The 72,089-nt window shown below is 35.1% G+C and overlaps 1 protein-coding gene, 3 long non-coding RNA genes and 2 pseudogenes across 4 annotated transcripts; 5 read left to right on the forward strand and 1 right to left on the reverse strand.

Moving 5' to 3' along the window:
- Window positions 1–11,148: 11,148 nt before the first annotated feature.
- LOC143582618 (anaphase-promoting complex subunit 4-like) lies at window positions 11,149–23,926 on the forward strand (annotated as a pseudogene).
- On the forward strand, window positions 12,103–12,491 carry LOC143582619 (uncharacterized). Its single transcript, XR_013144004.1, has 3 exons — window positions 12,103–12,168; window positions 12,237–12,328; window positions 12,404–12,491. It is a non-coding gene; the product is annotated as an uncharacterized LOC143582619 (long non-coding RNA).
- LOC143582620 (uncharacterized) lies at window positions 12,869–13,257 on the forward strand. The gene is made up of 3 exons (XR_013144005.1): window positions 12,869–12,934; window positions 13,003–13,094; window positions 13,170–13,257. It is a non-coding gene; the product is annotated as an uncharacterized LOC143582620 (long non-coding RNA).
- LOC143582621 (uncharacterized) lies at window positions 13,635–14,023 on the forward strand. The gene is made up of 3 exons (XR_013144006.1): window positions 13,635–13,700; window positions 13,769–13,860; window positions 13,936–14,023. It is a non-coding gene; the product is annotated as an uncharacterized LOC143582621 (long non-coding RNA).
- Window positions 23,927–33,848: 9,922 nt separating the features above from the next.
- LOC143582616 (anaphase-promoting complex subunit 4-like) lies at window positions 33,849–39,850 on the forward strand (annotated as a pseudogene).
- Window positions 39,851–42,514: 2,664 nt separating this feature from the next.
- On the reverse strand, window positions 42,515–43,334 carry LOC143582617 (uncharacterized). Its single transcript, XM_077065134.1, has 2 exons — window positions 43,196–43,334; window positions 42,515–42,879 (listed from the first exon to the last, which is right to left on the reverse strand). The coding sequence occupies exons 1-2, from the start codon at window positions 43,332–43,334 to the stop codon at window positions 42,515–42,517; spliced, it is 504 nt and encodes a 167-aa protein (XP_076921249.1).
- Between the last annotated feature and the right edge of the window lie 28,755 nt (window positions 43,335–72,089).

Below are 72,089 nucleotides of genomic sequence, written 5' to 3' on the forward strand. Positions count from 1 at the left end.
CCGCTTATTCTATCATACTTTACATTTAAATAAATATATACTTCTGAAATAATATAAATTTGTAATTATAGTTGTCACACTAACTATTTATTTAAAATTATATAAGTACAACTATGAGAAAAGAATATTATTCCTATTATTTACTTTTAACATTACAATTATAATACTAACAGTAATTATGTAAATATATATGTATATAATTAATAATAGGTTAGTTTAATCTCGCTAGTCTGGTCAATTTTGTTATATGAAGTTCAGTCTTAAGCGCGTTTAACATATACTTTAATATAAGCTCGTATCATTTACACTCAACAAATAGAATCACTATCTAAGAATAAAAACACACAAAGTGGTTCTCTATATCAGATGTTATTTTGTTGTGAAACACGAGATATTTAATAAACGTGTTAAAAATACATTTATGCACGCTCATCGTTATGTGTAATTGTTTATAGGATTTTAGTAGCTTTTACACACAACACTAAATTGTGTCACTATTTGTTTAAACGGTATTATATCTCCTCTTGACTTTAATATTTGTAAAAAAATCTAAACTAAATTAAACATAACAATCCCGATAACCCCTAGTAGCAAGGCCTATTACTATGGATGTCTTATGTAACATCTCATTTTCAAAAATGATTTATAAAAATATTTAAGTTGTGTGAAGGGCTCAATCAACATTTGTGTTAATCATATTATATTTTATACATTTTGCAGGTTATGATTTGCTCAGAAGATCGCGTAATGATACCTTAAGGATAATAAAACAATATGTTGAACTGTTAGGTAGCGTTTGTTATGCAGTAATGACAGGCGGAATGGAATGATTCATTACGTGAGAATGAAATAAGAGGTGTTTGGTTGCACAATGGAATGGAATCATCCATTAAACATGGAATCCCATTCCATCAAAACCATTCCTTCCCACCCCCCTTCTTTTTTTTCATTTCATTCCTCCTTCAATCTACTTTTTCAACAACACCATCATCTAACAACCACCGCCACCACCATCATCTGACCACCACCGCCACCGTCACCACCACCACCTCCGTCGCCACCACCGTCGCCGCCACCGTCGCCGCCACCACCACCACCTTACCACCAAAGCTACCACCGCCACTATCGTCGCCATAACCACGACAACCATTGTCACCATCGCCACCCGACCATAACCACCACTACCACTATCACTGCCTGGCCACCACCACTGTCATCACCACCCTACCACCGCCATCACTACTAATGCTACCATCGCTTGGCCACCACCACCACAACCACCACCCCCGTGGCCTGACCGCCACCACCACCACCGTCGCCACCGCCACTACCATTTTCATCTCCATAGCTACCACCACCGTCACCATTTCAGTTTTTTTTTTTTTGTAAATATATATATATATATATATATATATATATATATATTGGGATAGGAATATTTTTATTATTTCAATTTCATTCTTAAAAAAATTTTCGGATACCAAGCAACATAAATTAATTATTCATTTCATTTCCATATGTTAACCAAATAAGACAAAGGAATGGTAATGATCCATTTCATTGCTTTGTCCATTCCATTCCCCTTTCATTCCATTCCTTTCAACCACACATGTTTTATATGGTTCTTTTAGTGTGATGATTTATTTTTAATAATAAAAACAAACTAGGAGTTTACCTGGCGCGTTGCGCCAAACAGGTTGGTAAAATATGGGTGGTGGTAAAACTTAAGCGTTTTCGGTCTCAAGTGTTGAGATGATAAGTCGACGTGAATTCGGCCAATTTCTTACGATACCAGAACTAAAACAAAAATGACAGTTGGTCGGTTTTCGTTACAGTGGTACTGGAACTAAAACAAAAGGCAGTGACTTAATGCGAATTTGGGCGGTTTCTTCTTTCTCGTTCGTTACGGTATTGAAACAAAAACAAAAAAGAAAAAAAGAAAATTGGCATAGACTGGCTTTCGTTACGTTGGTCATGGTACCGGAACTAAAACAAAAAAACGAAATGACTTCAAAACCCTAGCATTGTCAGTCCCGGACGTTGATGCAGTGAGTTTACACGAATTCAGTTTGTTTCTATTACGTAATAAAAAATTAACGTTAGGTCGGTTCTCGTTACGTTCGCTATGCTACCAATACTTAAAAAAATCAAAATGATGTGGACAAGTTTGGTGCCGCCACTTGGTTAGCGGCACCAAACTTCTCTTATATATATATATATATATATATATATATATATATATATATTGTCACTTTAGTTTGTACTACGATTCTTTGAGCAATTAACGTAACGCTAGGGGTGTTCTTCGGGTTCGTTTTTCGGGTTTCGGGTTTTTCGCGTCGGGTTCTTCGGGTTTCAAAGTTTTAAATCTTGACCCGAAACCAACCCAAATCTCTCACGGGTTTTTCGGGTTCGGGTAATTCGGGTCCGGGTTTTTCCGGGTTGGGTTAATCGGGTTTCGAATATTCTAGAAATTAAAACACAAAACCAAAATTTTTTTAAAGGCTACAATGCTAAAATTAAAACAACATATTCTTATATTCTTTTTTGCTTATAACACAAATAATCAAATAATAAGCTAAACTAACATGATAAAACAATTCAAAGAAGAGTAAAAGTAAATCGAACCATAATTGTATTCAATCGAGCGTGATTTTGGTTGTTCGATTATGGTTGCTATTAGTAATAAACGAAATACATAATTTAATAATAAGCAATTGATCCATAATAGTTAGAATGACAACAGTCGATTAAAATTAGATTTTGTTAACTTTAGTGGCTAAGACGTAGCCTATTATACATAAAAATATATATTAAATTTCAAAACTAAAAGTTTATTCGGGTTTTTCGGGTTGACCCAAATCTTATAAATCAAACCCGAGAACCAACCTAAATTACTTCGGTTCGGGTTAGTCTTTTCTCGGGTTCGGGTTCTTCGAGTCGGGTTAGTTCGGGTTCGGGTACAAGTTTTTTCGGGTTGCGGGAAAAAGTGACAGCCCTACGTAACGCCCTGACATATTTCACCGTAGGTTGGGGTGTTACATTTAGTGCATTCTACATCTCCTGGGTTGTTTCAAATTCAGAAACTTGCAATAGAATATCCTCAGGCATAAATAATAGCACAATAGCCATGTCGTTCTTTTTTTGTATCAGTTGCACGATCCCCTCTCTTATAAAATTTCATCTACCTTGAAAACTGCACCAGCCGTCATTTTCGTTTTTTATTAAACTGAATGATATGCTATAAAAGATATAAATAACCTAGAAATTCCGGTCTCTGTATAGACACAATTTACTTGACCCCAATGTCACAGAGTGATTCCCAAACTCTCTTGCGACTCTTAGACACCTTCTAAGATCATTTTTGTTAGTTTCTTATGATGGTCGGTGTTAATTATGGAAAAACCTTGTTTGATTTTGTAACAGAATGGGTAATAAGCACTAGAGGCTTGAGCACATCATCTTTAATGTTTAGTGTATTCATGTTTAATGTTTAGTTTTTAAATTCCATATATATTAATAATCATCTCATATTCGTAATGTAGATGAACGAAGTTATATCAACATTGTAGCAGGACTGTTGTTTGAATTGCATAATTACAAACATTTTCCTTCTATGAAAAAGCGTTTGTGTTCAATTGTGTGTAGTTTGTTGACTTAGGGTATGTTTGGCAAAACTAGCTGGTGGCTGTTAGCTGTAAGCTGAAGGCTGGAAGCTGGTAGCTGCTAGCTGTAGCTTTTTAAATTTGTTTAGGTGTTTGGCAGATTAGTAGAAGCTTTTAATAAAACTAGTTGGGTGTCCGCGTGGTGCGGCGGAATGAGCATACAACCTAACATCAACCGCATAATTAGTGTCGGTACATGATTCACTTGATGACGATGCATGCATAACCTGAATGTAGACGTGTAATTCATGGAAAGACTGTAAGCGTGTAACTGATGACGAAAATCAAGAAACAAAGCTGAAATATATAGTAATTTCAAATAAATAATTTTTTAAACCAACCTATTTTTCTATGAACCCCTCTCTGAACATGCACTGTTCTAATCTGAAACATGTTCTGACATGACCCTTTTCGACTCAAAAACGTACCGACACGAACCGAACTAATTTAACCCTTTTTGTATCGACTCGTTCTGACCCTAATTTGGTCTTACACATGACTCAAGTTCATATGACTCGACTCCTAATTCGGTCTTACACATGACTCGTGCTCACCTGACTCAACTTGTTACCGATCATAACCGATAATCACGTAGTATGTTAATTTTTTAAAGTTAAAGAAGTATAACAATATCATGCTCAAATTAAAGAGAATAAAATGCTCGTTTTTATGATGTAATTTGTTTAAAAAATTATTAACGTGTGAAAAAGTTACGCCCCTTAAAAAAGTCATGAGGGTAGTTAGTTTTGAATAAGGGTTGAATGTGTAACTATTATATAAATTAACAAAAGTTGATAGAAGTTCAAGTACTAAACTTGTAAATTCAAATGTAAAAGCTTGTAGCTAGCTTTTTCTCAAACGCTACCAATACTAGCGTTCAAATATGGAGTTTTTTCTACCAATCTAAAAGCTTGAAGCTACTTCTACCAAACAAAGCTTTTTACTAAACATAAGTTTTTTCTTAAAAACTTAAAGCTTGAAGCTCCTAAAAGCTTTTAAAAGATCATCGCCAAACATACCCTTAATAAAGTAAAAAATTGATTTATGCTTGATTAACAATCTTTGCACGTATTTTGTTTCAAAATTTGAGAAACGGACGGATAGAATTGTGCAATGAATTTAAAGTATAACTCCATATTCACATATGAGCATTAGATATGACCACCTATATCAACAACAGTTGATTATTGTTCTTAGTTTGCAGTCTTACACTCTTATGTATTAACAATTTACACATTGAGGAATGTGATTTGTAATTTCAGTTTTCAGCTTAAACTATAGGTACGTGTTGTGTATGGGTCGTTTCATGTTCAAAGTTCATAACGAACCGTAATTGATGTTTTAGTTCTAAAAAGCGTTTGATCTAGAAATTGTGTTTATCATGATTTAATTATTACTTTTTAAGTCATATACTTTTTACTTTCTAAAAAGGTCAACTTGTGTCTCTAATTTTACAAGAGTGGATAATTTGTTATTTATGTATTACTATTATTAACGCTCTTATCTTGAAGTGTGATAAGATTGAAAATTGACGTTTGTACATGCAAGCGAAACATTATAAAGTTGTTGAGTCATACATGATCCATCAAGACCAGTGGCGGACCCAGGATTTTTTGTCAATGGGGTCCCAATTTTTCCGGTTTACAAAATTTTTCGGGTCGGTCGTTATTCGGGTCGGGTCGAGGCGAGGAACATAATAAAACACGGAACTATGGTGTCACTGGAAACGAGTAAGTAGAAAGAATCTAAATTACAAACTAGATGAAACATACACTTTTAATTCATACCCGAAAAACATGAACGTAATCTATATATATGGTCTTACATAATTGACCAAAACATGAAAAAATAACTCTAACACAAATAAATGATTAATTATAATATACATACACAAGGTAAATAATAAAAGAATATGCAAAATCCATGTTAACATTATATATGTTGCATGGTGATAATGACTATATGAGAGAAACTAACAAAAAGCACAAATACCCTAACTGAATAACTAAGACTAGGATATTAAAAAAACAACAAAAGAGGAGTATGATGGGGCTTGAACCTACAACCTCTCACAAGTAAAACAAGGGACTTTCCACTGTACCAGTTCAATGTTAATAGTATGGGTTCCAAGTATTAATTTTTATGGGGTCCTTACAAAATTTAATATACCGTCTCTAAGTAATTTTTAAAAAACATCGGTGTCCCGGGACCCCGATCGGACCTATGTGGGTCCGCCCCTGATCAAGACCTAATTGCTACAGGCTTATCCTAACCAAATGAACAAGGTTGGTTGCTTCTATTATATTTGATTATACTAAATTACCAAATTATGATTGCATGATTACATAGCCATCTATTGTGATCATTTCATGAAATGCTTATTAAGTCCTCTGTAAGATATTACACCACAAAAAATAAAAGTAAACACGTTCTAAAACAAACTTCTATTCTAACGCATGAGCACATGAGCATAACAATAAATGCAAGCCCAGATTCATTTAACACTTCGAGTGTTTAATGAAATGTCAAAATAAAGTTATCTTTGTATTCAATATATGTTTAATGAAGTTTTTTTTGATGATTTATTTATTATTGGTAACTATTAACCTTTAAATAGGCAAGAAGCACTTAACTAATTGTTCTGATGTAAACGTAAACAATAATGATAAGTTTTTGAAAAAGTTAATCTGTTTTTTTATAAATTAGTGTTGGCTTTTTTTTATATGGTCCGGGTTGAGGTGTTTGTTTACTTTGTCTAATAGATGATTAATTGTGTTTTACAAAACAAGTAATTTAGCAACGAACGGTAACTGTAAGTTTGACAAAAAAAAAGTCAGCTATGACATATTTGCTTTACCCAACCACTTTTTGATAACAAGGTAGACTGCCTCGACTTTGCATTCATTATTTCGAATGAAGAGTGTTATGACGCACCTACTCCTATAAAAAAGAAAGACTTTACTAAACAAGAAAAGCCCCTTCTATCTTTTTAGTAAAGTGCTTGCGTGTTGCGCTCTGGTCGCTCATCACCTCTTATAAAACAACCAGATTGCTTAATTTGTAAACGGTGAGATCTCATTGATTTAGCCCGGTTTTGAGCCGGATAACCCCGTCATAATACCCCTTGAATTGTTAAAACTAATTATCGTTTGTTCATCGTCTCCACAATCCCCAACTCTAGGGGTGCAAATGAGCCGAGCTACTAGCGAGCTACTCGAGATCGGCTCGTTAAAAAGCTCGATCGAGCCGAGCTTAATCGAGCTCGAGCCCGAGCTCAAGCTTAAAAATAAGCTTGTTTAATAAACGAGCCCGAGCCCGAGCTTCACTTATCGAGCTCGAGTCGGCTCGCGAGCCTAATCGAGCATGTTATTTATATAATTTTTTTAAAATATAAATTTAATAATTATTAATTAATATATATATATATATATATATATATAATGTTATGAAAAAATAAATAAAAATAACTAAATAATATATATTATTTTATACATAAAACTATAATAGAAAAAAATATCTAAAAATAATTATAATTATATAAAAAATAATTGATAAATAGTAAACGAGCCGAGCTTGAGCTTCAAAATTCACTCACGAGCCGAGCTCGAGCTTTGAAAATAGAGCTCGAGCTCTGTGTAAGTTAAACGACCGGCTCGGCTCGTTTACACCCCTACCCAACTCAATCGCAAGCCCTAGCACCTCCTCTACCCTTGATTCTATCAAAATCTGTAAGACAAAATGAAATTGATATGTAGCATGTTCATTGTGGTAGTAGGATCAGAGATTGAGGCATATATAAATTAATGGTCATTTTCGTTCCTATGGTTTGCTACTTTCTCCACTTCAGTCCAAAGTTTGAAATTTTGTCAATTTGGTCCTCATAGTTTTAAATATTAGCCAATTACGTCCCATCCGTCTAACGGCATCCTGCTATGCCGTTAGTTTAAGAGTATTTTTGTCTTTCTTCTTTTTATTTTGAGTTTGGTCATTTTAGTCCCTGTGGTTTGATACTTTTGTCACTTCAGTCCAAAGTTTGAAAATTTGTCAATTTAATTTTTGGTTTATTTCAGCTTATTTATTATTATTTTTTAATTTTTTTCTGTCTATAAACTTGAAGAGCATAATCGAAGCCCAAAACTATCGAGCAACCTCCAATATAGGTATGCATTTACTCTGTTGACAACAGTAATCGTACCCCCTTGTATTTAGTTTCTAGACATTTCCTAAACTCTCCCATATGGTGGAATTCAATGGTAAAGTAGTCAAGACAATTCCCTGAAACCGAGTTGTACAGAAAAAAATTAAAAAATCGTTTATTTGATTATTGTATAGGGATGAGATCGAGACCGTACCGGTACCGACCGGTCCCGGTCCCGAAAATCGCGGATTCTTGGTACCAGTACCGAAATATTCGGTTCGGTACCGGTACCAGTACGGGACCGGTATTTAAGGTAAAATTTCGGAAAATTTCGGGAAATACCGGTCCCGTACCGTACCGGTACCGAAACTCAAAACGTTGGTACCGATTAGGTACCGACGGTACCAAATTGGTACCGATTTCGGTACCGGTACCAACCGGTACCTGTACCAACCGGTACCAGTCCCGAATTTGCCCATCCCTATTATTGTATAATAGTTGATTTCTACCCAGATTTTCGTTACGATGTGTTAATCTCTAAACCCTAACTAGTATGCATTCATCAAAGAAAAATAAAAAAGAAGAAAGACAAAAATAAAACTACAGGGACTAAAATGGCAAAAGTATCAAACTACAGGGACTAAAATGACCATTAACTCAAAATAAAAAGAAGAAAGAAAAAAATACCCTTAAACTAACGGCATAGCAGGATGCCGTTTGATGGATGGGACGTAACTGGATAAGATTTAAAACCAAAAGGACTAAATTAACAAAATTTAAAACTTTGGACTGAAGTGGCGAAAGTAGTAAACCACATGGACGAAAATGGTCGTTAACTCTTAAATAAGTAAATGATTCAATGTTAACAGTTAAGGTACCAATTTCAATCATGTCGTTCCTCTAGAACTTGAGATAAGAAACTTGAATTGGAGTGTATTTAGGCTGATTTCGGATTAGTAATATGCTGTTTAGATTACGGTGGTTGGGAAATATTTTAATTTATATGGCTTTTATTATTTCGTTTATATGTTATCATTGATGAATTTATTGCATTGACAGTGCTGAAATATCCATTGGAGGTGACAAGTGACCACCAGACAAGGTTAGTTAATTCTTATTGTATATGATTATGAAGAAATTGTAGCATATAGATTTGAGGTATGTTTTTTTGTGCCTAACAGATTAAGAACTTGTATGTGGGTGATAACGTTATTGGAGATGTTCCTTTCACTACTATAATACTTGCTAGCATGGTTGTAAAAATCACCTTGCGAGTACTCTTTGACTAAGGCTGAGTACTTTTACAACCTTTCTTGCTGGCCTCACAACGGGTGAGATAAAATAAAAAAAAAATTCTATTTTGAATTGAGTTTTCAATCATAATTAGTACATATTGATAGTTATTTGTCATTTGGCTGTATTTGTGCAAGTGTTCTTGCAATTGCAGTAGCAAACCCTACTGATCTTGTAAAAGTCCACCTACATGTACAATGCTGAAGCAAAACTGCTAGCTGACGCGCTGAGACGTTACACTGGAGCATTAAACGCGTATTCAACAATAATGAGGCAGGTTAATGTTTACGATCCATATCACATTTGGATCAATTTATAAGTTGTTAAAGAGACAAACGGATTTAATATATATAGATGAAATCATTAAAACGAAGTTATTATTAATGGTTTCTCCAAGAAATGTTATGCAGAAAATGCAAGAACTGAGACAGCAGAAAGATGTGAACAGAAATCTTAGGAAGCTAATTAGGTACCACTAAGGCATTAACTTTCACTTTACTCCCTCAAGTTTAATTCTGCTATGTATTCATACAATATATTTATGATCAAATATACAGTCATGGGTCTCTTTTGTCTTTTTTATTGATGGAATTTGTCCAGGCAAAGATTGGGTGATCGCTTGGAAGATATGAGTTTTAAAGAATTGCTTGCACTTGAAAAAGATTCACAAGAGGCTGTTTATGTTATTCGTGAATATATGAGTTCGTAGAATTGCTTGCACTTGAAAAAGATTCACAAGAGGATGTTTATGTTATTCGTGAACGCAAGGTTAGTTTTGTGATTTTTGTAAAAACAGCAAACCAATTCGCTTAGGTTAGCTCTAACAAAAAGTTTGAACTAAACTGATGACTGCTGTTTTAAAAACAGCAAACCAAATCGATTAGGTTTGACGATTTAAATATATTAAATTTGCAATTTTTCTTTAACAATATTACCTCCAAATTATTTTAAAAATGATAAAATTAATTTGCATGTTATAAAAATGAAAAAAAGTTAACCAATGAAGGTAAAAGGTTTGGTGCATACAATTATTTTGCATGTCATAATCAGATTGTTCTAAGCCTATAGTTGTTTTGTAGTTTATAAATAAATCATAACTGAATTAATATGAATTGTTTTGTAAGTTGGGTATGTAATCTGGAAATAGATCCAGAATCTAAGTTAAGAATAATTAAATTTATGTAATGATCAAATAGTTTATTTAATTTGTCAAGAATATGAACCTGATTTAATAAAAGCATACACATAAGTGATAAGTTGTTTAACACCTTGAATTTAAATCACATATAAGAATATTTTTGATGTTATCTTTCAGGGAATCAGTCAATTTGATTGTTTGAATTATTCATATAGATCGCTTCCTTTTTGGTAAACTAGGTTATAAGTATGTCTTTCAGTTGGTTTTCTGAGCTTGAATCTTTATATATAGGAATTGCAAGTAATGCTCATAATTAAATGTTAAACTGGTTCTACTTTTAACCTAACGGTTTGGTTCATAATATTGGAAGTTCAGTCCCGGTTACTGCACTGAATCGTGCATATGCTAATGCTAATGATAATACAAGCCCAAGTTCATATGGGGCAAAGATGGTTGAAAGGGTGGTAAATACGAGGAAATTGATCCCACTGAAACAAGATAACAAGCATTCACCTCATAGTAACTTGTCCGCCAAGTCATCTGCGGATAGCAGCGCTCTAAGAAATCATTGGATGTGTCTATTAGACATGTTATGTTTCTTTTTTCACAATTATAAATCATTCAAATCATGTGGACAGTTGAACAGTGCTAGGGTTACCGGTTTTTAGTACCAATCTGCAATTACTTTTGGTTTGAATCGATCGGTATGACTCTCATTCGTTTTATGCTTTCCTTCCTAGGGTTCTTAGTTTTTATTTGTTCATCTTCAATCAATCAATCAATCAAGTTAGGCTAGCAGCTCCCTGTTTTGGTCATGGCTATGACTCTATTCACGATTCAGCATTGTGCATATCATGTACACACAAAATAATAATAATAACTTCATTATTTCCAGTTGAGTTGGCTCTGTGGATATGGAAACAGATGATGGTTCAAGAATTGTTCCATTTCAACTTCAGTTTGACAAGCAAGTAGCTTCACAGGTCAGAATTTAATTTATTTTCAAATGAATCCATTCTAAAGAAACATCATACTAATATAATCTATTCTGTGAAGATTAAATTAGCTGAATGGAACCCAGAGAAAGATTTGCTGGCTATGGTTACAGAGGATTCGAAGATATTGTTGCATCGCTTTAATTGGCAGAGGCTATGGACTATTTCTCCAGGTCACTTTTATGTTCCTATATTTCACTTGTTTTACATATCTCATTGCTAAATGTTAACCATTTTACAGGAAAATGCATAACGTCTCTATGTTGGCGTCCAGATGGTAAAGCAATAGCTATTGGCCTTCAAGATGGAACTATTTCATTGCATGATGTCGAAGTGAGCGACCTATTTTGTGTATTTAAAATAAACGTTTATGATAAAAAAAAGTTGATTAAAACTTTATGTAAGCAGAATGGGAAGCTGTTAAGAAGCATGAAATCTCACAATGTTGATGTTGTTTGTCTCAACTGGGAGGATGATGGAGGCCAAGTAATTTCAGTATGATTATCACAAGTTGAATAGCATTCATTATTAACTTATTAACGTTCTACTTGTGTTGTTCAAGATGACAACTTTCTTTCAAAATATGGAGACCGAACCTCTCGTTTCTTTCCTCCCGCCCCAAGAGCTCCTCGGATGCCTGGGCTCGTGCCTGGAGAAACTGGTTTTATGGATGAAAGCGAAAATTTCTCACTAGAATTATCAAATTCTTCACATCAGCGGTTTAATATTTTGTGTAGTGCGGATAAAGATGGAATCATAAGCTTTAATATATTTGGCATATTTCCGATTGGGAAAATTGTAAGCTTTAATATTCCTGTATTTAGGCTTGTAAATGAATCAAACGTTCAGTGAACAGTTCGTGAACTGCTATGGTTACAGAGGATTCGAAGATATTGTTGCATCGCTTTAATTGGCAGAGGCTATGGACTATTTCTCCAGGTCACTTTTATGTTCCTATATTTCACTTGTTTTACATATCTCATTGCTAAATGTTAACCATTTTACAGGAAAATGCATAACGTCTCTATGTTGGCGTCCAGATGGTAAAGCAATAGCTATTGGCCTTCAAGATGGAACTATTTCATTGCATGATGTCGAAGTGAGCGACCTATTTTGTGTATTTAAAATAAACGTTTATGATAAAAAAAAGTTGATTAAAACTTTATGTAAGCAGAATGGGAAGCTGTTAAGAAGCATGAAATCTCACAATGTTGATGTTGTTTGTCTCAACTGGGAGGATGATGGAGGCCAAGTAATTTCAGTATGATTATCACAAGTTGAATAGCATTCATTATTAACTTATTAACGTTCTACTTGTGTTGTTCAAGATGACAACTTTCTTTCAAAATATGGAGACCGAACCTCTCGTTTCTTTCCTCCCGCCCCAAGAGCTCCTCGGATGCCTGGGCTCGTGCCTGGAGAAACTGGTTTTATGGATGAAAGCGAAAATTTCTCACTAGAATTATCAAATTCTTCACATCAGCGGTTTAATATTTTGTGTAGTGCGGATAAAGATGGAATCATAAGCTTTAATATATTTGGCATATTTCCGATTGGGAAAATTGTAAGCTTTAATATTCCTGTATTTAGGCTTGTAAATGAATCAAACGTTCAGTGAACAGTTCGTGAACTGCTATGGTTACAGAGGATTCGAAGATATTGTTGCATCGCTTTAATTGGCAGAGGCTATGGACTATTTCTCCAGGTCACTTTTATGTTCCTATATTTCACTTGTTTTACATATCTCATTGCTAAATGTTAACCATTTTACAGGAAAATGCATAACGTCTCTATGTTGGCGTCCAGATGGTAAAGCAATAGCTATTGGCCTTCAAGATGGAACTATTTCATTGCATGATGTCGAAGTGAGCGACCTATTTTGTGTATTTAAAATAAACGTTTATGATAAAAAAAAGTTGATTAAAACTTTATGTAAGCAGAATGGGAAGCTGTTAAGAAGCATGAAATCTCACAATGTTGATGTTGTTTGTCTCAACTGGGAGGATGATGGAGGCCAAGTAATTTCAGTATGATTATCACAAGTTGAATAGCATTCATTATTAACTTATTAACGTTCTACTTGTGTTGTTCAAGATGACAACTTTCTTTCAAAATATGGAGACCGAACCTCTCGTTTCTTTCCTCCCGCCCCAAGAGCTCCTCGGATGCCTGGGCTCGTGCCTGGAGAAACTGGTTTTATGGATGAAAGCGAAAATTTCTCACTAGAATTATCAAATTCTTCACATCAGCGGTTTAATATTTTGTGTAGTGCGGATAAAGATGGAATCATAAGCTTTAATATATTTGGCATATTTCCGATTGGGAAAATTGTAAGCTTTAATATTCCTGTATTTAGGCTTGTAAATGAATCAAACGTTCAGTGAACAGTTCGTGAACTGCTATGGTTACAGAGGATTCGAAGATATTGTTGCATCGCTTTAATTGGCAGAGGCTATGGACTATTTCTCCAGGTCACTTTTATGTTCCTATATTTCACTTGTTTTACATATCTCATTGCTAAATGTTAACCATTTTACAGGAAAATGCATAACGTCTCTATGTTGGCGTCCAGATGGTAAAGCAATAGCTATTGGCCTTCAAGATGGAACTATTTCATTGCATGATGTCGAAGTGAGCGACCTATTTTGTGTATTTAAAATAAACGTTTATGATAAAAAAAAGTTGATTAAAACTTTATGCAAGCAGAATGGGAAGCTGTTAAGAAGCATGAAATCTCACAATGTTGATGTTGTTTGTCTCAACTGGGAGGATGATGGAGGCCAAGTAATTTCAGTATGATTATCACAAGTTGAATAGCATTCATTATTAACTTATTAACGTTCTACTTGTGTTGTTCAAGATGACAACTTTCTTTCAAAATATGGAGACCGAACCTCTCGTTTCTTTCCTCCCGCCCCAAGAGCTCCTCGGATGCCTGGGCTCGTGCCTGGAGAAACTGGTTTTATGGATGAAAGCGAAAATTTCTCACTAGAATTATCAAATTCTTCACATCAGCAGTTTAATATTTTGTGTAGTGCGGATAAAGATGGAATCATAAGCTTTAATATATTTGGCATATTTCCGATTGGGAAAATTGTAAGCTTTAATATTCCTGTATTTAGGCTTGTAAATGAATCAAACGTTCAGTGAACAGTTCGTGAACTGCTTGGCAAAAAGTTTGTATATTCGATAAATGAACGAACATGACCAAAAGTTTTGTTTATTTAGATAAATGAACGAACATGAACACATGTCTCATTTGTGAGGATTCGTTTACGGTCGTTTAAATTCATTTATGTTTGTTTGTTTATGTGCATTTACGTTTGTTCGTATATATTGGTTATTTTATGTTTGTTTAAGCTCATTTGTTTATATTTGCTAACATATTCATTTATTTTTTTTTGGCCCGTTACAAGATAGTCTACTTTCAAAAATTCTTTAGACGCGACACATTGTTCTTCACATTACTTTTATCTGGTCTTAGCTTAGTTATGTTTGTTCATCTAAGGTCAGTTATGTTCGTGAACCGTTTGATCATAATGTTCACGAATGGACACGAACATGTTCATTTTCTTAGCAAACGAACAAGAAAACCAGGTTCAGTTGATTTTTCGTGTTCGATTGTTTGTTTGGTTAAGGTTAAACGAACATGAACACGCTCAGTTCTTTTACAAGCCTATCAATCTTCTTCATTTTGTGAGCCTGTTCTTTTTTGTCCTCGTTTCAAGCAAATGTGCCTCACAAATTGGAAAAAGGAAATGATGAAAAGAATGCAGACTTGATATTTAAAGATTATTATGGGTTTGTATCTTGAGTTATGTTTTGTTTATTGGTTGGATTGCAGGATATACATGACTTCTCAGTTTGTTGTCCACTTGCAAACAATCATGTTAACTGCAATTTGCTGAATGCTTCAATCTGTATGGTAAATTCTTTATCACTTAATACAACTTTTGTTTAAGTTTCATTTATAATTAGTAGAAGCAGCAAGTCTAAATGATTATCTTCAATATCAATGATTAGTGGTTTTACTTTCTTAATTGGTTGTGCATTCAGGTGAAGTTATCCAAAGATCTTTGTCATTTGACAGTATTATGTTCTGGTGAGCTTCAAGTTCCAGAAAATGAGTTGCATGGGTTCCATTTCTTAACACTTGACACTTCAATATTCTATAAAAGGTATTTTTTTTTATTTATGCTAAGACTTGACTGCTCCTGAATTTTCTATTTTGTGACTCCATATGAACATAGTATTGTTTTCTTTACTGGAGTTTTTTAGTGTAAACTTACCTAGATGCTTATTCTCATCGAGTCGTCGTTAGATGTTATAAATCTTGGAGCACACTGAAGACAATTGGATCAAAACCACAAATCAAGAACAAGAGAAAACAAAACAGACAGCCCGATTCTTATTGCTTGAAAGAAAGCAAACAAAAGTATTTTTGTGTTTGTGTTGATTACAATGCTGCAGGACTGCCCCTTTTATATTAGGTAGGCTAGGTAACTAAGAAAGGAAATTTGCTAAAAATAAGACACAAAATTATTCAGCCATAAAGACTAAATAATAACAGAACCTAATCTTGCTCCTAGGATCACTCCTCCTAGAATTACTCTTTATTGACCCATGATTTATTCAATTTATTCTTTTTATTCAAGATTAACTAACAATCTCCCCTTTAATCTTGAATAATCTTCATTCCCAACAGCTCTTTCATTTCAGCAAATTGTTGCCTTGGCAAAGCTTTTGTAAGAATGTCTGCCTTCTGCAACTTCCCACTGATGTGTTCAACCTTTATCTCCTCTTTCTCAATGCACTCCCGTATGAAATGGTAGCGCGTGTTAATGTGTTTGCTCCTTCCGTAAAACACCGGATTCTTCATAAGTGCTATGGCGGATTGGTTATCAACTTTCATGGTCACCATTTCTTCCTTCCAGCCTGTTATCTCAGCAAGTAAGCCTCTCAACCAAAGTGCTTGGCAAGTTGCGGTAGCGGCTGCCATAAATTCAGCTTCACACGAGGATAAAGCTACAGTGTTCTGTTTCTGAGAGTTCCATGCTACCGGTGCATTATTGAAAAAGAAAACAAGGCCTGTTGTGCTCTTACCATCATCTAGATCGGTCATGTGACTGCTGTCACTAAAGCCGAGAATTTCCTTGCTGCCATTCTTAGGATAGTGTATCCCAAGTTCAGTCGACCCTTTAACATATCTTAAAATGTGTTTGACAGCTTGCATATGTGTTTGTTGTGGCGATTGCATGAAACGACTTACGAACCCAACTGAGTAGCTCAAGTCTGGTCTGGTGTGGGTTAAGTACCGAAGACTCCCCACCAGTTTCCTATACTCGGTTGCATCAACTTCAGCTCCAACATCTTTCTTTGACAGCTTCAAACCAGGCTCCATAGGAAACTTTGTTGCATTGCAATCTGCAAGTCCTGCTAGATTCAGTAGTTTGCGAGCGTACCCAACTTGTTTTATAGATATGCCACAACTTCCTTGGCTTACCTCGATGCCAAGGTAATATTGGAGTAATCCTAGATCACTCATTTCAAAACGGCCTTCCATTTCCTTCTTGAAAGTTGCTATATCTGATTGTCTCCCCCCGGTGACAATCATGTCGTCTACGTACACTCCCACAATTAACAATTGTTTGTTTGTCACCCTTTTGTACACAGCATGCTCATGTTTACACCTTATGAAACCCAACAACTTTAAGGTGTTATCTAGGCGTGTGTTCCATGCTCGAGGAGCTTGTCTCAAACCGTAGAGTGCCTTCCTTAGTTTGTAGACTTGGTTTTCTTTTCCTTTCTTCACAAAGCCTTCCGGTTGGGTTACATACACCTCCTCCTTTAATTCTCCATGGAGGAATGCAGATTTTACATCCAAATGATGTACTTCCCACCCAAAGTAGGCTGCCAATGCGAGGATCAATCTCACGGTCTCCATTCTTGCAACCGGTGCAAACACCTCCTCGAAATCGACCCCATACTGTTGTACATACCCCTTTGCGACCAGGCGTGCTTTGTGTTTTGTAACTGCTCCATTTGCATCTTGTTTTACTTTGAATACCCATTTCAAACCGATGGGTTTATGACCTTGTGGTAGATCAGTCAACTTCCACGTGTCATTCTTCTCAATCGACTTCAATTCTTGCTGCATTGCTACTTCCCATTCCTTTTTATTTGCAGCTTCATTGTAGTTTCTGGGTTCATTTTCCATTAGGAGTAAATTTATGTTGCTGTTTTCATAAGTTTCACCAATAGATCTATAACCCCGAATTGGAGTGTCATCAAACACCTCATCTTCAGCCATAGATGGGTCTCCCACGCCTTCACTATCAGTTGGTTCCCTTGGTAGGATAGGTCCTCTACCTGTTACTGCCATCATGGGGCTGCTGGAATCTGACCCAGTTGAAGAATCAACAAAAGAATTGTTTTCTTCATGACTCTGATCATCCAATGGCTGGTTTAGGTCAGCCGTAGATGCATCAAAGTATGAGAAGTCTTCTTTTTCAGAATCAGTGTGCACAATAAATTCTGTAACTTCTGGTGCACTGTTGCTTGATGATTCTGACCAATCCCACTTTGTATCTTCTTCAAACACCACATCTCTACTCAACAAGATCTTATTTGTTGTTGGATCTAGAAGTCGATATGCCTTAGTGTTTGGTTGAACACCAAGATGCACTAGTCTTCGGCTTCTATCATCCAGCTTTTTCAGATGTGTAGTCATTATTTTTGCATAACATACACACCCAAAAATTCTGAGTTGATCTAGGTTTGGTTTTCGGCCCTTTAAAGTTTCATACGGTGTCTTGTCCTTTAAAGCTCTTGTAGGAACTCGATTTAGGATATAGAGAGAGTGCCTTATTCCTTCTCCCCATAAATCTTGTGGAAGTTCCATAGCCTTCAAGATAGTCCGTGTCATCTCCAAAATGGATCTATTTCTACGCTCCACCACACCATTTTGTTGTGGTGAGTATGGTGCGGAGAATTGATGTGTGATCCCCTCTTGATTACAAAAGTCTTCAAAGGCACGAGAAACGAACTCACCACCATTATCCGTTCTCAAATTCTTAACTTTTGTTTCAAGCTCCAATTCCATTTGATTCTTGAATCTCTTAAAACATTCAAAGACTTCATCTTTTGTCTTGATCAAATAAGCCCACATGAACCGGCTATAATCATCAACGATTAGAAACATATACCGGTTTCCACCTTTTGTGGAGGGAGAGATTGGACCACACACATCTGCATAAATTAGCTCAAGAGGCTTCTTGGCTTGATTACTTGTTTGATTAGGAAAAGGGGTTCGAGTTTGTTTCCCAATAAGACAAGAATCACATACCTGTTTTGGGTGCTCAATCTTTGGAACTCCTATTGCCATATTCTTGTTTTCTAACAGCTTTATGGCGTCAAAATTGAGATGCCCGAGTCGGGCATGCCATACCCAAACCTCGTCCTTCAAATTTGACAGCAAACAAACCGGATCTGCCACCTTCAAATCAATCTTGTACAGCCGGTTTGAAGACCTTAGCACCTTCATGATGAGTCTCCCCTCTGCATCTCGCATCCATAAGTACTCATCTTTCATGAGAACCGAATATCCAATTTCTGTAAATTGGCCCAAACTAAGAATATTACTTCTTAGATAAGGTATGTAATAGACATCTTCAAGAATCTTTTGTTCACCATTCTTGCATGCTAAGATAATCATTCCTTTTCCTTCTATGTTCACGTATGAACCATCTCCAAATCGAACATTTCCAACCGTGTTGAAATTGAGTTTGGAAAAGATTGCACGATTACCCGTCATGTGGTTGCTTGCACCATTGTCAAGGAACCATGTGTGATCTTCCTTTGATTCTTGATCATACCGCTGTGGAATCACTTTATCTTCATTTAGAAAAACAAATTCCTTCTTGCTTTCTGAATGAACTGTCATCAACAGTGCTGGTCCATCTTCTTGGACAAGATTTGCTGCCTCATCTCTTCGTTTTGTGGGACAATCAGACGAGAAATGGCCCTTCCCATCACATCGGAAGCATTTCAAGTTTGATCTATCCCTCCCCTTTGAATGCTGTCGTTCTTCAGCTTTCGCACCATTCGAAGATGATCGACCTCTGCCTCTCCCTTGGCCTCTATTACTCCTTCCAGCAGACCCACGTCCCCGACCAGAACCCTTTTGATCGCGGTTTCTGTTCTGCCAATCTTCATAGGATAATAGGAGTTGGTCGCCACCTTTAGTACTTGATTTTATTCTTTCTTCATAGGCTCTCAATCTCCCGATTGCTTCCTGGAATAACATAGTATCCAGATCAGCAAATTGTTCGATTGAGGCTACGATTGGTAGAAACCGATCAGGAACAGCCCCAAGAAACTTGCGAACTAGTTTCTTTTCTTCCATCTCCCCTCCAAGGCTGTTTGTTTTAGATACGATTTCTCCTAATTTTCCAGCAAAGTCTTCTATTGATTCACTTTCCTTCATCTTCAATGCCTCGAACTCTGTTTCTAACAGCCCCAAACGGGCTTGTTGAACTCGTTCAGCTCCGATGAATCTTGCCTTCAAAGCATCCCAAACTTGTTTTGCCTGCTCAAGATGAGCAAGCTGCAAAACTAGTTCTTCTGGGATTGCTTGATACAAGTATGCAATCGCAAGGCTGTTTTTCTTCGGATCAACCTCGACTCCAGCCCTTGGTTCGATTGCTTCCCAAACACCATGTACATTGAAAATAGCCTTGATTTTGACAGCCCAGATAGTGTAGTTTGAGGGAGTCAAAATCGGGCATTGCAATGACAAGGTATGCTCTCTTGGTCCTCCATGGATTGCTTCTCTTGGTCCTCCTTGGTTTGCTGGATTTGCCATGCCTTTTCTGTTGCTTTCTGAGATACTCTCTTCTTCTGTCCGTCGAAAAAGACTGAGCCTTCAAGCAACTGAACACTCTTAACCTGGTGCTCTGATACCAATTGAAGACAATTGGATCAAAACCACAAATCAAGAACAAGAGAAAACAAAACAGACAGCCCGATTCTTATTGCTTGAAAGAAAGCAAACAAAAGTATTTTTGTGTTTGTGTTGATTACAATGCTGCAGGACTGCCCCTTTTATATTAGGTAGGCTAGGTAACTAAGAAAGGAAATTTGCTAAAAATAAGACACAAAATTATTCAGCCATAAAGACTAAATAATAACAGAACCTAATCTTGCTCCTAGGATCACTCCTCCTAGAATTACTCTTTATTGACCCATGATTTATTCAATTTATTCTTTTTATTCAAGATTAACTAACACACACGATTTTCTTTTTTTGTCATTGCTAAAAGGGTAGTTAAGAACTTAAGATCTCTGACTAGTAGTCAATCAGTTCCATGAAACCCGTCTCGTCCAATATTTGGCTAGAGGTTGGTTACCAATAGTCTTATTTTTTTTACCCTCTATAGAATGCTTTAGTTGTCATAAACCTGACAACTGTTATTGAGAAAGTAGCTTATACAACAACTAAGCTTCCTCACAATTTATAAACCAAAAAAACACTTATATTCATGGCTGTAAATGAGTGGAGCTTTTAGTAAGCAACCTGAGATCATTCTAGTCGAAATTTAACAAGTCAAAGTTAAACTTATTTGAGCTTTATATCATAATTACGTACATAAATATATGTAACGAATCTTAACACATTTCACTTTCCTTGGTTCATTTTGTATCGATTCTTAATCTTTGCATTAGTCTTCTATCGTGTATTTGTTCTCGGCTTCTGTGAATTGAATGTTTAAAGGGTTGCTACCTGATAATTGATGTGTACATAGTTTTATATACTAGTATAGATCATTAAATTTTGTTAGTCATCTAAACGAGTGTATATTCATAATTTCACAAAGATTGGAAAAACATCAAAATTTCTCTTCTATATTCGTAAAAATAAAACTCAAGAACACAATTTTAGTGAATAGTAAAATCACCAATTATCAGATGACTTTGAAAATCTTTATGTATGTAATTCCTAAATGTTGCAGGAGAAACGAGCTTCATCAAGTTGCTCAACAGGCTTCAATCAATGAAGATTTAACAGAAGTCATCCGAGCTTCATTATCTGTCATGTCTAAACAATGGTCCGATGAAATGCACACATTTCATGACAAATTTGATTCTTTATCTAGTCTCATTCATGATCATGGTACGTAATAAAATCTTTAAAAACCAATCACAAGCGCAGGCTTGTAAAAAAACCTAACAAACATGAATGCCTAAACAAATGAATTTTCTTGTTCATGTTCGTTGATTAAGAAAATGAACGTGTTCGTGTTTGTTAGTATTCTTAACGAACGGTTCACGAACGAGAAGATACACAAATGAACATAATTAAACACAAACACACATATATGAACGAATGCAAACGAATACATACAAAAAACTTAATGTATACCCAAGTTAAAGTCTAAAATACCATAATCGTTAAATCCAACATTTAAAAGGTAAACAAGATACATAATAAAGTTCTTTAAATATAAAATTCAAATCGATATTATATCAACATTAATAATAAATGTGCATGAATATTTAAATGAACGTAATGGAGGACATAAATGAACAGATATAAACGACCTTTCAGGAATGTAAGTGAACAAACAAGGCATATGTACATGTTCATTCGTTTAACTAAATGAAAAATATGGTGTTCATGTTCATTCGGTTATAAAATGAACGAACATAAACGAACTTCCTGCTGAACTTTTCACTAACGTTCGGTTCGTTTAGAGACCTACACAAATGTATCAATGTTACATTATGATGATTTCTGACTTTTCTTTTCCAACTTATCAACCGTAGGATTGGATTCAACCCCACAAGACGAGTTTCTTAGCCTTATTGGTGGGGCCCGCACAAGTCCAGCTGTTCACCAATTTTTAGTTAACTCTCTTGCTGAAGCGGTATAAAATTTATATAATGTTTGAGATATTATTTATACAAAACTTTTGCTGATGAAAAGTTATTGGTGACCCAGGGTCTTAAACGGATATCAAAGTCAGTTTGTGGGGCCGGGAAGGATCTTCAGGTTATTGTTCTTGAACATCTACTGGTAACCTAATTTGACACGTTAGTTGACCTGTTTATACTTTATAGTCAACTCTGGTTTTGAAGAATAATGTATTGGTGTTCAGCCTGCTGCAGAGATGATTGTATTTAGATTAGGGGAACTGAGAGGACTTTCTAAGTGGCGGTCAAGGTATCAAAGTGTCGGTTTAAACCAGAATTTAATCAATAATGCAACCGAGAAGGCGGGAATGCTGCTCGTTCAAGTCCAACGCTTTATGACGGTTTTATCCTCTTCTGTTCAACAGGTGATTGTTCTAATTCAAAAGATCATCATTTCTTTGAGTAATGATAATAAAGTAAAAACAGTTTAATATTTGTTTATTTTGCAGTTTTCAAATTTCTTCAATTGGATTCACAAATGTGTGAAAATGTTAATGTCGGAACCAAGTGACCAGCACCAGCTTCTGGCGTTCAATAGGTTTGTTGTTTTGCTAGAAGTTGCAATTTACCTAAAAAGGCTGATTTGAGTTGGATTTGATCTCTAACGGGTCAAAATTAGAAACTTAGCGAAAAGTCAAATGGGCCAAAAAGGCTGGCAGTTGCTGAAAGTTATTCAGTTTTCAAAAATTGATTTCTTCAAGCAAGTTAAACATAGTACAATTTATAAAATCATATTTAGTATATTTATCAGTATACTTCCATATCATATTACAAGGTAAGTTGTTACTTTATTGACGCTTATGCCCCTAAAAGCAAGTTAAACATAGTACACTGAGCACCAGAGAAAACAGAATTTTGTGGATTATATATCATTCATATTACCCGATGAGTCTTCATCAGATCTTGCAAATTGCATAGTTGTTACAAGGTGTTTAATGAAAAATGATCTAGAAGCTGTGTTGTTATGTGTTCCTGACGGCTATCGTTATGGATCTTTCTCTATATAAGATACTTTGCTTGCACTCCAACTTGCATCTTTACATTATACTAAAATACAAGTTTTTGACTTTTAGTCAAATGTCTAAAATAACCTTGTGGGTAATAGAAAAAGGAGCAATCTTGTTGACAAAATTCATGATTGCTCATCAGTACTTGAAACTTAGTGAAGAAGGGCAATATTGTGATTTTGTGGGATATGAATACTTTATTAACATTTTGCTAATAACAGGAATGTCAACTTGTTCTACTATTAAACGGGCCGTCCTCTGAAAACTTGGAAAAAGCTTGTATGACAATTGTGCAAGCCTTTGGAAATTGCATCAACTTAAGGTTTGTTTTGTGGGTCCCACATAATAAATACCAACTTAATAATCATATTTTTTTCCTTTCCAAATCTTGATATTATGTTTATATCAGGAGTCTGTTGTGTACTTGCAAATGGATAGTTTGAAAGTAAGAGGAATTCCTCACTCTGTGACTGCACCTCTAGCAGTTAGTGGTAAGTAGTTCTTTCAACAAATGTCTTATCTTTTGTTATGTAGTTTTGCTATATAATAATGTTTTTGACTTCTGTTAATAAACAAATGTTCAGCATCTAGAGGTGTTGCTTGTGTTTTTGCAACGAGAAAGCGTGCTCTAGTTTACATCTTGGATGAAGACGAAGATGAAATCTCAGACGCGGATTAACTTCGCTATGTTGTCTATTTTTATTTCTAGTTTGTATTTTGTTTCTTTTTTGTTCGACTAGCAAATAATTTACTTGTCTTTAATGTGTATATATTGAGGGTAGGGTACAATTGCGTGTCACCAGTATTTTTTGGAGTAAACATATATTGTAGGGATAAGCAAACGGGTATTGATACCGATTTGGTATCGTTGGTACCAATTCGGTACTTTTTGGCGTTTCGGGATCAATATGGTACTGGCTCGGTTTGGTAATTTCTTGAATTTTTGACTTAAGTACCAATACCAATATTTTAGGAAAATCACGATTTTCATGATTGGTTCAGTACTAGACTCATCCCTAGTTTAGGATCTTTTGAACCATATTTCAACTGATTTTTGAGGTTAAAAACTTATTTTTATGTTTGTAGTAATGTTTGTAATTTATTTATATCAACAATTTATGAATTTCGTCAATTTTATTATACCCAAGATTTGGAAATGAAGTCATCTATTTGGAGGAAGGTGAATTGAGAAAATTGGTGTTAAATTTGGATAACCATACTATATATACTAGGGTATAGGCCTGTGTTACACACGGGTGGAAAAACATGTCAACAAACATAAGAAATTTAAACAAATTCAAGCAACAAAAACTTCTTCAACTTTCGGATCAAAATGTTAACCATTTACAATTTCTAGATATTAAAAGTTTAAAGTTACAATAAGTTAATGTACACCAAACCATCAAAAAACATCAACAAAAGACCTAAACATGTACTTTCATATTAAACCACCATCAACTTTTTTAAATATTTTAACAAAAAAAACTCATTTTGCTCCACCATCTGAAAATTTAAAAAAAAATATCATCCAAATTAAATATACCATCCACACTCATTTGAGACAATTTTCTAATTTACAATCTTGGACCGCAGAAGCTGAAATGAATAAAATTAAATTGATGTTACATAATAATTTTATAATTTATATATACTAAAGTAAAAAATAAAAACATATTTTGGTTTAGCAAGAACTAACAATGGATTTAACCGGAATATGTAAGACAATAATTCTAATGACCACTTAAATCAACCATATTTAAGAAAATAATTGTAAACAACACCTAAATCAACCATTCATTGTTGGAAAGATGAAACAATTTCATAAACTTCAACATGTTCATTTAACCTAGGATTTTGATTTAAAACCTAAATAGAATAAACGATAATCAGATTAAACAATGGTCATTAAACTAAAATGAAAGATAATCGGAATAATATTCAATAATACATGATTATCGAACCTTAAAGTAGAAGAAATATTAAACCGGTGGAAATGAGAGCCCGTCGTCAGAGTGTGGATGTAAAACACGGGAGAGAGAGAGAGAACTAAATATGTTTATTATGGTTTTTAATGTTAAGGTATATATAATATGAAAATAATGAGTTGGCATACCTAAGGTAGGAAATATGTGACATAACATCTAGGTGGATACCTTAGAATGATGTCAGGTGGATATTAGTAAGATTAAATATTTTTGTTAATTAGATTGCATTTAGAAGTTGTTTTAAAATATTTTGATTTTAATAATTTTTATATATAATTTTGAATGAATAGTAATGAAAGTTTTCATTTTATTTTAAGAAAATATTTAATTTATACTATAGGTAGATTAGATTTAAGTTGTAAATATTATTATAATTGTATTAGTTACGAAATTTTAGTTACATTATAATGTATAAATTATAGTTATTATGACGTGGACTTAATTTAAATAAAAAACATTATGGATCTTCCCAGAAATAGAACTTAAAGTTCGAAAAGAATTTTCTTCCGCTGCTGATGAGTTAGACCTTTTCTTAAGATTTTACAAGCTAAATAGTTTGCGAAATCGGCAAACCAAGGACTTTCATCTTCCTCTTTCATTAATTCTTGGATATGTATGAGAACTTCGCGAGGAAAATTATCATCAATAGTTTCCTTGCGATGTTCTTTTGAAGCTGGGCATTCTAAACGTGAAAGATGGTATGCGGCTACATTCTCTGCTCCTTTCTTGTCCTTGACCTCTATGTCGAATTCTTGGAGTAGTAGAATCCATCGGATAAGTCTGGGTTTGACATCATGTTTGTTGAAGAGGTAGCGTATGGCGGCATGGTCGGCGTAAACAATTTTTTCGGAAAGAACTAGGTAGGATCTAAATTTTTCAAAGCTACTGCTAATAACTCTTTTTCCGTTGTGGTGTAATTTTCCTGTGCATCATTAAGAGTTTTACTAGCATAGTAAATTGGGTGAAAATGTTTCTCTTTGCGTTGTCCGAGTACGGCTCCAACTGCAAAGTCACTTGCATCGCACATGATTTCGAATGGAAGGGTCCAATCGGGTGTAGTCATGATTGGTGTGTTGACAAGTTTGTCATTTAATATGTTGAATGATTCAACACATTCTTCAGAGAAGACGAATGGTGTGTCTTTCTACAGAAGTTTGGTCATAGGTCTAGCAATTTTGGAAAAGTCTTTTATGAAGCGGCGGTAGAATCCTGCGTGACCTAGAAAACTTCTAATGTCTCTAACTGAAGTTGGTGGCGGAAGTTTCGAAATGGTTTCTATCTTTGACCTATCAGCTTCCAATCCCTTTTGAGATATCTTGTGACCGAGAACAATGCCCTATTTAACCATAAAGTGGCATTTTTCCCAGTTAAGTACTAACTTCACTTCTTCACACCTAGTAAACATTTTGTCTAGGTTTTTTAAACAATGATCGAAGGAGTCTCCAAAGACTGAGAAGTCGTCCATGAAAACTTCCATAGAGTGTTCGATCATTTCATGAAAGATGGCCACCATGCAACGTTGGAAGGTGGCTGGAGCATTACATAGTCCAAATGGAATTCTTCGGTAGACGAAGGTTCCATACGGGCATGTAAATGTAGTTTTCTCCTGATCTTCAGGAGCAATGGGAATTTGAAAGTATCCGGAGAATCCATCAAGAAAACAGTGGAACATTTTTCCAGATAAACGTTCGAGCATTTGATCGATAAAAGGGAGTGGAAAATGATCTTTTCTTGTGGCGTTATTAAGCTTCCAGTAATCAATGCAAACTCGCCAGCCTGTGATGGTCCTCATTGGAATTAGCTCGTCATTCTCGTTCATTACAATTGTCATTCCTCCCTTCTTGGGTACTACTTGAACTGGACTAACCCAAGGTGAATATGAGATTGGGTAGATTAATCCGGCATCAAGGAGTTTGATTACTTCCTTCTTCACCACTTCTTGCATGTTGGGATTGAGACATCTTTGATGTTGGACCACGGGTTTGTATTCTTCCTCCATGAGAAGTTTGTGAGTACAAAAGGAAGGACTAATGCCCTTGATATCGATGATCTTCCATACGATGGCTTTCTTATGGTTTTTGAGAACCTTAAGAAGCTCGTCTTTCTCTTCTTTCAAAAGGTGAGACGAAATAATTACTGGGAGTTGAGACTCTTTTTCTAGAAAGGCGTATTCGAAATGATTTGGGAGTTTTTTTTAATTCTAAGGCTGGTGGTTCTTCGATTGACGGTTTTGATTTTTCAATGCATTCGGTGATCTCACATACTACTTCTGATGTTTATTGATTGTTGTTGTTAGTATTGAGATTTTCATATTCTAAAATGGGTATGGTGATGGTTTCGGTTAGGACTTGTGTTTAGAGTGGGATAGTGATGGAGGAATCTCGCACATAGCAACTCACGATAGAATCGACGATATCGACACAATATAATGTGTCATCGTGATGTTACAGATATTGAATAGATTTTCCTATGTCAAAAGTGATTGCCTCGTCATTGACCCTGAGAGTGAGTTTTCTAGTGCAAACATCAATAATAACCTTTGCAGTGGCTAAGAAGGGTCTTCCTAAAATCAGAGGTACACTTTTGTCTTCCTCCATGTCTAGAATCACAAAATCTACTGGGAAAACAAACTTGTCAATTTTGACAAGCATGTTTTCAATAATGCCCCGAGGATATTTGACGGATCGGTCTGCTAACTAAATGCTCATGCGGGTGGGCTTTGGTTCTCATATCCCTGGTTTTGCAAAAACCGCATAAGGCATTAAGTTAATACTAGCTCCTAGGTCAGCCAAGGCATTACTAACAGACAAATTTCCTATGAGACAAGGGATAGTAAAGCTCCCTGGATCAGTCATTTTTGGCGGCAGCTTGCTTTGGAGGACAACTGAACATTCTTTACTCAAGGTGACATGCGAGAGCTCCTCCAGCTTTCTTTTGTTGGTCAGCACTTCTTTGAGAAACCTTGCATAGTTTGGCATTTGAGCAATGGATTCGATGAAAGGGATGTTGATGTGGAGTTGTTTGAAGAGTTCTAAAAACTTCCGATACTGAGCTTACAATCTCTCCTGTTTCAGCCGTCCAGGGTATGGAATAGGTGTAACATAAGTTCGGACTGACCTATTGGGATCAGTCTTTCCTGCGTTTTTTCAGGGGATTCCTTCTCCATAACTGGTTCTGAAGCTGGCAACAGTGGTTGTGCCACTTCTTAATGTAACAGCGTTGGCTGCTGCATTTGGCTTTGTTATAGTGTTGCTTGGAAGAGCGCGAGGTGGTCTTTCAGACAATTGTCGGGCAATCTATCTTATCTGATTTTCTAGATTCTGCAATGATGCTTGTTGACTCTTTAGGTCAGCTTCATGCTTTAACAATACTCCGTTGATATCAACGGCTCTTGAGTCGGCCTTCCTTTCTGCTTCAATTGTTTTTGTCATGATGTGCATCAACATTTCTTCAATTTTCGAGTAGCTCGGCTTTTGATGGCTACTGGTACTTTGGTTTGGAATTGTGGTTTAAGCTGGAAGGATTGATTCATCGGTCTCTTTTCGAATCCGGGTAGGGTTTGAGTGTTACCTCCGTCTTTCCAGCTGAAATTCGAGTGGTTTCTCCATCCTGGATTGTAGTTATTGCTAAAAGCGTTGTTTTGACGGTCGATGAAGTCAACTTCTTCCATGGCCATAATGACTTGTTTGAAGTCACTTGTCTTATGAGTTCCTCCACAGGTGTCACAGGTGATCTTGGTTTTTAATAATTCGGCTTGAAGTTGTTCGAATTTCTTAGAAAGGGCTTCAAGTTTTGCGATGACAAGAGTGTTGGAATCGACGTGGTGTATTCCTTTATGGGTTGGTGTAGATCTTGGTTGGTTGTAAGCGAAACGTTTCTTTGCTGCCTTCATCCAGGACTTCAAATGCTTCATTAGGTGATTTGGATCCCAGGTCTCCACCGGCGATTTGGTCGATGGCCTGTTTGTTTTGACTGGATTGTGCGTCAAAGAAAGTTTGTACTTGTAACCATACGCTCAGTCCATGATGTGGGCATTTTCTCAGAAGACTTTTATATCTCTCCCATGCTACGTGTAACGACTCATCATCATCGGTCCGGAATCCGGTAATGCTGGCTCGGTATTTGGCAGTTTTATCAGGCAGAAAGTATTTGAGGAGAAACGGTTCAACCATCTGGTCCCAAGTGGTGATGGAACCAGAGGAAAGAGATTCTATCCATTCCAGGGCTTGTCCCCTTAGAGAGAAAGGAAAGAGTTTGAGTTTGATCTGATCTTCTAAACAGTTTTAGATTTTAAAGGTTCCGCATATTCGTAAGAATCGAGATATATGAGAAAGAGGGTCTTCGTCAAGGAGACCATGAAATTGAACTGAATTTTCCACCATATGAATGGTGCTTGATTTGATTTCGAAATGTTCGGTGATATCGGGTGGAGCCACTCAAGTGCCGTAGCCTCGAGAGTTGGCTTGGCATACTGGCTCATGTTCGGTTCATTGTTCTGTGCTTCCATCATTTCTTTGGTTTGATTTTATCCTGATGTCGTGGCGTCTACTGACTCGTCTTTGATTGTTTCGGAGGTTTCTGCAGTTCGTTTACGCGTTCGTCGACGAAATAGTCGTTCCGGTTCAGAAATTGGAGAAACAAGCTCATGTCCGAATGTAGAGGACATACATGGGGTTAATTCAACTTAATGGTTAGTTAAAGTTAGGCTAAGAGTTAGGCTAAGCTATTCTAAAACTAAACGAAGGTATAAGTTAATTAAACTAAAGTAAAGGTTAGGCTATCTTTAAAAATAATAAATATAATAAAATAAAATAATAGTTAAAAAGGAAATTTCTACAATTATAAACAATGATTAAATTAAAACTTGGATCGTTCTTATAAACGTATCGTGTCCCCGGAAACGGCGCCAAAAACTTTGATTGCGTGTGCTGCGTGTGATGGTAAATGTAAAGGATGGGAGATTATAAGCTTAGCACAAGATCGTGTTTTAAATTTATAAAAGTGATTTCTACTAAAACTAAACACAAACAAAATAGGAAAGTGTACCTATCGTATATGTAGGTTAGTATTGGTAAGAACCAAGTATCGATCCATGGACACAAATGTTTATAATTGCAAGATAACCATGTACTTTACTTAACTAAATCACATGTTTTATATAACCATCAACTAAAACAAAGCTTCTTCATAGATTTCAGATGGTAAATGGAGTTTAGCTCTTAATGAGCATTGTTATGAACATTAAAAGAGATGATGATAATAAACACATGATTAAACTAGAGCAATCTAACCAAATGTGGATGAATCTCCCTCCTTAATGATGATGATGGATTATGATGGTAACCTCCAAGCCTTCAAACTCCTCACAAGATCTTCAATATGAGTGTAATGTGGGTGTTTTTATAAGAGAAACCCGTTTAGAGATCTACTTCAAGCACACTTATCAAATGCCACAAGAGTCTCTATTTATAGGTTGTCTGGAGGTTAGAAGCACGGCCCCGTGTCCACGTGTCCCAGTTGCATGTTGTCAGATCGTACATGACAACTCACCATGGGGGTGTGCTTTCAGAGGCACGCCCCCGTGCTTTTATTGACATGTGCTTAAATTCTTTTTGTGTTTATCTGGAGGTGACCACGGCCCCGTGGCCAAAGAGGCACGGCCCCGTGCTTTTGTTGACATGTGCTTAAATTCTTTTTATCTTTATCTGGAGGTGACCACCGCCCCGTGCTTTTGTTGACATGCGCTTAAACTCTTGTAGATTTTTGTCTTTTCTTGTTTCCAGAAGCATGGGGGCGTGTTCCTTGTTTTTATTGTGTTTTCTTCCATTTTACTTAGTCTTTTTGCTTGTTTCTTCATTTGAGGCTTGGGTTTACCTGAAGTTACATTTTATTAAGATAAGTAGCCTTCCGTGCTATATTATTTGATAGAAGTTGCATTTTTTAGAGATTATTTGATGCTTAAAAGATGTATAATTTTATATACATCAATAAACTCGATCATCAATTACCGAGTCTCTGTCTAGTTTTAGGTTCGTTGTTTAATTCATATTTATTTCCGTAATTATTGTAATCAGGATTATCGTCGGTAATTCCTAAAGAGTGTGATTATCGCTTTCTTGTCGTATTCATTCTCTCTTTGCTTATTTGATCATGTGAGTATCTCACTTCCCTCTTTTAACTCATTTTTATTGTTTAGGGATATATGCGTTCGTAGATATTTTATTACTATATAACTCAACTTGCAGTTGTTAGTCATGTGTGTTTAACAATGTATGCCTAACGTGTTATATGCTTATATGCTTTACTTGAATACATTTTGGAGAGATCCAACATATTCTTAGACTGGTATGATCATACGCCCATCGTGTTAGCCATCGTCCAGTTCATCTAGCATCGAGCTTACCGACAACATATTTACTTGCTCATTTGGTTAAATTGCTTATCTCACTTGACACAGTTTGCTCTTTTATTTATTATTATATATTCGCAAAAATATTGTATTTTACTCATATGCAGGTCATTGTATGATATGATTCTCAAGCTTGATTGGAAGAAAACTTAGGATTGCATGATAGAGAGAAGAAACAAGAACTTGAATTTTTATTTTTGTCTTTACTTATCTTAATTATGGATTATGTACTTGGTATTTGATAATTGTTGAATTTATTTAATTTGAATTAATATATATTATAATTTAAACCCAACCGATGTTTGGTTTCCACCGAATACGTGTAGCGCCAGCTGCAACTGCTTCATTTGTCACACATGCTCCCTCGGTTAGGATATTAATGCTCCCTCATAGCCTCATACTACAAACAATCCGAACATACACAAACAAGGGCATGTTTATATTCGTTCGTTTAACATAAAACGAACATGAACACATGCACAAACAACTAATCAAACAATATTTGTCTTCATGTTCATCCGTTTAAAAGTCCAAAAAACTATAAATGAACACTAACAAACATAAATGAACTCACTTAAGTGAACACACACGGACATATATGAAAGTTATGTTTCATAATTAAACACATGCATAGTGGTTATTTAAAATATTAAAGACAAATTTGCATAAATGAACTTTCTATGAACAACCACAAACGAAGGTTCATAGACATAAATGAACAAACGGAGAAAGAGTTCACGTTCGCTCTTTTATTAACTAAATAAACGAACATAGTTAACTTCCCTCGATTAGAAGATAAACTGTTTTGGCATGCACATTCCTTTTTCAATCATAAAATGCGAAACATGAATGTCAAAATAAGGGAGATAAAGCCCTAAGGAAATCGGGTGATGATAATTCTATTTCAAGGTTGCAAAGGGCCCGTTTGAGATACAACACAACCTCACACCAAACATAACTTTAAATGCCATTTTTGGCTTATAAAATACATGGATAATTTACTTGTAAAGAGTTTATGTATTTTGAATCCTTCAGATTCTCTAAATGAATTCCTGTAAATATTTTTTATGTAATGGCTACATACAAGTGAATAGTTTGCTATTATGTAGCAATTTGTAAGGAATTAACGATCATTATTTTTTGTTTATGAAATTTATTTTCTACTCTGGGTATTTTCTAAGAGAATGAGTTGATTATCCCTTTGTGGATCTTAGATGGCTTGGTTTTATATCGATGCAAACATTATACATTCAACTGATAACTTTAACATTTGGTAAAATTTTATAATCAAGAAAAATGACACCTAATGGAACAAAAATCAAGAATCTATTTCTTTAGTCTAATGCTATTGAATATGCAAATTCGCATAACTTAAGATTCAACCTTGATAAACATGGGTGTTAAAGTTGAGATATGACAGTAATAGTGTAATCTTAAATAAATAGTATGGCTTAAATTATAAAAATAGGTTACGATAAAAATAATTTTAGTTGCAAGAGGGCATTTTGGGTACTTAGCTATTCACTATAACTATTGTTGGTAATAAACAATAGGAAATGCATTTATATTTTTCTTATAAAAAGCAGTATTTATATCGAAACATAAGCAAGGTGTGCCGCTACTTTTTTGGGTACGTAGTGGTTGGAATTCTTAATTTTCATAAACTTATAACTTATAAACGTTTTGAAAAGTTAATAAGGTGTATAAGGTGTATTGTAAACCATAAGCCCTTATGGATTTTAACTTATGGAGAAGACAAAATAAAATGGTTTTGAAAAAGTTAAGAATATATAACTTATTAACTTAATGAGTTTGATTAACCTATTACACCATCCTAACCCCCAAAACCTATTACACCAATTTTTTTAAAATGTCCTTTTTAGTTATTTGGATTTTCCTCATTATAAGCCTATCCAAACATTTTTTAAAAAACTTTTTTTGAAAATTTCACAAGTTAGGTTAATAAGTTCTTTTATCAATTTTCCGGTTAAATAACTAATCCCAAACACACTTGCAGCAGCGCGCAAACAGAAAATCAAAATCATTCACATCAGGTGGACAGTGTTAGGGTTACCAGTTTTTAATACCAATCTGCAATTACTTTTGGTTTGAATCGATCGGTATGACTCTCATTTGTTTTATGCTTGCTTTCCTTCCTAGGGTTCTTAGTTTTTATTCTCTGTTTTGTGCACACAAAATAATAATAATAATAACTTCATTATTGTCAGTTGAGTTGGCTCTGTGGATATGGAAACAAATGATGGTTCAAGAATTGTTCCATTTCAACTTCAGTTTGACAAGCCAGTAGCTTCACAGGTCAGAAATTAATTTATTTTCAAACTATTTCAAGCGAGTTGTAATAACATCACATCGAGAAGGTTACAGTTGTCTTCTTAGTTTTGTCCTCAATGACTGCTGATAGACAATACCTGTATGTATGTAAAGAAGTGTCATATATCTCTTAAGGGTTTTTCTTTCTGTATAATTCTATACGCTAGTGGTATAATGTAGCTTATATGCATAAAAGTATTAATATTGAAAAAAATTAGTAAAGGACAGCAGATAGGTTGGATTATTATACGGTACCATGATGTTAGGTTATTTACTTATTTCTCAAGTCCCAATTAATGAAAAGTATAAGTTCCGGTTACTAAGCTGGATCAATATGTATTTAATGTTAGTGTAAACAGATATATGTAATTGCATTTGGTTTCAGATTCAAACACTGAACTGAACCTCATTATATATTGATATCTTTTATATAAATTAAATATATGAATCATTTTCGCATTGAACAATCCAATCAAAAAGCCTGACCCGCTTTTAACACCCTTACTTCACTATATAAACCTAATACCACAACAAACTAAAAAAATAGTTAAGAATGCAAAATAAATTGTCGCCCCTCTTCGCCCTTTAATCGCCCCACTATACTCAGCCTTATGGATTTTAACTTATGGAGAGTGCAAAATAAATTGGTTTTGAAAAGTTAAGAATATGTAACCTATTAACTTAATGAGTTTGATTAACCTATTACACCCCTCTAACCCTCAAACCTCAAAACCGGTTACACCATTGCATGATGTCGAAGTGAGCGACCTATTTTGTGTATTTATAATAAACGTTTATGATAAAAAAAAGAAGTTGATTTAAACTTTGTGTAAGCAGAATGGGAAGCTGTTAAGAAGCATGAAATCTCACAATGTTGCTGTTGTTTGTCTCAACTAGGAGGATGATGGAGGCCAAGAACTTTCAGTATGATTTTCACTAGTTGAATAGCATTAGTTATTAAGTTATTAATGTTCTACATGTGTTGTTGTTCAGGATGACAACTTTCTTTGAAAATATGAAGACCGAACCTCTCGTTCCTTTCCTCCCGCCCCAAGAGCTCCTCGGATACCTGGGCTCGTGCCTGGAGAAACTGGTTTTATGGATGAAAGCGAAAATTTGTCGCTAGAGTTATCAAATTCTTCACATCAGCGGTTTAATATTTTGTGTAGTGCAGATAAAGATGGAATCATAAGCTTTAATATATTTGGCATATTTCCGATTGGGAAAATTGTAAGCTTTAATATTCCTGTCTTTAGGCTTGTAAACGAATCAAACGTTCAGCGAACAGTTCGTGAATTGCTTCGCAGAAAGTTTGTGTATTCGATAAATGAACGAACATGAACACATGTCTCATTTGTGAAGATTCGTTTATGGTCGTTTAAATTCATTTTTGTTTGTTCGTTTACGTGCATTTACGTTTGTTCGTTTATATTGGTAATTTTATGTTTGTATCAGCTCATTTGTTTATATTTGCTAATATATTCATTTAAAATTTTTTTTGCCCATTACAAGATAGTCTACTTTCAAAAATTCTTTAGACGCAACATATTGTTCTTCACATTACTTTTATCTGGTCTTAGCTTAGTTATGTTTCTTCATCTAAGGTCAGTTACGTTCGTGAACTGTTTGATCATAATGTTCACGAATGGACATGAACATGAACATGAACATGTTCATTTTCTTAACAAACGAACAAGAACACCCTGTTCAGTTGATTTTTCGTGTTTGATTGTTTGTTTGGTTAAGGTTAAACGAACATGAACACGCTCAGTTCTTTTACAAGCCTATCAATCTTCTTCATTTTGTGAGCCTGTTCTTTTTTGTCCTCGTTTCAAGCAAATGTGCCTCACAAATTGGAAAAAGGAAATGATGAAAAGAATGCAGACTTGATATTTAAAGATTATTATGGGTTTGTATCTTGAGTTATGTTTTGTTTATTGGTTGGATTGCAGGATATACATGACTTCTCAGTTTGTTGTCCACTTGCAAACAATCATGTTAACTGCAATTTGCTGAATGCTTCAATCTGTACGGTAAATTCTTTATCACTTAATACAACTTTTGTTTAAGTTTCATTTATAATTAGTAGAAGCAGCAAGTCTAAATGATTATCTTCAATTTCAATGATTAGTGGTTTTACTTTCTTAATTGGTTGTGCATTCAGGTGAAGTTATCCAAAGATCTTTGTCATTTGACAGTATTATGTTCTGGTGAGCTTCAAGTTCCAGAAAATGAGTTGCATGGGTTCCATTGCTTAACACTTGACACTTCAATATTCTATAAAAGGTATTTTTCTTATTTATGCTAAGACTTGACTGCTCCTGAACTTTCTATTTTGTGACTCCATATGAACATAGTATTGTTTTCTTTACTGGAGTTTTTTAGTGTAAACTTACCTAGATGCTTATTCTCATCGAGTCGTCGTTAGATGCTATAAATCTTGGAGCACACGGTTTTTTTATTTTGTCATTGCTAAAAGGGTAGTTAACAACTTAAGATATCTGACTAGCAGTCAATCAGTTCTATAAAACCCGTCTTGTCCAATATTTGGCTAGAGGTTGGTTACCAATAGTTTTATTTTTTTTTACCCTCTATAGAATGCTTTAGTTGTCATAATATCTGACAACTGTTATTGAGAAAGTATCTTATACAACAACTAAGCTTCCTCGCAATTTATAAACCAAAAAAACACTTATTTCCATGGTTGTAAATGAGTGGAGCTTTTAGTAAGCAACCTGAGGTCATTCTAGTTGAACTTTAACAAGTCAAAGTTAAACTTATTTGAGCTTTATATCATAATTACGTACATAAATATATGTAACGAATCTTAACACATTTCACTTTCCTTGGTTCATTTTGTATCGATTCTTAATCTTTGCATTAGTCTTCTATCGTGTATTTGTTCTCGGCTTCTGTGAGTTGAATGTTCAAAGGGTTGCTACCTGATAATTGATGTGTACATAGTTTTATATACTAGTATAGGCCATTAAATTTTGTTAGTCATCTAAACGAGTGTATATTCATAATTGCACAAAGATTGGAAAAACATTAAAATTTCTCTTCTATATTCGCAAAAATAAAACTCAGGAACACAATTTTAGTGAGTAGTAAAATCACCAATTATCTGATGACTTTGAAAATCTATATGTATGTAATTCCTAAATGTCGAGCCTGGGGTCTCACCGGAAGCAGCCTCTCTATTCCTATGGGTTAGAGGTAAGGCTGTCTACATCTTACCCTCCTCAGACCCTACCATAGTCTTGCTATTGGTGGGATATACTGAGTACGAAGATGATGATGATGATGTAATTCCTAAATGTTGCAGGAGAAACGAGCTTCATCAAGTTGCTCAACAGGCTTCAAACATTGAAGATTTAACATAAGTCATCCGAGCTTAATTATCTGTCATGTCTAAACAATGGTCTGATGCAATGCACACATTTCATGACAAATTTGATTCTTTATCCAGTCTCATTCATGATCAGGGTACGTAATAAAATCTTTAAAAAACTTTTGCTGATGAAAAGTTATTGGTGACCCAGGGTCTTAAACGGATATCAAAGTCAGTTTGTGGGGCCGGGAAGGATCTTCAGGTTATTGTTCTTGAACATCTACAGGTAACCTAATTTGACACGTTAGTTGACCTGTTTATACTTTATAGTCAACTCTGGTTTTGAAGAATAATGTATTGGTGTTCAGCCTGCTGCAGAGATGATTGTATTTAGATTAGGGGAACTGAGAGGACGTTCTAAGTGGCGGTCAAGGTATCAAAGTGTCGGTTTAAACCAGAATTTAATCAATAATGCAACCGAGAAGGCGGGAATGCTGCTCGTTCAAGTCCAACGCTTTTTGACGGTTTTATCCTCTTCTGTTCAACAGGTGATTGTTCTAATTCAAAAGATCATCATTTCTTTGAGTAATGATAATAAAGTAAAAACAGTTTAATATTTGTTTATTTTGCAGTTTTCAAATTTCTTCAATTGGATTCACAAATGTGTGAAAATGTTAATGTCGGAACCAAGTGACCAGCACCAGCTTCTGGCGTTCAATAGGTTTGTTGTTTTGTTAGAAGTTGCAATTTACCTAAAATTAAAAACATAGCAAAAAGTCAAATGGGCCAAAAAGGCTGGCAGTTGCTGAAAGTTATTCAGTTTTCAAAAATTGATTTCTTCAAGCAAGTTAAACATAGTACAGTTTATAAAATCATATTTAGTATATTTATTATCTATAAATTCAAAAGGGCAAAAGAAAGTTGGACGGTTAAAGTCTGTTACTTGTAATGATCTTAGAGATTTTAATATATCTGCATTTTACGCTGTTTTGGCAGTGAGCTGGTAATTTTATTTTTGAAGTATTTATATGACCAATATCCAGTAAAGCGGTTGCTTGAATCAACTGAAGTTGACCATAGTATTGAAGTTGACTTGTAAGTAACTTATTCCACAAACTCAATTACAGATATTTTTGGTCAAAGTTCACCCACATGTGATTTTGCTTAAGAACATGCTTATATTGTTCTATCTTTTTTTGTATGTATTTAATAACAATGCATCTGAATATACCATTTTGCCCTTGAAGGGAGACGGTGGATAGAGTACAAGAATTGGTTCAGTTTGGCGGTTTCACAGATTTTGATTACTTGCAAAGAACGTTTGCAAACGAATTTCAACAAATGGAATCTTGGTATGCTTTCTATGACTTTGACTTTTGGAGTCCAACTAAGTATTTTATGTGTTCTTATATTGCCCTATTTTATGTTTTCTTATTAAAGACTATAGTTGTTTCAGTTTTAAAGAGGCATTTCAGATGCCTTTTACTACGATTTCCAAAAAGCTACATTGCCAAAACTTATTGCCATTGTCTCCGATGGAATCGATTACAAAATCTTCATTGTTTCCTGTTCCAACTTCCATATCATATTAGAAGGTAAGTTGTTACTTTATTGACGATTATGCCCCCTCAAAAGCAGTCATTATCAGTATATCTCCTCTTAATTGTTTTAGGACACTGAGCACGAGAGAAAACAGAATTTTGTGGATTATATATCATTCATATTACCCGATGAGTCTTCATCAGATCTTGCAAATTGCATAGTTGTTACAAGGTGTTTAATGAATAATGATCTAGAAGCTGTGTTGTTATGTGTAACTGATGGCTATCGTTGTGTGGATCTTTCTCTATATAAGGTACTTTGCTTGCACTCCAACTTACATCTTTACATCATCCTAAAAATAAAAGTTTATGACTTTCAGTCAAATGTCTAAAATACCCTGGTGGGTGATAGAAAAAGGAGCAATCTTGTTGACAAAATCCATGATTGCTCATCAGTACTTTAAACCTAGTGAAGAAGGGCCATATTGTGATTTTGTGGGATATGAATACTTTATTAACATTTTGCTAATAACAGGAATGTCAACTTGTTCTACTATTATACGGGCCGTCCTCTGAAAACTTGGAAAAAACTTGTATGACAATTGTGCAAGCCGATGATCTTCCATTTGCATCTATACCTAGTTTAGATGCTTCAAGCCTTTGGAAATTGCATGAACTTAAGGTTTGCTTTGTGTGTCCCACATAATAAATACCAACTTAATAATCATCTTTTTTTCCCTTTCTAAATCTTGATATTATGTTTATATCAGGAATCTATTGTGTACTTGCAAATGGATAGCTTTAAAGTAAGAGGGATTCCTCACTCTGTGACTGCACCTCTAGCAGTTTGTGGTAAGTAGTTCTTTCAACAAATGTCTTATCTATTAATTTTTATTATGTAGTTTTGCTATATGATATGTTTTTGACTTCTGTTAATAATCAAATGTTCAGCATCCAGAGGTGTTGCTTGTGTTTTTTGCAACGAGAAAGCGTGCTCTAGTTTATATCTTGGATGAAACGAAGATGAAATCTCAGACGCGGATTAACTTCGCTATGTTGTCTGTTTTTATTTCTACCATGTATTTTGTTTCTTTTTTGTTCAACAAGCAACTAATTTACTCGTCTTTAATGTGTATATATTGAGGGTAGGGTACAATTGCAGGTCACCTGTCTTTTTTGGAGTAAACGTATCTTGCAGGGATAAGCAAACGGGTATTGATACCGATTTGGCATCGTTGGTACCAATTCGGTACTAAATTTTTGGCGTTTTGGGATCGATATGGTACTGGCTCGGTTTGGTAATTTCTTGAATTTTTGACTTAAGTACCAATGCCTATAGTTTAGGATCTTTTGAACCCTATTTCAACTGATTGTTGAGGTTAAAAACTTATTTTTATGTTTGTAGTAATCTATTTGATTATACCCAAGATTTGGAAATGAAGTCATCTATTTAGAGGAAGGTGAATTGAGAAAGTTGGTGTTACATTTGGATAACCATACTATTTATTTATATATTGTAGTTGATAACTTGATATGATTCGTAAGACTATTTTTTCGTCCTTTATATAATCTTGTTTTTATTGGAGCAATTACATATTTTATAGCAGTACACTACTAGCGATACTATAATTAACCTTCGCATAGCATCATCAAAAAGTCACTTTACTGCTTTTAAATTATAAATGATTAGAGGCTGTTAATGTCCTTTTTATAAAATGTTGTATGTAATCCCTACAAATTAGCTGACAACATTGTTAAGTCTGTGTGATTATAAGTTGGATTTTAGAAAGACTAGAAATGGGTCTACTAATTAGGGCTGTTCACGAACCGAACCGAATGCGAACATGCTCATACTTGGTTTGGTTTGAAAGCGAGCCGAACTGAGCGGATTGAATTTAAAGAAACGAGCGATATCTTTATGCTTAAACTTGGTTTGGTTTTGAAACCGAGCGGCTTGGTTCGTTTTGGTTTTGCTTGATTTCGTACAAAGTTTCCAATTTAAAATTTTCAAAACTTCAAAATATCATTAATTCAAGACTTTCAACTCTAAATTGTCTAAATTTTCACCTTTAAAATGTATAAAACTCATATTTAACAACAAAACATATATAAAACGAGTTACTATGGTTTAAATTTGAACTTTGAATTCAACATAAAAGAGGAAAATTTTAAAAACTTTAAAAAATAGTATAATTTTATATATATATACATAAAGTTTATTAATCAGATTTATTTTCAGCCACATATTCCATACTCATTTAATTAAATGTGTGGTCCATATTGAGTTCTCAAAGTTCTAACAATTCAAGAGGTTCTCAAATTATCCCTCTCATATATATATATATATATAAAAGGGTTCAAATAAGAATAAGGAGTTTCTTAGGAATGGTAAGAACCAACAAATTTTTAAGATACAATACAATTATTTAGAAACTACCAATCTCAACCACTAGATCATAGATCCAAGGGCCTAGATCTATTCTTATTCTTCTCACAAAAATATTGTTTTTTACATTAACCCTACCCTATATATATATATATATATATATAGGATCAGGATCATGAGAGAACCTTTTTAAAATTGAGAACTATGAGAACCATTTTGGACCACAAAAAACCCAAAAATAAAAAAAATAATAAAATAAAAAAGAACACAAAAATCAAAAAAGTATAAAAACCAAAATTCTTATTTTATCATCCCGGTTTCATATAAAAAAAACTCGGTTTAGCTAAATTATATACACATATGTATAATATATACATATATGTATATTTACATGTTTTTTTTACACATGTGTATAATTTAAGATAAATGATACTGTATATATGTGTATATTACGTAACTAAAGATTATATAAAATTATACATATGTGTATAATACGACGTTTTTTTTATATTTTTTTGTATTCTTTTGTATTTTTTTATTGAAACCGGAATGAAATATAAGAATTTTTGTTTTTTACTTTTTTAAATTTTTATTATTTTTTGTTTTATGATTTTTCTAAATATTTTTTTAAAAGTGTTTTTAGTGGTCCAAAATGATTCTCAAAGTTCTCAATTTGCAAAGGGTTCTCTTAGGATTCTTACCCTATATATATATATATATATATATATATATATATATATATATATATATATATACACACACTTCCTCTCGTATAAACTTTATAAACCCATCTAGTTAAAATAATATTATCTAAGGCACATACCTCTAAACAAACCATAAACAAATTGTAACTTCAAATCACAAATAATATCCATTATATTATAACATCATTACATCGCCATCCACTTTATAACTAATAAAAAGAGTTAAATATTTCATCCTGTTACTCCTGTATATAATTACTTTTATAATAACTATACCTTCATAAAACTATGATAACTAATGGTGCAAAAAGAAAAATCCTTATTTATATGTTTGTATTAAAATTACCCAAACCTTTTCTTTCTATTTTCGTTAACATCAAAAATCACCTTTTAATTACCGGTCCCACAGTGGGCCCCACTAACTATCCTTTTCTATCAACTGATTTAGAGACTCTTGTCTTTGCAATCTCAAATCATCGTTGAATTTTTTAAAAAACGTTTCAACTCTTCATGACTCGGAGTCAACTCCTTCCTCAGCTTCTCTTCGGTCTCTGGCGATTGCATTCGGTTGTTCTTGTTTTCGAATGTCCTACGGTCATTAAACGTTCCCGATTTCTTCGTCACCTTTTTATTGGGAGGCGACTCGTGCGGTCGCCATGAAAGTTCGGAGACTCTTGTCTCTGTAACCTCATATTATTATTAAATTTTTTAATAAACTCTTCAATGCGTCGGTTCAACTCTTCATGACTCGGTGTCAACTCAATCTTTAGCTTCCTAGTTTTCGGTTGCTGATTCTGGTTTCCAAACACCGTACGGTCCTTGAACGTCTCTGATTTTCTCGCAGCCCTTGTCGACTCTTCGGATGGAGGATCACGGTAGAGGTTCACCAACGTGTCCGATTTTCTACCGCTCTTGGTTATCATCTTCCACGTGCTATCCATTGTCTCGTGCTTCTTCGGCTTCAGCACTCTCATCGTTACCGGACCTGTTGAATATTATCAGGTCGTATATATATATATTTGAATCTAACGATTACAAATTCATATTCATCCAAAAATTTAATGAAAATTTTATAATATGTTTCATTAAAGGACAAACTATACATATAAATATATAACATGATATTGAATCCCACTCCATTCTAAACAACCGTCCAAATAAAATTTCACAATTTATGGTCATAAAAGTTTCAAATATTTGACTTTGTTTTATTCTTTAAAAACGATCATTTAAGTGTTTTATGGACGGCTGCTATCATATAAAATAAAATGAGGGCGGTGTAGTTATAAAATAAAATTTACCTTCCGGAATGTTTTTCTCATCCGGTTCCGGATTATAAGCGAATCTGGATGTCACGAGCGGCTTCTCTTTCACAACCGGAAATATTGATGATTTTGCCCTTAAGGCTATTGATACAACTCCCACGGAGATAAACAACATTTTTAATGAGTTGCTTAAAGATAACATTTTTTTGAATTCAATTCAATTTTGTTAGGCGTGAGAGAGAGAGAGCGCGAGAGAGAGGTGCAGATTGAGGATGTAAATGAAATGATTTGAAACAGTGCATATATATAGATACAAGATAAGATATTTACCCTATAGTTTGTTTTATGATATTTAACTATTTAGTAATTAACTCCCTTCACCGTCCTTATTGTGTTACAATCTTATTTATTCTCAACATCTTAATTTAATTAATTTAAGATTCTGATATCCTGCCTATCACCCTTCATTAATCTTCGTTCAACTTTTTTCATATAATTTTTCAATAAAAATTAATAATTTTAAAACAATGCCTAATACATAAAATTATTAAAGTAAGATTGTTAAAAAAACATACTTTTATAAATTATTAAATTTATTGTAAATTTACAATATTACCCTCATGTGTCTTGCACATGATCAAATTTAATGGAAAATTTTAACTTTGTTAGTGTCAAAGGACGTAACCTAATAGGGATTTGAAACATCAAGTATGTTCTCTAACATTAAGTTTGCTAAAGGACTACCATTGAAAAACATGCAAACATAAATGACGTTTTTTACCATTTTGTCTTTTTAATATATACCATTGATTAAGCAAATATCAAGGGTCATGATTCATTTCTCACACTTCTCACACTAATATAACTTTTCATATATATATATGGTAGGGTTAACGTAAAAAACAATAGTTTTGTGAGAATCATAAGAATAGATGTAGACCCTTGGATTTAGGATCTAGTGGTTAAGATTGGTAGTTTCTAAAAGTTGTATAGTTTCCTATTTACATGGAATAGTGTCATATTTATGTGGTGTAGTTTATTTTAAAGTCTTTTCACACTTCTCATGAAACAATTGTTTTTTATTTGAACTCTTATATATATATATAATTGATTTTTTTTGAGAACCGCTTTGAGTTTTAAGAACTCGAAAGAACTCAACGTAACAAATTTTTTTTCGAAATTTTTTTACACATGTGTAATACGTAAGTGTAAGTAATGTACAAAAAATTACAGTATTTTTTTACACACCGAATCGACTTATTACACATGTGTAACTAACAAATAAACTTGTGTAATCATCAAAAATACTTATTCTCTCCCCTGATTCATTTTTTAATTAAATTTAATCTCAGCCACATATTTCATATCATTTAATTAAATGTGTGGTCCAAAATTGAGTTCTTAAAATTCTTACAACTCATTAAGTTCTCAAAATATCCCTCCCATATATATATATATATATATATATATATATATATATATATATATATATATATATATATATATATATATATATAGGGGAGGGATATTTTGAGAACTTGAAGAACTCAATTCTAGGCCACACATTTAATTAAATAGATTGGAATATGTGATTGAGATTAAATCTGGCAAAAAAGTCAAAGTAGGAGAGAGAATAAATATGTAAGTGGTTACACAAACTTTTACGTCCGTTACACATGTGTAAAAAGTTGACTCGGTGCGTAAAAAATTCTGTAATTTTTTACGTGTATGTAACTTACATATATTACGCATGGTGTAAAAAAAATTCAAAAAAAAAAATCGTTACACTGAGTTCTTTCGAGTTCTTAAAAGTCAAAGAGGTTCTTAATTGAAATCTCCCCTATATATATATATATATATATATATATATATATATATATGGTAGAGATATTTTGAAAACCTTGATGATTTGTAAGAACTTTAAGAACTCAAAAAGGACCACACATTTAATTACATGAGTATGAAATATGTGGCTGAGAATAAATCTGATTAAAAAATGAATCATGAGAGATAATAAAGATTTTTGATGATTACATAAGTTTAAATGTTAGTTACACATGTTTAATAAGTCGATTCGGTGTGTAAAAAAATACTGTAATTTTTTTACGTTACTTACACTTACGTATTACATACGTGTAAAAAAATGTTAGGTTGAGTTCTTTCGAGTTCTTAAAACTCAAAATGGTTTTCAAAAGAAATCAATCATATATCTATATTATATATAATATATAACTAGTGGACAAATTAAAACACTTAAATTTTAAGTAATTTACAACTTAATTAACAAATGGTACAGCTTACATAGCATATTAAAAAAAGAGTAAAACAGTAAACTTCAATTCTTTAAACATAGTTACAATATTGTCTCATAACTTTAATTAACTTTTGTAAATTTAAGTAATAATTACAAAGTTAGCCCTTTAACTTTTAACTATATATTCTTTTTAATTTCACATTTAACCCAAATTCCACCTACGACTTTTAAAGAGTCATAATTTTTTCATACGTTAATAGTTTTATTTTAAATAATCGGCACCATAAAAACGAGAATTTTATTCTTTTTAATTTGAGTATGATATCGCCTTAGTTTTCTTAGTTAAAAAAATTAACATTTATGTAACTGTGTTTGCGATCCGATTTTGATGTTTTTAAATAAACAATTAGTAGAGGCTTTTGATCATATAAACGAAACATAACCGTTAAAAATTGAAACATATCCATTATCAACAGTCGGTGTTCCCGTTGCTTCGCGCGGACACCCGTCTAGTGTGTGTGTGTGTGTGTGTATGGGAGTTTTATTCTAAAAATAAGTAGTTTCCTAGGAAGACTAAGAATAAATCATAGCTATTAGATCATGTGAATCAATGGTTGAGATTTAAAATCACCAATAACCGACATAGTTTCCTAGAATTGTTCTTTCACCATCATTTGTAATGTCAAATGTCTAAAATTTGTTGGTTCTTATCATTCTTAGGATACTCTTTATTCTTATTTAAATTCTTTTCTATATATATATATAGAGAGAGAGAGAGAAAGAGAGAGAGAAAGAGAGAGAGAGAGAGAAAGAGAGAGAGAAAGAGAGAGAGAAGATGGAATACGCAAATGCTTATCATACAAAACCGTACGCGAGATCTGGGAGCGTCGATCTACACTTTCGATTCAGTTGCGAGCGGTTGAGAAGATCCCGTGTATTTTAAGCGAGAATGGTACGATTGTCTTTTTGATTCGTAATCTAAATTTGGTAATTTTTTACGTATAAACGGTTACAATCCATTTTTTTAGCTTAATCAAAATCAATTTCTTATTTACGAAACAGTTTTTGTACCGAAAACTATCAATTGAGCTCTCTTGAGTACACGAACCAGTTTTTCAATCGATTTTGTGATTTAGGGTTTTAAAATGAAGACGATCGTGAATGTAAGTTTTTTCTTTGTTTTAACTAATCAACAGTAGATGTATACTATGTTTATAATCGTGGCAGTAACCTGTATGTTAGTTTCTATGAGAATCACATTATAATTGATTAGTTTAGTTAGCGAGCGTGTTACGAGCGTGTTCATACTAGTAGTGTTTTAACATGGTTGATTTTTGGTGTTTATACTATGAGCGTATCATGCGTGTGTTAATATGACTGATTATAATATAATAGAATATGAGCGTGTTAATATTAGGATTGTTAAAATGGTTGATTCAATAATATGAGTGTATCATGAGCGTGTTAATATGACTAATTATAATATTATAGAATATGAGTGTGTTAATATTAGGATTGTTAAAATGATTGATTCAATGATATAAGCGTGTTTTGAGCGTGTAGTTTATGTATTTTTATGAAATGAGCGTGTTATGAGCGCGTTTGGATTACTTTATTATGTTTTTTGGTGTTAACACGTTTGATTTGATGTTTGTGTAGATGATTCAAGTATTTTGGTTGAATTTCAAGGGGTTGATATCATTCTTGAAGTTGCTTCTTCTTACAGACCTGTTAAAGGAATGATGTTTTCGTCAATTGATCAAGCATTTGATTTTTATAGTGTATATGCTAAAAAAGCTGGATTTGGGGTTCGCAAAGGTGGATCTTACCTGCATGATGGTGTACTAAAGACCAAGTATTTTACATGTTGTAAAGAAGGTCACAAGCCAACAAAAATTTGTGATCAAAAGGTGATTGTAATGAATCAAGCAAGCCTTATTATAAAAGGAGGAAGAGGCCGACAATTAGATGTGGTTGTAGAGCACATGTTCAGTTAAAATCTGTTGACGGTGTAATTTTTGAAGTACATGATTTTGTTGAAGGCCATAATAATAAAATGGTAGCAGATTCTAATATGCAGTTTGTTCGTTCTGCGAGTAAGTTAACACATGTCCAAGAGGAAGCTATTTATGAGCTGTCTAATATGAACCTGGGACATGTTAAAGCGTTTAACCTTATGAGAACACAGTACGGTGGTTTTGAAAAAGTAGGTGCAACTAAAGATGATTGTAAGAATTTTAAACAAGGTTTGAATTGTTATATCCGAGAGTATGTTCAGAGATTGTGTGCGAATAGAACATTTTCATCTTATTATTCTTTTGAATATGATGTCAATGATGATCGTGAGTTAATTCGTGTGTTTTGGGCTAATGAGATTCAAAGAGTAATTATCTTGCATTTGGGGATATTATATCTTTTGATGCAACTTTTAAGACTAACAAGTTATTGATCCATACAGTTTCAATATAATATTCAAGCATATTAGTTTGTGTGTATGAATATGTTTTTTTATGTACAGGTACAAGATGGTTTTTGTACCGTTCACGACAATTGATAACCATTGTCAAAGTGTGACTGTCGGTGCTGGATTATTAGCTTATGAAACTATTGAATCGTATACATGGTTATTGCAAATGTTACTTAAGTCGTTTGGTAGTGCACCAAAGGTTGTTGTTACTTATCACGACCATGCTATGAAGCAAGCTATTGCATCTGTGTTTCCAAATACAAGGCATAGGTTATGTATGTGGCATATAATGAAGAAAGTTGCTGACAAGGTAACCTTTAACTGTGTTTGATTTAACTGTTAAATTCTTTATTGATGTTTAATATGCGAGCGTTTTATGAGCGTTACATATTTTTTGATGTCTATATTTTGGTAACGAGCGTTTCATAAGCGTTTAACATTTTTGTACAGGTGGGAGATGATCTTTGTAACAACGAAAACTTTAAGAGTAGGCTATGTAATATTGTGTGGATGGATTCAATTAGTCCTTTTAAATTTAAGGAAAAATGGCAGGCCATAATGGTTGAGTTTGAGCTTGATAAGAATAAATGGCTTACTGATATGTATGAAATCAGATTTGATTGGATACATGCTTTTTATAGAGACGAACCTTTGTCCGAATTGATGCGTACAACATCAAGATCAGAGAGTGAAAACCATTTTTTTTGGATAAGCTACAAATTCTCAGTTAACATTAGTTGAATTTTTCAACCATTTTGATTTTTGTATGGAGATACAGAAAGACAATGGCAGACGGTGTGATCATGACCGTAGGTACACGTATCCGTCGTTAGAAACCAGAAGTTATCTAGAAAGGGAAGCGGTTAGGATATATACAAGATCTATTTTTAATGATGTTCGTTGCTGAAGATGTTGTGAAATCTAAGAAAGTCAAGAAGGTTTAAAAAAATGGGTTGCTGAAAAGAATAATGAAGTTGCCAGACTGTCAATCCAAGAACTTCAAATGATGACAAAAATTATGATAACTTCTAGATGAGTTATGGAAATGATCCTAAGGGATTTAGCTGAGCTAAGAAGAAAATTCTTAAATAGAGGATGGATGCTATTATAAATGATGATTTCAAACCTGAATCTGCGTTTGATATACTAAATAGATTAAAGGAAGAAGGTGTACGAAGAAGTGAATCCCGAGAATTCAGTGATTTTATCTTTGGAGAGGAAATAAGCCTCATTGGCTTGTGTCTCTCAAACACTAATCTTTTTCTATTTTTGTGTAGTGTTGAAGATATTTGGTACATGGATAGTGGTTGTTCCAGGAACATAACATGTGACAAGAGGTGTCACACCCCGACTAGGAAAGTGCGAAAGCGTAATAAGGGAATGCAACAGACACCTCTGATATCAACCACATTATTTATTATGAAAATCAGCAAGCTAATTTACATCATGTTACATTTTATAACTACGGGTTACACACTAAGCGTTTCAATATAACTGGTTCTTTAAGCCGCTTTATTTTTTAACAGTGTACTTGCATCTATCTACAACGATACTGTTCATCACTCGAACACATAGCACATAAGCACATCATTCTAACTTTTCTATACCGGAAAAGCATGTTAACACGGGTCAACGATGAATAGTTGGTGAGTTTCACAAGTTTATACGAAATCGATATACGTAATCATAGTATTTACAGTATGTATGTATGTATGTATGTATGTATGTGATGTAATTGTACTAAGCTACAAGTGAACCCTTGACGTGCTTTTACCACGTGGCTTCCACTGCCCATGCACTCCCCGTGGCATCAACTGACACGTGCCACAAACAGTACTATGTCTAACACCACATAGCATGTTACAACATGTTAATATGGTAATGTGCAATTCTAAAACATGTACCGACATACCCCTCCAGCCTTGTCAATTGGGTTTTTTAAACTAGTAGTACTATCCACATGCCACGTGTTCGAAATTAATTACTCGTGTTTATGGGGAATTCAAGTCTTAACACTTAGACAATTCACATCATAACACGTTTCCATATATATATATATATATATATATATATATATATAAACATGCTTTCCACCCCAAATGCTCGTAAAACAGTTTATAAAGTGGGGTTATGAAACTCACCTTATCGTAGTATAATATCAGTAACACGCTGCTGTAAATATTATGCCTCGATTATAGTCCGAATCCTATAATCGGTATTGTATTGTTAATATTGATACAGTTTCTAAATTGAATCGGGTTGTATATCTAGTCTGGGTACAGCTATTACGCCAAAACATGTTAGTAGCCTTAGATTGTGTCACACTCCAAAACACGGCCTAGGAGTGTGACGCCTACGTTGGTACCACAAGTGTAAATAAATCAGAGTTACATTCAATTAGCAGAAGTCTTATAAACATGTGGATTTAACTTATAAATATTTACATACAAAAGACGGGATATAAAAGATTCCCGTTTAAGTTTAAAGGATTATTTGTTTTACAGAACCACCATTTTTAATATTTTAAGTTTATACAAAACAAATCCGAGCCGTCGGATATTCATAGCACTTCGTGACTTCAAGCGTTATTCTTGTTCACCTGCAAAATGTAAATAAAATACGTTAATAACGAATGTTGGTGAACACGCTGACGCGAAAATATTTTCTTTTACTTTATTACCCCTTGAGACTACGCCTGCCTCGGCCCATCGTGGTTTAGGAATAACAAAGTTAAAACAACACATTTATAAACTCGAGTATCTACACTAGGTCACCTCAGCAAACACCGCATCGTTCGACTTAGTTAAGTACCCGTATGTATACACATGGTCGTGCTTCCCACGGGAAAGCGTCCTACGACCAGACGTGGTGCGATGTGCCCATCACGTACTACCACATATTTAAGGATCCAGACAAACGTATACTACAGCCTGAGGGCTAGGCTTATACTCTTATTTATAACGGTTTTAGGAACACGTAGTCCCTTGTAAATAATTTTCATATAACATGTTTGACTCGTTTGAAAACAAGTTTGTAAAAGTTTGGGGGCGTATTCACCTTTTCGCTTTGGGATCGGCTTCAACACCGTCCGAGGGTCTTTCCCTTGCTATCTCGCACCTATAGTACGAGTATAACCATTTGTTAGTCAGATATACAATCCAGCTTAAGACCTTTAGTCTTATTTTATAAACTCTACCTCGATGAACTTTTAGTTCATAAATATCTTTTACTTGAAAACCTTTAGTTTAAAAGTAATTATAAACCCTTAGTTTATTTATAAAAACCCGACGTTTCTTCTTCTTTAAGAAACGTATTCTTTTCTTTTTATTATTTAAGAATAATTATTTATTCCTTAAATAATATTTATAACAAAGAATATACATATATACTTACACACATATATACATATTTATAATTCTATCTTTCATTCTTTCTTTATTATGTTTTCTTTTCTTTTATTAGAGGTATCGAGTATAACCTCGACTTAAGGTTTAAGCCTTTTATAATATTTTATTATTATATTCATTGGCGTTAAGCCTTACCTTTAAAGGCTTATGAAAACCCTAATGATCTGTGCAGCACTCCGACGCCGCTTCACCTTCTCGATCAACTCTTTTTCTCGACACCTTCCTCTTAGCACGCCAATTGATAAACACCAAACTTCAACATTCGTCGTCACACCTTTCGAGACCCATCGTCATTACAACAAACACCTTCTTGGTCGTTTGTGGGTGGAGGGTGGCACGAAATTCGAGGAAACGAACACGTAGATCGAGGAATCGGGGCACGCTTATCGAGACAGATCGAGGGTCGGGTTTATATATCTTAGAGAGATGTTAGAAAGATGAGAGAGAGCAGGTTTTGGGATGGTTTGGACTTGAACCCGTAGCCTTCTATTTATAGGCAAAAATTGGAGCCCATCGTGATACGCGATGGCTCCCTGGCCAGGCCCATCGCGTAGCGCGATGTAGGCCTTCTGTGTCACCACGTAGACCTGCCGCGTGGCAGGCGTTGTGCCGCGTGGCGGACGTGTTGCCACGTGGTGAAACATTGTGCCACCGTCTGCCACATGGCACACGTGTCACACGGTGTCAGGCCACGTCATCGCAATACGCGATAACGTTGGTTCAACAAGCGATCGCGTATCGCTGTTGACCTTTCCAGAAGGTTTTGACGAAGCCCTTCGCGGTACGCGATGGGCTTGTCTTTTGTCCTGTCGCGTATCGAGGTAGGACAGGAAAACAAAATTTTTCTTTTTAAATCCTAAGGTTTGGAATTTGGCAAATTTAGTCCCTAGACTTTGGAAAGTTTACATTTTGAACTCGAAATTTTCATAATGTTACACCCTCCCCACCTTGAAATAAATCTCGTCCTTACGATTGCTTTACAAGAATAAGTGGGGGTATTTCTTTCTCATTTCCGATTCGAGTTCCCATGTATACTTGGGCCCTCTTCGTGAGTCCCATTTGACTTTCACAATTTTCAATGTTCTTCTTTTTAATTTCTTTGTTTTTAAATCTTCTATTTGAATTGGACGTTCTACAAATTTTAAATTTTCATTTATTTCGACGTCTTTTAATGGCATAGCTAAAGATTTATCAGTTAGGCATTTACGCAGATTCGAAACATGGAATACATCGTGTATCCCTTGCATTTCCTCGGGCAGTCGCAAACGGTATGCAACAGTGCCGATTCGTTCAAGTACCTCAAAAGGTCCAACGAATCGAGGACTTAACTTTCCTTTCTTACCGAAGAGAACGATGCCTCTCCAAGGCGAGACTTTCAAAAGAACTTTGTTACCAACTTTGAACTCCAACGGCTTACGACGAACATCGGCGTAACTCTTTTGGCGATCACGTGCCGTCTTAAGCCGTTCTTGGATTTGGAGAATCTTGTCGGTGGTTTCTTGGACTATCTCGGGTCCAGTTAATTGATTGTCTTCGGTTTCAGACCAGCACACGGGCGTTCTACACTTTCGACCATACAACGCCTCGAATGGTGCGACTTGAATACTTGTGTGATAGCTATTGTTATAAGAAAATTCTATTAGGTGTAAGTGGTCATCCCAACTTCCACCTAGGTCAATTACACAAGCCTGAAGCATGTCTTCCAACGTTTGAATTGTCCTTTCACTTTGCCCATCAGTTTGTGGATGATAGGCGGTGCTAAGGTTAAGTTTTGTGCCTAACTCTTGTTGGAAGCTTTTCCAGAAATGAGACGTAAAACGACTGTCTCGACCAGATATTATAGATAGCGGTACTCCATGCAAAGCACCGATTTTGTTCACATAAATACGCGCTAGTCTATCCATAGAGTATGACTCATTGATGGGTATGAAATGTGCGGATTTTGTCAATCGATCCAGAATAACCCAAATAGCATTATGTTGTCGAGTCTTCTTTGGGAGTTTAGTGATGAAATCCATAGTAATTAACTCCCACTTCCATACGGAAAGTTCAGGTTGCTGAAGCAATCCCGAAGGCTTTTGGTGTTCAGCCTTGACTTTCAAACATGTTAAACATTTCGCAACATGCGAAGCGACATCCCTTTTCATTCCATTCCACCAATAGTTTGCTTTGAGATTATGGTACATTTTATCGCTCCTGGGATGCATCATATATTTGGATTTGTGAGCCTCGTTCAAAATTTTCTCACGCAAGTCCCCAACGACTGGTACCTAAATTCTATTGCCGAGTCTAAGGATACCATCGTCACCCTTGACTAACGAGTCAATGGTGCCCTTACGTTTTTCGTAGGAGATTTGATTTTCATCGATCGCTTGAGTTTGGGCAGATTTGATTTGCTCGAGAAGGTCGACTTTAAGTTCTAGCCTTAACGCTCGGACTCTTTTTGGCTTTTCGTGTTCCTTGCAACTTAAGGCATCAGCTACAACGTTGGCTTTGCCTTCATGGTAAACAATATCGCAATCGTAATCGTTGAGAGTTTCCATCCATCGCCGTTGGCACATGTTAAGCTCTTTTTGATCAAAGATATGCTTTAAGCTATTATGATCAGTGTACACGGTAAATCTTACTCCATAGAGATAGTGCCTCCATATCTTAAGTGCAAATATTATGGCGCCTAACTCTAGATCGTGAGTTGTATAGTTATTTTCGTGTACTTTGAGTTGACGAGAGGCGTAAACGATTACTTTCTTGCGTTGCATTAGTACACATCCCAAACCAGAATGGGATGCGTCACTAAAGACACAAAATCCTCAGTACCTTCTGGCAAGGCCAGTATAGGTGCTTGGGTGAGTTTTTGTTTAAGTATATCGAACGCCTCTTGCTGTTTCGCTCCCCATTCATACTTGATATTTTTGCGAGTTAAAGAAGTTAAGGGAACAACGATTCGGGAAAAGTTTTCGATGAACCTACGGTAATAGCCGGCCAAACCTAAGAAACTTCTAATTTCGGTTGGCGATTTTGGGATCTCCCACTTAGAGATAGCTTCAATCTTAGCGGGATCGACTTGAATACCGTTGACGTTAATGATGTGACCAAGAAATTATACCTCATGTAACCAGAACTTGCATTTTGAGAATTTAGCATAGTACTTTTCGGTTCTAAGAATTTCAAGCAACATTCGAAGATAGACTTCATGATTAGCCTTGGACTTAGAATAAATAAGTATGTCGTCGATGAATACAATAACAAATTATCCAAGTAAGGCTTGTAGATTCGATTCATCATGTCAATGAACATGGCTGGCGCATTAGTAAGTCCGAATGGAATGATGGCGAACTCATAATGGCCATACCTTGTTCTAAAAGCGGTTTTCGGGATATCCTCGGATTGGACTTTGAGTTGGTGATAGCCGGAATGACGATCGATTTTAGAAAAGAAGCTAGCACCTTGAAGTTGTTCAAAAAGATCATAGATTCGAGGAAGTGGATATCGGTTTTTGATTGTGACTTTGTTTAACGCACGATAATCGATACACATACACATAGATGCATCCTTCTTTTTAACGAATAGAATTGGCGCTCCCCATGGTGACAAACTCGGTCGGATGAAACCTTTCTCAAGAAGCTCATCGAGTTGTTTCTTTAACTCCTTCATGTCAGTTGGCTCTAAGCGATATGGAGCTTTGGCGATCGGAGCGGTACCGGGAATAGTAACGATCCTAAACTCTACTTCGCAATCGGGAGGGATTCCGGGAAGTTCATCAGGAAAGATATCAGAAAAATAGGAGACTATAGGTACGTCCTTTATCTCCTTTGGCTTTGATTCTTCAGTGACGTAGGCCATGAATGCTAAGAATCCTTGATTCAAACATTTGTTAGCCCTAATCATGGAAATTATGCTAACTTGGCCAGCGTCTTTGTCCCCTTCAATTCAAATTTTTCGTTTATCGGGGATTTGAAGTTCAATAGTTTTGCTATTGCAGAAGATATGAGCATGGTTATCGGATAACCAATCCATACCAAGTACAATGTCAAAACCAGCTAGTGCCATTGGTAAGAGTTGGATAGGCATAATATAACCAGCTAAATGAATTTTTCCGTTTTCAAGGGCTTCGGAGATCTTAACGATTTCGCCAATAGTAGTCTCGACGCTTAGAGTTTTATTTAACTTTGTTAAAGGTTAGTTTAATAGACTACAAAAGTTATAATCTATAAAACTTAAATTGGCACCCGAACAAAACAAAACTCTAGCATAAGTGTCGTTGACTAGAAACCTACCGGTAATGGTTTCCTGCATGTCATCGGCTTTCTTTGTGTCGAGTATAAAGACTCTTGCGTTTCTCTTCTTGTCTTTTCCACTTCCACCCGCACCACCAGTCACGGGTTTGTTCTTCGGACACTCAAAGCTTAGGTGTCCCATCTCTTTGCAATTGTAGCAAGTCATCTTTTTCTTCCATCAATCGGCCGCTGCGTGGCCAGGTCGGTTGCATGATTCACAAACTTTTGGGGGCGGAGAAAAGTTACATCGACCCTTGTGATATCTTCTGCATGTTTTGCATGGCGTGGCGTTGGAGTTGAATCGACTTTGGTGTTGATTTACGCCTTTGCCTTTGATGTTGGCGCCTCCTCCTGTCCTCCCTTGAGCGGTTGTTTTTGTAACCTTCCTGTCCTCTTCTTTGTTGCGGACCATTCCGCCCATCAAGTTTCCAGCTAACTCCATCGCGAAGTCAGAAGTTTGAGGTAAATGTGACCTCACCATATCGCGGATTTCCTGCGACAGTCCCCAAATGTATCGGTTAACTTTGCTGGATTCAGGATTCACCAGCTGGGGAACCAGGCGACAATATTCGTGAAACTTGGTGTTGTATTTACGAAGATTCGTCCCTACGACATTAAGATTGAGAAATTTAGTTTGAATTTGGACGCTTTCATGCATGGGACAAAACTTTCCCATCAATATAGCCTTGAACTCATCCCAGCTCAAATTATACATCACCTTTCTCCCTTTGCTCATGATCATAGTATTCCACCATTCAAGCGCTTCTCCTTTGAACATCTGGCAGAATATTGTATCTTCTCCTCATTAGAACACTTGCTTGTTATTACAATTGTTTCCATTTCCTCAAGCCATATCATGGTTGTAATGGCTCCTTTATCACCATGGAACTCCTTCGGTCCATAATACTTAAAATCCTTGAACGAACACCCACTAATCTTGAGTTTCTTGAACTCTTGCCTAACCCCACCATCAGCGTTAGACTAATGTACACTTTCCTCAACATGAGAAGTTTTCGGACGGGATTTCACGGATTTACGGGATGGATTAACGGAATGAGAATGTTTTGAGATTTTCGATTGAGACCTAGCCATAGACTCTTCTCTAACCGCATCCTTAGTCATCTTTTGTATTTGGTTCATATATTTATCGGGGATCGGTACATATTGTTTATTCACGCGGTCTTTCCCCTTTTCTTTTCTTATTTCTTTCTCTTTTTCTTTTCTAGCATTTTCGTTGTTGTTGCTTTGTTCATACATATTTCTTTTTATTTTCAATTTATATCTGAAACTTTTAACAACTTTCCTTTATTAAACATATATTTTATTATACATTCATATATATATATATATCACAAAGGATATATATATTTATTTTACAATACATACGTTCACATATATATATATATATATATATATCGTTATATATATATTGATCATCCTATCTTTATTTCAAGAACGTTTCAACGTTCTTGTTACATACATATATATCACATAACATACAAGACTATATTACACACAATTTCTTCTTCACATCCCTCATTAACACTGCCTTAATCCTTTAAAAACTTTCTCACAACCTTCGTCAACTTGTTGCACTTGTGAAGAAGCTTTTCTCCCATCTTCTTCTTTTTCTTTCCTTCGTCAGCCATCTTCTTTCTCCAATCGTCTGTTTCATGCAGAGCGCGGTCCAAGTGTTCTTCATACGACTGTGGGACCTCGTTGGGGTATCGATATTGTGGAGGTGGGTCGCGGTAACCCAATGTCACCATTTCGTAGTGATTCCTTGGTTCTGGATACGGAACGTCGGTCATGTCGGATGAAAGGTAGAAGAAAGCTTCGGCAGCTTTGTTCTGTTCTCGGGTCTCATTTTCTTGCTCTTCTATTGATGGAATCTCTCCTTGGAATCGTGGAAAACTTGTCGATGCTTGGTTCTTGAGAGTTTCGAGATATTGAACATATGGATCCACAGAACCGTAGCTCGGGTTTTGGGAAGTGAGTGATCCATCCATTGATGTTGATATCTCATTGGGATTATTGGGATGCTCTTCTTCCGGTTCTTTCTCATACTCTTCCTCAGGATCCTCCTCTTCTTCGGGGTCCTCCTCCTCTTATCGTTCCTCTTCTTCTTGCTCCTCTTCTTCCATGGGTTGAGCAGTTTCATTCACCATCGAAGGTATTCGAAAACTTTCGTAAGACATCATCACCCCCATTTTGGGCTTACGGGACGGCCCATCACCTTTGTTGGGTTGAGAGCTGGCTTCATTGATAGTGGAGCTTCTGGTATGCCACCGTCGTTGATCAGAGTGGCATTGCATCCAGTCGGAGGATGGGGATCTTGGATCTTCCTTGATGGGTAGGTTGGAAAGGAAGGCATATGATGGGTGTGGATTTGGTGGTAGGTATCCAGTTGGGTAGTACTGCGGTCTCTCTGACATTTGGTAAGTGGGGATCTCCGATGGATGGTACGTCGGTACTTCAGAGGGTTGGTACATGGGTATTGTTGGTGGATGGTAACTTGAATGCCTTGGTGGTTCAATTCTTTGTTTAAGTGGACTATCGGGAACGTTTATTGGGTAGTGTTTGCTTCCGGGATAGTACACAGGTTTGGTTAAATCATGCTCTATATCTTGGTCAAAGTAGGATTCATAGTAACCATCACTCATATTGTCCTCGTGAAAAGGTTCAATGATTCCCGCTTCTTTAGCCTTGCGCACAAGTTCTCCATGTAACCTTTGAATGACATCTAACATTTGGGTGGTTTATAATGTAGAGGGAAAGAAAAGGTTACCAGCCTATCTTATCCCTAAAACAAATAATCAATTATTTCCTATACTTGGATCGAAGCTTGGGTATTGTTTTATGATACCCAATTCGCTAAGATTGATGGCTCTGATACCAACGCTTGTCACACCCCAAAACACGGCCTAGGAGTGTGACGCCTACGTTGGTACAACAAATGTAAATAAATCAGAGTTACGTTCAATTAGCGGAAGTCTTATAAACTTGTGGATTTAACTTATAAATATTTACATACAAAAGACGAGATGTAAAAGATTCCCGTTTAAGTTTAAAGGATTATTTGTTTTACAGAACCACCATTTTTAATATTTTAAGTTTATACAAAACAAATCCGAGCCGTCGGATATTCAAAGCACTTCGTCACTCCAAGCGCTATTCTTGTTCACCTGCAAAATGTAAATAAAATACGTCAGCAACGAATGCTGGTGAACACGCTGACGCTAAAATATTTTCTTTTACTTTTTTACCCCTCGAGACTACGCCTGCCTCGGCCCATCGTGGCTTAGGAATAAAAAAGTTAAAAACAACACATTTATAAACTCGAGTCTCTACACTAGGTCACCTCAGCAAACACCGTAACGTTCGACTTAGTTAAGTACCCGTATGTATACACATGGTCGTTCTTCCCGTGGGAAAGCGTCCTATGACCAGGCGTGGTGCGATGTGCCCATCGCGTACTACCACATATGTAAGGATCCAGACAAACGTATACTACAGCTTGTGGGCTAGGCTTATACTCTTATTTATAACGGTTTTAGGAACACGTAGTCCCTTGTAAATAATTTTCATATAACATGTTTGACTCATTTGAAAACAAGTTTGTAAAAGTTTGGGGGCGTATTCACCTTTTCGCTTTGGGACCGGCTTCAACACCGTCCGAGGGTCTTTCCCTTGATATCTCGCACATATAGTACGAGTATATCCATTGGTTATTCGGATATACAATCCGGCTTAAGACCTTTAGTCTTATTTTATAAACTCTACCTCGATGAACTTTTAGTTCATAAATCTCTTTTACTTGAAAACCTTTAGTTTAAAAGTAATTATAAACCTTTAGTTTATTTATAAAAACCCGATGTTTCTTCTTCTTTAAGAAACACATTCTTTTCTTTTTATTATTTAAGAATAGTTATTTATTCCTTAAATAATATTTATAACAAAGAATATACATATATACTAACACACATATATACATATTTATAATTCTATCTTTCATTCTTTCTTTGTTATGTTTTCTTTTCTTTTATTAGAGGTATCGAGTATAACCTCGACTTAATGTTTAAGCCTTTTATAATATTTTATTATTATATTCATTGGCGTTAAGCCTTACCTTTAAAGGCTTATGAAAACCCTAATGATTTGTGCAGCACTCTGACGACGCTTCACCTTCTCGATCAACTCTTTTTCACGACACCTTCCTCTTAGCACGCCAATTGATAAACACCAAACTCCAACATTCGTCGTCACGCCTTTCGATACCCATCGTCATTACAACAAACACCTTCTTGGTCGTATGTGGGTGGAGGGTGGCACGAACTTAGAGGAAACGAACACGTAGATCGAGGAATCGGGGCACACTTATCGAGACAGATCGAGGGTCGGGTTTATATATCTTAGAGAGATGTTAGAAAGATGAGAGAGAGCAGGTTTTGGGATGGTTTAGACTTGAACACGTAGCCTTCTATTTATAGGCAAAAAGTGGAGCCCATCACGATACGCGATGGCTCCTTGGCCAGGCCCATCGCGTAGCGTGATTTAGTCCTTCTTTGTCACCACGTAGACCTGTCACGTGGCGACACGTGGCAGGCGTTGTGCAGTGTGGCGACACGTGGCGGACGTGTGGCCATGTGGTGACACGTGGCGACACACTGTGCCACCGTCTGCCACGTGGCACACGTGTCACACGGTGTCAGGCCACGTAATCGCGATATGCGATGACGTTGGTTCAACAAGCGATCGCGTATCGCTGTTGACCTTTCCAGAAGGTTTTGACCAAGCCCTTCGCGATACGCGATGGGCTTGTCTTTTGTTCCGCCGCGTATCGCGATAGGACAAGAAAACATAATTTTTCTTTTTAAACTCTAAGGTTTGGAAATTGGCAAATTTAGTCCATAGACTTTGGAAAGTTTACATTTGAACTCGAAATTTTCATAATGTTACAGATTGTGACATTGTGTAGTGTCTAATATTCAAAATCGGTTTTGGCTCAGTTTCACCATTTTTACGTGCCTAGCTAAGTTTTTTAAGCGTTTCGGAAATTGGTAAGATCACACAAAATTGAGTAAACGTACTATTTGATAAAATGATTCAATTTATAAAAGAAAATCAGGGTTTAGATCTCAGGATTTGCTATAGGGTTCGGTTTTGTTTTTTTACGGATTTGATTGTACAAAACGCTCATAATTCACCCGAATTATCCGGAAATCCCTTAAAAAGTTTGATTTTTACTAAATCTATTCAAACTATGATAATCGACCACTTTTTGATGTTCTGGTATTCTAGTCAGTTCGTTAATGATAACGTTGCCGGTTTTATCAAAACTTATTTTATTAAATCTTTAAATTGTTAAAATTTTATTTAAAAATATTTAAATTATGAGAATTTTTACACTTATAATCAAGTTGTGTAGATTTGTATAAAAATATTTTCAGAATTATTAAACTTACTTATACTTATATAAAAATTCATTTTATATGTTGTTTTTAATAGATAAATCATCTGTTGATACCTTACGATACCCGCAAAATCCTATTATTTTTATGAGTGGTCAAAATATCTTCATAAAATCCTTGTAAAATTTCCAGATCTTAACTTTTTAGCTAAAATACTTTTTTGAGCATAACTCGATCGTTCAAACTTGATTAAACGAGAATCCATAAACCATATATAAGGTTCTACAATGGACCACAACTTTCTTGTTTGATTTTAAAATGACATTCTTAAGTTCTCAAGAAAATTTCATATTTTTCCAAACTGTTTTGATATTTTCCCAATAAATCATCAATAAACAGTACTAATATTTCCAAATATTCTCCGTTTATCGAAAAATTACCAAATTTGGATAGGGACTCATTCATATGATCCCTGATGTCCCTGAAAATTTTCATAGGCTATGAATAAGCATGTCACAACCGAAGAACAAACAACCCCTGAACGAGTGTTTCGGTAATACCTTTGCGTTTTTTTAATCGGTTAAGCCTTTTTTTCAAGTTTCCGAGTTTTTGGTTAGCTATATAGTGTATATACAGATCAAGTAACACAATAACAAGAAAATAACGTCAATCATCCAGCCTTGTAAGATAGGATTTGAAATCGAGTTTTTAAACCATAAAAACACGATATAATCATTCTAATACATGTTTTTGGTAAAAAAAAATCTATGATTCTCATTTGAAACCATGTTTAGGATAAAAATATGTTTTTGGACCAATTTAAAGGTTTATACATTGGTAAAGATGGTTTTCACTAATCAAAGCATAATCTTTAGGTTTTAACATGATCAAACAAGCTTTAAAACTGATCAAAAATTTTAGTTTTACCTTAGATTTTTGCTGGAAAACAAGAGTTGTAGAGGTTTTTGATTTGGTAGGAAGATGATATGAAGAAAAGATCAATTTTTCTAGCTGATATGTGAAGATATGTTAAGGTGGGTGGACCCCAAAAAATTTTTTTTTTGGGAGGGGGGGGGGGGGCATGAGCCCGTTTTTGTCCTATTTCACCACTTTTTGTGTGCCAAAAGTGAAATTCCGAATCCAAATTTAGTTCGGGTTCGGTTTTTGATGAGAAAAATAGTTCGGGTGTGATAAACAACCCAAAAAATGAGTGGTTTTCGGCTAACTTTTGTAAATTAAGAAAAACGTTCTGATTCGTTGTAAAAACCAAAATATTTTCACGATTTGCTTAAAACATCTCAAATAATTGTTTTATAAGTCTTGTTTGGTTTGACGGATGACACATGCTTGTTTTGGTACTTGCATTTGAATTTAAGATCGTAGCGTATTGTTAAACGGAAATCTTTTCCTTTAAGCGGTTTTGACCATACTAGGGCTATAAAATAAATAAGTTAGTTGTTATAGTACATATATCAATTTTATATGCCCCCCATATATATTCGGGTCATAATTAGTATCGTTCAGTTAATCGTTCACTCGCTACGAAATAACCGGTTAATTGTTTAATCGCTATGTAATAATTAAGGTTTACCTTGTTTTGTCACGAATGTCACAAGAGGTAACTGGTAAATTATGAATACAAGTATCAGGGTCCTGTTAAATTTGTCAGTGATGAGAATAGAGGACAAATTGTAAGTAAATGGATTCTAACTAATGGCAGAGTATCATTTGACAATGTATACTATGTTGATGGGCTTAGATACAATATGTTGAGAACTTCCCAGGTTTATGATAAAGGTTGTAAAGTGGTATTTGATGTTAATCATTGTTATATCTTGAAACCAGGAACTTTGAGCAAGGTTTATTGTTATTCAAGAAAGGTATCTTATTCGAGTAAGCTTATCTTCAAGAATTCTTCTCAGTGTAAGCTTTGAGAAAGCTACACTTCCTATAGCAAGGTTGTTCTTCAGTTGAGCGGAGTTTGTGTTAGAGAATACTCTTGAATTATCCTAGCTTAAGCCAAGTCAACAAGTAATTTGGTGGGTCGAGCAAATATACAAAAAGAAGATCTTAAGCATTCTTGTTAGAAGTTAAAGGATTTATTTTCAGTAATTCTATGAGTAAGGTTCAATCTCGAGCAAACAACAGCACCCGAGTATACTAAGTTTGCTGGAATAAGTGTTGGATAAAGATTGAAAAGATCATGAAGAACTAGTTTGCTCGTTGGATATTTCGAGAAAAGTTGGGTTATATCATGAAGATTGAAACCTGGTTGCAGAATATTTTCTTAGTAAAATATTCGAAGTAAATGTTTAATCAAAGGAATGTTCCAAGCATAGTAGAGGGTTACCAGATCTGCTCGACAGAGATAAAAGTTTACTAGAAGACCTGTTTGAAACTTGTAATTATTTTGAATACGATTGAATATGTTTTACAATGATTAAGGTTTCTAGAAGGAATGTCAGGAGGCTATATAAGAGAATACTAGGTTACATTTATGTAACGACTGATTACTCAATTTCTAGACATACTGATTATCCTTTACAGAAATGCAGCCGCACCTGACATTCCACCTGAAACCCTAAAAGCATTTCCAGTTATATTTGCGATAGTATATTTAAATGGAAATTTTTTGAGTGAATTGTGTGATTGTTTGTTTTTTATGTTCTTACTATGTTAAGCAACATCCTAATTCTAGCTGATTCCGCCGGCTACAATAAAGGGGTTTTCACACATTATTATTTCGTAATCGTTCTTGTTAATTGGGTTATTTGTGTTACGAGATTAACGGTCTTGACAAGTGGTATCAGAGCTGTGTTAGCTCAGTGAAGACCGATCTGTTTCTTAAAGGTTTGATAGTGAAGTATTTATTGAATTTGAGCTGATTTAAGGTTGAAGACGATGACGTAAGCATACTGCTATTTAATTGAAGAGTGACGTCAGCTATTCTGTTCTTCTTCCTTCAGATATGCTATTTTTTTAGCCTCAAAAGTATACTAATCCTAGATCTACATCTGTTTGATTAAGTTTGTGAATTGTGTCTTTGAAACAATTCGGGTTTTCTCGTTTAATATTTTGTAACCGTTACCCGACCCGTTTCTATGTTCGCGTAATCTTATCAACAGAATACCGCATTTATCGAGTTAAGTATTATTTTATTTTTATTTTTAATATATTTATTTAATATTCAAAAATATCTATCAAATATACAATTTATGCCCTCAATCTTACTTTAATCGCCTTATGTATCCACCTCTAAAGTTAAGGGACCAATTTGCAAAATCTTCCATATTATAATATCCTACCCATTACCCAACCCGTAACCCATATTCAAATTGTTTAACTTGTGCCTTAATCTTCAATGTAAACATGGATTTTCTTATACAAAATCGTTCGTCAAGCCCCAACGACCTCACCAACGTATCTAATTTGGAAATCATAATCTTTTTATACGAATTAACATATTCACTCAAACCATCATTAGCATATTAGGTATTATACATCAAGAGATCATATTAACTCAATTAAATTCGTCTGCAGAATCATACATACGTCGCCAAAAAAACCTCTATAGTTAATTATATTATTACCGCCTTCTTGTGTCTGTTCTTGATCTTGTTCTTACCGGATTTATTTTGACCAGTTTAATCATCAATTTAACATCATTGAAGGTAATTAGATACATAGTTCAATTCGGTTTAATACCAGAAACAATAACCCCAAGGTTAATTGGCCAAACGATTAATTTTGGCCGATTCATGATTCTAGGGTTTATAATTGAAATGGGTTTGGTGTCTGTCTATTTATAAATTTTTATTATCATGTTTAAACCAAATGACACCCAAGCATGGATGGCTTCGGTGTTTGTGTTTTTGGGTTGTTTATTTTTGGATATTCACTTTTTAATATATGTATATTATATTTAAATCATTAAAACATATTATAAATAATATAAGTATAATAATTAGCTAATATTTTGTCATAACCGATATGTTAACTAGTTGTATTCTCGTACCTTTGTTAAAACCATATGTGTGTGTATATATATATATATGTTAACTAGTGTGTGCATATATAATAGGTATTAACTTAAGAAAAGTTTAAACTATAAAGATTTTAATAAGGTTTTTAATATAAAATACCTAAAATATATCTTATTATTTAACATGATTATTGGACAACTATTCTTTAAACAAATGTATCTTTATATATAAATGTTTATATGTTATTTATTAAAATTTTAATTAATAATAACCCTTATAAATGATAAATTTAAATAAAATATATTAACTCACAAATACTCGTTCATATCTTAAATTTCTATTATTCGATTCATTAGTCCGTAGTATTTTCCGCCATTACTATTACTTAGGTTGGTCCGTTGATATTTTTCGACGAGTGTGATAATTAATTATTATCTTCTTATCAAACTCATTCGTTTGCCTATTTGATAAAATGAGTAATCACTCCCCTCTTTTTACCATCTTTTAAATGTTTTGGGGACGTATGCGTACCTTATATTATTTACATATTACTAGTATTCACATTAGCAACTGTTAACCTTGTGTGCTATCAGTTATTTGCCTCAATTGCTATATGTTAACTTGTTTATTTGAACGCATTCGGAGAGGTCCATCCTATTCACACAATAGTATGATCATATAACCGTCGTAGTAGCCAAAACCCACTTTGCAAGGCGATGGTTTAACCGACACTCATTAATTGCTCATTGGCTTGATTGTATATCTCATAAGGAAGTTTTTTTCATTTTTATATTATATTATATTGAAGTAACTGGTTTTTTACTCACTCAATTTTATGTTGACAAATCTATATTTATTTTATACGTATATGCAGGTGATGTGTCTCTAATGAATACTCTTTTTAAGTAACTCACAACTAAGCTTTAAATTTATTAAACAAGACTCCTAAAGAAACCACACAAAATCGAAAAGTGTACCAATCACTAATAGTATTGAACTAAGGAAGTCCGAGATCGAACACAAGGACACGTGAAAACGTTTTTAATACTTAACCCTAACCATGACTCACCTAAGAATATTTAAATGATTTTTAATAATTAACTACTTGACCTAACTTACTTTAACTAAATTAATTAACTAAACTTAACTTAACTAAACACTTAATGAAACTTAGAGACTTAAACTGCAATTGGAGAAAACGTCTACCTAGGTAAGAATCATATTGAAGGTATAATAAGCTAATGGATTGAAGAATCTCACGACACCGGTTTCTAAGGATGACACAACTAAGGCTCACTCAAGAAAGCTAGATCACCTCTCGGTCTCACTAACAAACTCTAACTTAAACTTAATTGATTTTAAGAACAAAACCGGAAAACGAATTGTTAGATTGTTCTAACGCTGACTCTCCTCTCGGACTCAACGACACACTACCCTAATGGAGACGAATACTATGCAACCAAGGATTGAGGAACAATTTAGTTTAACTTAAACTAGATCAACTAATCTCTCACAAACCCAACCCCGACAAGAACCGAACCCGCTCTCGCGCGATCCTAATCCTAACAAACAAAAGCTATGAGACGAGTTTACTTCCTATCACATCTCGGTCTCTAAGAAGGTGCCTACCCACTGATTTCAACCAATTAACATGCCCAACTAAACCCTACGGTTGTACTTCCCACAAACAATCTCTAAACACCAAGTAAGAGTTCAAACAAGCTAAAATCAATCAAACCCGATTCAATCAATCAAAGCAAGAGGTATATGAGTATAATTAATCAAATCATAGCTACTAAACACAACCTAATTCAATATTAAACCAAACTTTCATCAACAATTCAAGTCATGATAATCAACAATCCATAAAACTCACTAAAACCTAACAATATTCATCTAACCAAGGTAGAACTAACTAGTTTAGCCTAACATTATTTTTGGACAGCAGGTATACATCAAAGTAAACACCATAAAACTCAACCAAAACATAATTAAACTCATTCAAAAATCAATATCAATCAAGCACAACTCAATCTTCAATTTACTTGCAAAACAATTCAAGTAAAAAGATCAAATTAACTAGTTATGAATCTTGAACAATAGAACAAAGTTTATGGACACAATACTCAATATATATAGCTGAGTTTCTTGATGAAGATGACCCGTAGCTGTTGTACCAAGTCTCCATTGACCTTCTTCTTCCTCTCCTAGCCAACACAAAGCTTGATCAACAACTTTTTCCTTCCTTGGTGGCTGACAAAATTCCGATTAGCCTATACTAGGGCTGTTAGGGTTTTTTTTTTCTTTTTTAATTATCATATATTATGGTGTAAATGTAACATTACGAATATTTCGAGTTCAAAATGTCAAATTTTCAAAAGTCTAGGGATCAAATCTGCCAATTTCCAAACCCCAGGGGTTAAAATGAAAATTCTGATTCTTTGGCCTAACGCGATACGCGACGGCCTTAGAATCAAGGTCATAGCGTATCGCGATGACTCTTCTGACAAATTGTGACACGGGTGCCACGCGGAAACTGGTGGCACTATGTGTTGCCACGTGGCAGACAGATCGCAACGTGTCGCCACGAGTCACCACGCGGCACAGCGCCTGCCACGTGTCGCCACGTGGCAGGTCTACGTGGTGACTGTCCAAGCCTACGTCGCGATACGCGACGGGCTGGCCAAGGAGGTAATCTCGTATCGGGATGGGCCTCTGGACTTAGCCTACAAATAGCAAGTCCGGGATCTCACAAATCTCATCCCAAATTCAGTACATCACTCTCTCTCTCTCTCTAACATCTCACTAGAACTCCTTAATCAAACCCTCGACCCACCTCGAAAACCATGCCCGATTCCTCGATTTTCATGTTCGTTTCATTGAAGTTCGTGCCATCTTCCACCGATGTACCGACCAAGAAGGTGTTTGTTATTCCTCTATATCATGATGGTTAATCTCGTAAGACTTGTGTCGACAAGTGGTGAAGCATTGTTGTTTGTTGTTTGGCGTGCCAAAGAAAGAGTAACTAGGAAAAGTGTTGCTCGAGTAGTTAGAGTTTTCATAAGCCAACAAGGTAGGTGTAACGCCAAAGAAAATAATAATAAAATATTATAAAGGCTTAAGCCTTAAGTCGAGGTTATACTCGATACCTCGATAAAAGAAAAGAAAAGAAAATATAACAAAGAAAGAATAAAAGAAGAAATTATAAATATGTATATATGTGTGTAAGTATATATATATTCTTTGTTATAAATATTATTTAAGGACTAAATAAGTATTCTTAAATAATAAAGAAAAAGAAAAGAATACGTTTCTTAGAGAAAAAGAAACGTAGGGTTTTACAAATAAACTAAAGGTTTATAAATTTCTTTTAAACTAAAGGTTTTAAAGTAAAAGAGATTTTGGACTAAAGGTCCATCGAGGTAAAGATTATAAAATAAGACTAAAGGTCTTAACCCGGATTGTGTATCCGACTAACAAATGGTTATACTCGTACTATAGGTGCTAGATAGCAAGGGAAAGACCCTTGGATGGTGTTTAAAGCCGATCCCAAATTGAAAAGGTGAATACGCCCCCAAACTTTACAAAACTTGTTTTCAACGAGTCAAATATGTTATGTGAAAATAATTTACAAGGGACTATGTGTTCCTAAAACCGTTATAAATAAGAGTATAAGTCTAGCCCTCAGGCTGTAGTATACGTTTGTCTGGATCCTTACATATGTGGTATAACGCGGTGGGCACATAGCACCACACCTGGTCGTAGGACGCTTTCCCGCGGGGAGAACGACCATGTGTATACATACAGGTACTTATCTAAGTCGAACTTTGCGGTGTGCTGAGGTATTTAGTGTAGAGACTCGAGTTTATAAATGTGTTGTTTTAACTTTGTTATTCCTTAGCAATGATGGGCCGAGGCGGGCGTAGTCTCGAGGGGTAATAAAGTAAAAGAAAATATTTTAGCGTCAGCATATTCACCAGCATTCGTTGCTGACGTATTTTATTTTTATTTTGCAGGTAATCAAAGTTAGCACTTGACGAACGAAGAAGCTCAAGATATCCGATGGCTCGGATCTTTTTTATAAACTTATAAACATTAAAATGGTGGTTTGTAAATAACAAGTAATGCTTTTGGTATAACTTAAGCGGGTATTTTATAATCCCGTCTTTTGTAAAAGTAAATATTATATATTAAATACACAAGTTTTGTAAGTCTTCCGCGGTAAACCGTAACTCTGATTTAATTACAATTGTGGTACCAACTGTTGGTCATACTCCTAGGCCTTAGATGGGGGTGTGACAGGTTGGTATCAGAGACATCGATCTTAGCAAATTAGGTATTACAAGATAATACCTAAGCTTCGATCCAAGTATAGGAATTACTTGTTTATTTGAAATAGGGATAATATAGGCTGGTAAACCTTTTCTTTCCCTCCTCACTTTAAACCACCCAAAATGTTAAATGTCGTTCAAGAGCATGACGGAGAACTATGTACACAAGGCTAAGGAGGCTGGAATTGCCGTACCACTATTCAAGGATAACATGAGTGAAGATTATTATGAAGCATTTTTTGATCAAGACGTTGAACATGACCTAACCAAACCATTTCAATACCCCGGTACTGAACAAAACCTAATCAATCTGCCCGACGATACACCATGGCAAGGATATCAAGCACCGAGACACTCAAGCTACCATCCGCCAATTATCTCAATGTATCTTCCCTCGGAAGTTCCAACATACCATCCATCAGAGATCCCCACATATCAACCATCGGAGCTACCACCCTACTACCCATCTAAAAATCCAACATATCTACCACCAAATCCTCATCCATTGTATGCTTTCCTCTCCAACTGACAAATCAAGGAGGAACCAAGATCTCCCTCATCTGACTGGATGCAATGCCATTATGATAAACGAAGATGGCATACTGGAAGTTCTACCTTTAATTCTGTTGACTCCCACCCTAACACTGGTGAAGGACCATTCCGCAAACCCAAGATGAGAGTGATAATGCCGTATGAAAGTTTCCGAATGCCCTCGATAGTGAAGGAGACTGCTCAACTGATGGAAGAAGGGGAACCTGAGGAAGACGAGGAACCTGAAGAAGAAGAGGATCCTGAGGAAGAATATGAGGAAGAACCGAAAGAAGAATACCCTGATAATCCCAAGATATGGAGGAATCACCCTCTTTCCAAAACCCAAGATATGGTTATGTTGATCCTTATGTGCAATACCTCGAGAAACTCAAGAACCAAGCTTCATCAAGTTTTCCTCCTTTCCAAGGCACGATCCCGACAGAAGAAGAACAATCCAATGAAATTCAAGAACAAAACGAAGCTGCCGAAGTTTTCTTCCACTACTCATCCGACGTGACCGCATCTCCGTATCTCGAACCAAAGAATCATTATGACATGGTTATGAAGGGTTACCGCGACCCACCTCCAAGATATGGATATTCCAATGAGTTTCTGCAGTCACAAGAAGAACACTTGGACCACTCCTTGCATGAGACGGACGATTTGAGGAAGAAGATAGCCGTTGATGGGAAGAAAAAGAAGAAGAAATGAGAGACGCTTCTTGGAAAATGCAACAAGTTAACCAAGGTGGTGAGAAAGTTTATGAGATTGAAAAGAAGATGATGAAGGATGTGATGTGGAAGTGTGTATGTTAATGTAACTTTGTTGTGTTATGTGTTATATGTGTAATAAAGAACGTTGAGACTTTCTTAAGTAAGGATAGGTCTATCAAACGATATATATATGAATGTTGTAAAACAAATATATATATCATTTCATGATATATATATATATATCTTTGTGAAATAAAATTATGTTAAGAAAAGAAATTTGTAAAATTTCAGATATAAAGAAATATTGAAAAGAAAAGAATAATGTCTCAACAAAGTAACAACATGGAGAATGCCTGTAAAGAAGAGGAAATAAGAAAAGGAAAAGGAAAAGGTCCTGAAAAAAAACAAGATGAACCAATCCCTGATAAGTATATGAGTCAAATACAAAGAATGATTAAAGAAGAGGTTAGGGAAGAATCTATGGCTAGATCTCATTCGAAACACTCTAAACATTCTCATTTCATTGATCTTTCCCGAAATTTTGTAAAATCTCGTCCAAAACCATCTCGTGTCGAGGAAAGTGTTCATGAGTCCAACGCCGATGGCGAAGTTAGACAAGAATTCAAAAAGTTGAAAATTGGAGGATGTTCATTTAAAGACTTTAAGTACTTTGGACCCAAAGAGTTTCATGGTGACAAAGGAGCCATTTCAACCGTGAGGTGGCTAGAAGAAATAGAATCGATAGTTAATTTAAGAAAATGTTCCGATCAAGAAAAGATTCAATACTCAACTCAGATGTTTAAAGGTGAAGTGTTAGAATGGTGGAATGCGTTGATTATAAGTAGAGGAAGACAAGTGATGTACAATCTTTCATGGGATGAATTCAAGGAAATTTTGATGGCGAAGTTTTGTCCGATGCACGAGACCGATCAAATTCAAACCAAATTTCTGAACCATAAGGTCGTTGGAACAAACCTTCGCAAATATAACACCAAATTCCATGAATATTGTCGTTTAGTTCCCCAGCTGGTTAACCCTCAGTCCAGAAAAGTCACATGTTATATATGGGGATTTCCGCGGGAAATCCGCGACATGGTGAGGTCACACTTGCAACAAACCGCCGACTCCGCGATGGAATTGGCTGGTTATTTGATGGGCGGAACGATCCGCAAAAAGGAGGAAGATAAAAAGGTCGTGTCATCTAACGACCAAAGAAGAACTGGAGGAAGTGCCTGATTCAAGAGCAGAGGCGTAAACCAACATCAAATAGATTCAATTCTAACGCCACACCTTGCAACACATGCAAAAGATACCACAAGGGTCGATGTAACTTCGCTCCATCCTGTGAATCATGCAATCGATCGGGCCACGTAACAGCCGACTGTTGGAAGAAAAAGATGACCTGCTACAACTGCAAGAAGATGGGGCATCTAAGTTTCGAGTGTCCGAAGAACAAACCCGCGACTGGTGGTGCGGGTGGAAGTGGTCAAAACAAGAAAGGAAACGCAAGAGTTTTCGTACTCGACACGAAACAAGCCGCTGACATGCTGGAAACC

The sequence above is a fragment of the Bidens hawaiensis genome, unplaced genomic scaffold (assembly GCF_021521415.1).
Source record: "Bidens hawaiensis isolate Kalapana, Puna unplaced genomic scaffold, B.hawaiensis_p1.1 tig00031806_1, whole genome shotgun sequence".
Classification (NCBI taxonomy): domain Eukaryota; kingdom Viridiplantae; phylum Streptophyta; class Magnoliopsida; order Asterales; family Asteraceae; genus Bidens; species Bidens hawaiensis.

Excerpts from the sequence above, each read along its gene's own strand:
- LOC143582617 (XM_077065134.1), bottom strand. The coding sequence starts at position 43,334 with ATGTTGTTTATCTCCGTGGGAGTTGTATCAATAGCCTTAAGGGCAAAA. Across the intron at positions 42,880-43,195 it reads TGAGAAAAACATTCCGGAAG|GTCCGGTAACGATGAGAGTG; the intron begins GTAAATTTTATT and ends AATATTCAACAG.